This window comes from Triticum aestivum, chromosome 4A (genome assembly GCF_018294505.1).
Source record: "Triticum aestivum cultivar Chinese Spring chromosome 4A, IWGSC CS RefSeq v2.1, whole genome shotgun sequence".
NCBI lineage: Eukaryota > Viridiplantae > Streptophyta > Magnoliopsida > Poales > Poaceae > Triticum > Triticum aestivum.
The window spans coordinates 7,312,681-7,384,769 of record NC_057803.1 but is presented as its reverse complement, the minus strand read 5'-3'; the positions used below and the strand labels follow the sequence as shown (position 1 = coordinate 7,384,769).

The 72,089-nt window shown below is 44.7% G+C and overlaps 3 protein-coding genes across 7 annotated transcripts; 2 read left to right on the top strand and 1 right to left on the bottom strand.

Annotated features, from left to right (window-relative positions):
• The first annotated feature begins 15,259 nt into the window (after positions 1-15,259).
• On the top strand, positions 15,260-19,603 carry LOC123084741 (protein FAR-RED IMPAIRED RESPONSE 1). Of its 5 annotated transcripts, none has more exons than XR_006439391.1 (4): positions 15,260-15,518; positions 15,720-17,927; positions 19,133-19,208; positions 19,307-19,603. XR_006439391.1 is itself a non-coding variant. In XM_044506236.1 (2 exons), the coding sequence occupies exon 2, from the start codon at positions 15,727-15,729 to the stop codon at positions 17,752-17,754; it is 2,028 nt and encodes a 675-aa protein (XP_044362171.1). In that variant the 5' UTR covers positions 15,260-15,518; positions 15,720-15,726; the 3' UTR covers positions 17,755-18,886. The 5 variants fall into 5 exon arrangements, 1 of the variants encoding a protein (XP_044362171.1); XR_006439392.1 differs by having other exon boundaries at positions 19,297-19,603; XR_006439389.1 differs by having other exon boundaries at positions 15,720-17,972.
• Positions 19,604-22,326: 2,723 nt separating this feature from the next.
• Positions 22,327-23,235, top strand: LOC123084743 (ubiquitin-fold modifier-conjugating enzyme 1). The gene is made up of 2 exons (XM_044506238.1): positions 22,327-22,771; positions 22,868-23,235. The coding sequence occupies exons 1-2, from the start codon at positions 22,439-22,441 to the stop codon at positions 23,087-23,089; spliced, it is 555 nt and encodes a 184-aa protein (XP_044362173.1). The 5' UTR covers positions 22,327-22,438; the 3' UTR covers positions 23,090-23,235.
• A 2,336-nt stretch (positions 23,236-25,571) lies between these two features.
• Positions 25,572-29,967, bottom strand: LOC123084742 (protein GAMETE CELL DEFECTIVE 1, mitochondrial). The gene is made up of 3 exons (XM_044506237.1): positions 29,348-29,967; positions 26,784-26,973; positions 25,572-26,710 (listed from the first exon to the last, which is right to left on the bottom strand). Exons 1-3 carry the CDS (start codon positions 29,884-29,886, stop codon positions 26,477-26,479), a joined length of 963 nt encoding a protein of 320 aa, XP_044362172.1. The 5' UTR covers positions 29,887-29,967; the 3' UTR covers positions 25,572-26,476.
• Between the last annotated feature and the right edge of the window lie 42,122 nt (positions 29,968-72,089).

The window sequence follows — 72,089 nt, the reverse complement described above, 5'->3', positions numbered from 1 at the left end:
TTTGGAACGAACTAAGTCAGGCAAGCTTTTATCTTCCAACTCTCCAAGTTGTTGTCTAGCTTAACCAACTAGCTCAGGGATATCTAACACCGATTCTTGGAGAGAAGGTGGTTCACAAGAAACCAACTTGATCACGAGCTCAACATAACAGTCAAGGGACAACCTGGTAATACTTCCGAGAAGATATTCGGAAAATCACGAACCACCGGTATGTTACTAAGCTCGAGAACAATCTCGCTTTTGAGGGCAAGACGATATGATCAAATAAGTGAGGACTTGACAAGATCCTAACTCATCAATCGAAGGGTGCACTGAAATAAGGACTAGGTAGCACGATCAGTCTTAGAAGGATGATTCAAAAACCAACACGCTAAGAATGAAATTATTATCCTTTAACTACCAAGCAACGAGGTTGCTAGGAGTATTGATTTCACACATCACAATTCATTTGTCGGTATTCCGGTTGCATCAACACGAGGACCGAGGAATGACTAATGATGGTGAGAAGTATCACTACCAAGAGTTCATAGGATGGTGTGCAATTCCTATAACAATCCCGATATAAAAGATGGTAATACTCCAAGGTAGAACAGAGCAAAAGCAAGATTAGCAATTTGATCTGCGGAGTACACTTCTTTGACCCAATCCTGGATATGGAAGAGGTACTGGAGTTTGTTTCTCCTAGTCATTCCGCGATAGAATGGCTTGACGGACCACAAGAGTAATAGGCATCGATAAACGAATGCATGCATACTCTTGACTATCAATTGATAGACGAAGGTCAGTAGACAACTAAAGAGGGACAACTCAAAGGAACATATAACTTTCTGAGTTGTGGATGCATAGATTAGTATGTCGAACCAGGTTCAACATAATTCTTCCGGATAACCCATGCAGAAAGGTTGAGCTGGCAGAGTCACAATATAGCATGGAGAACTCATCGAGAGCACTCTTGTTGTCATCTTTTGGTTCAGAAGAACTCCTACCAAGAATGGTTCATGGTAATTGGAAGAAGGATGTACCACGAACCTCGAGGACTATCGCAAAGGTTACTAATAACCTAAAGGAACTAGCAAACACTATCAACATGAAGTAAGTAGAGTGAATCTCGGGTTCAAGAACCCATGAATAGAATACCTACTCCTAAGTAGCACCACGAGATGCTTTCGAGAATGATGGCCAGAATCTTCACACTGGGAACACAAAACGTTGCTAGATTACTAGGTGACTCCCTAAAACACCTAGGGTCATAATAATTATTCCAACATATATGTCGAGGCAATAAAGTACCTCAACTCACTAATTTGTGTGATTAACCTGGCCCAAAGGAATATAAAAACCAGAGGGAAAGGACTTGCAAGTGCATCAGATTGTTTAGAAACCTGGGATGACTCGGACAGCATAACGGCTGTAAATGCTCAAAAAGATTTGAGACAATTACAAAAATGGTGGCATAACCACTCAGAAGCATAATATCAAGGTTTCGAGATCAATAATTAACATACAGAGGTACAAACTGAACTGAGGCTTAATTCCAACAATTCTATAAGTCTACGGATTAGTAACACGTGATCCTGATAGAAAGAAGAGATAGCCTAGTTCTTAATCCCCGTAGGAAAGATAAGATGACTCAGATCAGAAGGGCATGAGGTAAAGGAGTAAAAAGAGCCTTACGTTCCATCCCACAATCAATTCCCTTATATAACTAAAGAATTCCTAGACTCAACTTCGACCAGTTTGGCTTGGTAATCCTACAGGCAGTCAAGCTCTGATACCAAAGCTGTCAGGACCCCGACTCAATGCCACATCGATCTAGCATGTAACACCTCATATCACTTTGCGGCCTCACGCACGGTATTCCCATGGGTGTCGCCTTACCTTTGCCCAGGACCATTTGCGCCTTTTGGCACACGTATATGATAGTGTCGCTAGCATCCGTATGATAAGGAGCCCGGGCTGACATGGCTAGTCGTAAACCCAAAGTGGCACAAACTTACAGGGACAGGCATCCATGACCCAGCATCGAACGTGTCGGTCATCAGCGAGTGAATCCAGGCTGTAGCACTGGGCTAGCAGGACTCCGGTGAACCGGGCTGTAGCGGGCTAACAGGACTCCGGTATTCATCGCGTGACATTTCCCCGAAGGGACAGACACAGGAACGAAGAAGGACACATGCCGGCCAGCCTAAGTGTTCCGGAGCAGTAGCAAGCTACCATGGCTCGGTGGAAACACTAGGAGACATTTCCCGGTAAGAGAGGCTACTAAGGATAAACAACTAGATAGTCAGATCCCACACATACCAAGCATTTCAATCATACACACAATATGCTCGATATGTGCAAATACAACAAGGCATCACAACATGACTCTACGACACAAGTAAGTATTCATTAGGCTCCGAGGAGCGGAATATTACAAACAGGGGTCTCATGACCCAACATTCAGAGCATACAAATCAAAGCACATGCGGAAGCTTAACATGTCTGAGTACAGACAACTATAAATGAAAAAGGCTGAAAAGCCTGACTATCTACCAGATCCTGCCGAGGGCACAAGATCGTAGCTGAGGTAACAAGCTAAACGTCGAAGTCCACGTGGAACTACTAGTGAGACTGAAGTCTCTCTGCAAAAACATAAATTAAGCAACGTGAGTACAAATGTACCCAGCAAGACTTACATCAGAACTAACTACATATGCATCATTATCAACAAAGGGGATGGTGGGGTTTAACTGCAGCAAGCCAGCTTTGACTCGGTGGCTATCCTGAACTACGACTGCAAGTAACTCTTTTGGGGTGGCGCACACGAGTCCACATATTCACCATATCAATACACCACTATGGATCCGCTCTCGTCTCCCTACGAGAACGCCATCCATAGCACTCACGCTTATCTTGCGTATTTTAGAGTATCCACTTTCACTTGTCTATGAACTGATATAAGCAACCCAGAAGTCCTTTTCCGCGGACACGGCTATTCGAGTAGATGATGTTAACCCTGCAGGGGTGTACTTCTTCACACACGCTCTCACCACTTACCGCCGTTTACACGACATGTACTCAGCAACCTTCAAGCGGAAGCCCAACGTGGGTGTCGGCCACGGCCTGCCTAAACACTCAAGTCTCTAGTCCAGGTTTATCGCCTATTCGGGTTCCATCCATGAGGAGATCCGGCCGGAGTTTCGCTCACAGCCCCAAACGATGTGAACAGGGTTCCCGAGACACCAAACGGGCGCCCGGTACACCGTGCCATGTGCCTACCGCATCACAGCCCACCCCTCCGGTCAGCGCTGCCCACGGCCTCCAGCATACTACAAACACCAGAAACTACTTGCAACTCCTGGACAGAGGACAAGGGTGATCAAGAAGCCGAGAGGGTCCATTGGTTTCGGGCCCAATGCGTGGTAGTAGCTGAATCATGGATCACAAACACAGAACTCGGTTCCTGAGGACGGCTGCAATGAGACAACCCATCATGTACTCCTACATGGCCTCTCACCGCTACCTTTACCAAATCGTATTCGCACACTTAGCTCACACACAGTAGGACATGTTCACACACCTCTGATTCATCCCCGATGAATCAGACCTGACTCAACTCTAAGCAGTAGCAGGCATGACAAACAAGCATGAATGAGTAGGCACAACAGGGCTCAAACAACTCCTACTCATGCTAGTGGGTTTCATCTATTTACTGTGGCAATGACAGGTCATGCAAAGGATAAAAGGGTTCAGCTACCGCAGCAAGCAACAAATATGTCGTTGTTGTCCTAATGCAGTAAAAGATAGCAGGAGCGAGAGAGTGGGATTTTATCGGAATGAACAAGGGGGTTTGCTTGCCTGGCACTTCTGAAGACAACATTGAGTCTTCATCAGTGTCAACGATCACATCATCGGTATCACGTCTATCGAGAGGGGACAAATACCGGCAACACAGAAGGGAACACAATCAATGCAATACACAATATGATGCATGATCATGACATGGCAAAATGAATGTGTTTTGGGCTAATGCATCTAGCAACAAGTTAAATGGGGTTGGTTTGAATACAAGATTCAAATTCAAACTCCATATGTGATTATTTAAATGCCATTCACTTCATTTGTCCTAAACAGTAGTGATAAGTTGTTCTAACATGCATGGAAATGGTACAGATGGATAGATTAGATTTTTCTGATCATTTTTCATATATAACTTATTTCATTTGGAGTTACAAATTAATTTATATGATTTTTAGAAGTTTAGGATATTTTCTGGATTTTCTGAATTATTTTAAATCCAGAAAGAAATAATTGCGTCAGCCTGATGCCAGCATGATGTCAGCGAGTCAACGGCCAGGTCCAGGTCAAACCTGACGTGCGGGGTCCACACGTCAGTGACACAGGAACTAATCCCGGTCAAACCCAGCGCTGACTGGGGTTTGACCAGGGGTGGGGCCCACTGTCAGTGGCTGTAGGTTGTTTAACTAGCTGGGTTAGCTCGTAATGACGGAGCCACGTCAGCTCCCGCCGGAGTTTCGCCGGCGACGACCTAAACTGCGGCGGAGACGCACCGGGGTGGCTCGGGTTTCGTCTATACTGCACCGTTCAGTGCGCCCTTTGGCCCTACGGAGAGCTGGCGCGATGGCGCGTCGGATGGTCGTGGTCTCCGGGCCTGGGGTGGCCGGAGTCGATGGCGGCGAGCTCGGTTGCGGCCGCCGGAGCTCGGGTGAGACACGGGCGACCACTAGGGGGCACGAGAGGGCGAGCTGCGGCATGCAACGGGCTCGTGGAGACGTTCTGAGCACGATGGTGTACTCGGGTGGGAGCTCCAGTGGCTGCAGTGACGGCGGCGACGAGGTCAGCGGCGGCCGAAGTTCGGCCGCGACGGAGCTATGGCCTAGAGCTCGCAAACGCGAGGGGAAAGAGAGGGGTTCTGCACGGAGGCTCACAGCAAGGTCGATGAGCAGCTCGGTGGTCTCGGGGAGGCGTCGGAGGCGGCGAATCGACAAGCGGAATCCGGCGGCCGTGCGTGAAGAAGACGGCTCGATGACGGCGATGCAGGGCGTCCGAGGTCGCTTGACTCGGCGGAGAGGATGAGGGCGAGGTAGCCGAGCTACTGGGCACACCGAGGGGTCGAGGGGGAGGCTCTGGGTGCGGCAACGGCGAGCGGCGGCGATGAGCTCTGCTCAGGCTGCGCGAGAGAGAGAGCAGAGGAGGGGGAAGGGGTCGAGAGAGAGCAGAGAGCGAGGGGAGAGACAGAGGGGGCTTCGGGCGTATCCAGACGCGTCGGGGCGCCTCGGTGGCAAGCAGGAGGTGGCCAGGGCGGCGTCGGCGCTCGCCACCGAGCTGCTTCGGTGCGAGGGGAGGAAGACGACACGAAAAGGGTGGGCTGGGCCGCGCTGGGCCGGTCCTGTTGGGCTACCAGGTGGGCTTCACAGGTAAGATTCTCTCTCTCTTGTTTTATATTTCTGTTCTGTTTTTCTTTTATTAATATCTTTTGCCATTGTTTTGAATTTAAACAAATTCAAACAATGCCAAAAACTCCTCTGAATCTTTTTATTTTGCTAGATGGACTTTTCCAAAAGCTCACAAAATATTTCAGGGGTATTTGAAATTATATTCTAATTATATGAATATAATTCAAATTCAAATAGCTAATGATTTAAATTCAAAGTCCCAAAAATAAATCCTTAAAAATGTTCAATATTTTGGTTGGGACCAGAACCCTTGCCAAAAATTATCAAACATTTAAGAAGAGCATTTTGGAACAATGAATGAGATTTTAGGGTTTTTGCCCTTCTTTTATTTAGGGTTTTGAGGCTTCCAAATTTCCCCAGTTCAAGTTCAAAAATTTAAACATGATGCAAACACTAGGCAGCACCAGAAGCTAGGGATGTGACACCTCTCCCTCTCCAACACATCCTCCTCCTCCATAGAGCTTGGCGAAGTCCTGCCGGAGTACTGCAGCTCCATCAACACCACGCCGTCGTGCTGCTGGTGGAGCCATCTTCCTCAACCTCTTCTCCCTCTTGCTGGATCAAGAAGGAGGAGACGTTACGTTGACCGTACGTGTGTTGAACGCGGAGGTGCCGTCCGTTCGGTGCTAGGATCTCCGGTGATTTGGATCACGTCGAGTACGCCTTCCTCATCCCCGTTCTTTGAACTCTTCCGCGTGTGATCTACAAAGGTATGTAGATGCAATCCGATCACTCGTTGCTAGATGAACTCCTAGATGGATCTTGGTGAAACCGTAGGAAAATTTTTGTTTTCTGCAACGTTCCCCATCAGTGGCATCATGAGCTAGGTTTATGCGTAGTTCTTTTTGCACGAGTAGAACACAATTTGTTGTGGGCGTAGATGTTGTCAACTTTCTTGCCGCTACTAGTCTTATCTTGCTTCAACGGTATTGTGGGATGAAGCGGCCCGGACCAACCTTACACGTACGCTTACGTGAGACCGGTTCCACCGACTAACATGCACAAGTTGCATAAAGGTGGCTGGCGGGTGTCTGTCTTTCCCACTTTAGTTGGAGCGGATTCGATGAAAAGGGTCCTTATGAAGGGTAAATAGAAGTTGACAAATCACGTTGTGGCTTTCACGTAGGTAAGAAAACGTTCTTGCTAGAACCCTATTTCAGCCACGTAAAACTTGCAACAACAATTAGAGGACGTCTAACTTGTTTTTGCAGCAAGTGCTTTGTGATATGATATGGCCAAAGTTGTGATGAATGATGAATGATATATATGTGATGTATGAGATGCTCATGCCATTGTAATAGGAATCACGACTTGCATGTCGATGAGTATGACAACCGGCAGGAGCCATAGGAGTTGTCTTTATTTTTTGTATGACCTGCGTGTCATTGAGAAATGCCATGTAAATTACTTTACTTTATTGCTAAACGCGTTAGCCGTAGTAGTAGAAGTAATAGTTGGCGAGCAACTTCATGGAGACACGATGATGGAGATCATGATGATGGAGATCATGGTGTCATGCCGGTGACAAGATGATCATGGAGCCCCGAGATGGAGATCAAAGGAGCTATGTGATATTGGCCATATCATGTCACTATTATTATTTGATTGCATGTGATGTTTATCATGTTTTTGCATCTTGTTTGCTTAGAACGACGGTAGTAAATAAGATGATCCCTCATAATAATTTCAAGAAAGTGTTCCCCCTAACTGTGCACCGTTGCGACAGTTCGTTGTTTCGAAGCACCACGTGATGATCGGGTGTGATAGATTCCAATGTTCACATACAACGGGTGTAAGACAGATTTACACGTGCAAACACTTAGGTTGACTTGACGAGCCTAGCATGTACAGACATGGCCTCGGAACACAGAAGACCGAAAGGTCGAGCATGAGTCGTATAGAAGATACGATCAACATGAAGATGTTCACCGATGTTGACTAGTCCGTCTCACGTGATGATCGGACACGGCCTAGTTAACTCGGATCATGTTATACTTAGATTACAGGAGGGATGTCTATCTAAGTGGGAGTTCATTAAATAATTTGATTAGATGAACTTAATTATCATGAACTTAGTCTAAAATATTTACAATATGTCTTGTAGATCAAATGGCCAACGTAGTCCTCAACTTCAACGCGTTCCTAGAGAAAACCAAGCTGAAAGACGATGGAAGCAACTACACGGACTGGGTCCGGAACCTGAGGATCATCCTCATAGCTGCCAAGAAAGATTATGTCCTACAGGCACCGCTAGGTGACGCACCCGTCCCACAGAACCAAGACGTTATGAATGCTTGGCAGACACGTGTTGATGATTACTCCCTCGTTCGGTGCGGCATGCTTTACAGCTTAGAACCGGGGCTCCAAAAATGTTTTGAGAGACATGGAGCATATGAGATGTTCGAAGAGCTGAAAATGGTTTTCCAAGCTCATGCCCGGGTCGAGAGATATGAAGTCTCCGACAAGTTCTTCAGCTGTAAGATGGAGGAAAATAATTCTGTTAGTGAGCACATACTCACAATGTCTGGGTTACATAACCGATTAACTCAGCTGGGAGTTAATCTCCCGGATGACGCGGTTATTGACAGAATCCTCCAGTCGCTTCCACCAACCTACAAGAGCTTTTGTGATGAACTTCAATATGCAGGGGATGGAAAATACCATTCCTGAGGTATTTGCAATGCTGAAATCAGCAGAGGTAGAAGTCAAAAAGGAACATCAAGTGTTGATGGTGAATAAACCCACTAAGTTCAAGAAAGGAAAGGGTAAGAAGAACTTCAAGAAGGACGGCAAGGGAGTTGCCGCGCCCGGTAAGCAGGCTGTCGGGAAGAAGCCAAAGAATGGACCCAAGCCCGAGACTGAGTGCTTTTATTGCAAGGGAAGTGGTCACTGGAAGCGGAACTGCCCCAAATACTTAGCGGACAAGAAGGCCGACAAAACGAAAGGTATATGTGATATACATGTAACTGATGTGTACCTTACCAGTACTCGTAGTAGCTCCTGGGTATTTGATACCGGTTCAGTTGCTCACATTTGTAACTCAAAGCAGGAGCTGCGGAATAAGCGGAGACTGGCAAAGGACGAGGTGACGATGCGCGTCGGGAATGGTTCCAAGGTCGATGTAATCGCCGTCGGCACGCTACCTCTACATTTACCTACGGATTAGTTTTGAACCTCAATAATTGTTATTTAGTGCCAAGTTTGAGCATGAACATTGTATCAGGATCTCGTTTAATTCGAGATGGCTACTCATTTAAATCCGAGAATAATGTTGTTCTATTTATATGAGAGATATGTTTTATGGTCATGCTCCGATGGTGAATGGTTTATTCTTAATGAATCTCGAGCGTAATGCTACACATGTTCATAGTGTGAGTACCAAAAGATGTAAGATTGATAATGATAGTCCCACATACTTGTGGCACTGCCACCTTGGTCACATAGGTGTCAAACGCATGAAGAATCTCCATGCTGATGGACTTTTACAGTCTCTTGATTACGAATCATTTGACACGTGCGAACCATGCCTCATGGGTAAAATGACCAAGACTCCGTTCTCAGGAACAATGGAGCGAGCAACCAACTTATTGGAAATCATACATACTAATGTGTGCGGTCCAATGAGTGTTGAGGCTCGCGGTGGCTATCGTTATGTTCTCACCCTCACTGATGACTTGAGTAGATATGGGTATGTCTACTTAATGAAACACAAGTCTGAGACCTTTGAAAAGTTCAAGGAATTTCAGAGTGAAGTTGAGAATCAACGTGACAGGAAAATCAAGTTCCTGCGATCAGATCGTGGAGGAGAATACTTGAGTCATGAGTTTGGCACACACTTAAGAAAATGTGGAATAGTTTCACAGCTCACGCCGCCTGGAACACCTCAGTGTAATGGTGTGTCCGAACGTCGCAATCGCACTCTATTAGATATGGTGCGATCTATGATGTCTCTTGCCGATTTACTGCTATCTTTTTGGGGGTATGCTTTAGAGACTGCCGCATTCACTTTAAATAGGGCTCCGTTGAAATCCGTTGAGACAACACCGTATGAATTATGGTTTGGGAAGAAACCTAAGCTATCGTTTCTGAAAGTTTGGGGATGCGATGCTTATGTCAAGAAACTTCAACCTGAAAAGCTCGAACTCAAGTCGGAAAAATGCGTCTTCATAGGATACCCTAAAGAAACTATTGGGTATACCTTCTATCTCAGATCCGAAGGCAAGATCTTTGTTGCCAAGAATGGATCCTTTCTAGAGAAGGAGTTTCTCTCGAAAGAAGTAAGTGGGAGGAAAGTAGAACTTGATGAAGTATTACCTCTTGAACCGGAAAATGGCGCAACTCAAGAAAATGTTCCTGAGGTGCCTGCACCGACTAGAGAGGAAGTTAATGATGATGATCATGAAACTTCAGATCAAGTTGCTACTGAACTTCATAGGTCCACAAGGACACGTTCCGCACCAGAGTGGTACGGCAACCCTGTCTTGGAAATCATGTTATTAGACAACGGTGAACCTTCGAACTATGAAGAAGCGATGGCGGGCCCGGATTCCGACAAATGGCTAGAAGCCATGAAATCCGAGATAGGGTCCATGTATGAAAACAAAGTATGGACTTTGACTGACTTGCCTGTTGAGCGGCGAGCCATAGAAAATAAATGGATCTTTAAGAAGAAGACAGACGCGAATGGTAATGTGACCATCTATAAAGCTCGGCTTATCGCTAAGGGTTATCGACAAGTTCAAGGGGTGGACTACGATGAGACTTTCTCACCGGTAGCGAAGCTAAAGTCCGTCCGAATCATGTTAGCAATTGCCGCATTCTATGATTATGAGATATGGCAAATGGACGTCAAAACGGCATTCCTTAATGGTTTCCTTAAGGAAGAATTGTATATGATGCAGCCGGAAGGTTTTGTCGATCCTAAGAATGCTAACAAGGTGTGCAAGCTCCAACGCTCGATTTATGGGCTAGTGCAAGCATCTCGGAGTTGGAACATTCGCTTTGATGAGATGATCAAAGCGTTTGGGTTTACGCGGACTTATGGAGAAGTCTGCGTTTACAAGAAAGTGAGTGGGAGCTCTGTAGCATTTCTCATATTATATGTAGATGACATACTTTTGATGGGAAATGATATAGAGCTTTTGGACAACATTAAGGCCTACTTGAATAAGAGTTTTTCAATGAAGGACCTTGGAGAAGCTGCTTATATATTAGGCATCAAGATCTATAGAGACAGATCAAGACGCCTCATAGGTCTTTCACAAAGCACATATCTTGATAGGATATTGAAGAAGTTCAATATGGATCAGTCTAAGAAGGGGTTCTTGCCTGTGTTGCAAGGTGTGAAATTGAGCTCAGCTCAATGTCCGACCACGGCAGAAGATATAGAAGAGATGAGTGTCATCCCCTATGCTTCAGCCATAGGTTCTATTATGTATGCCATGCTGTGTACCAGACCTGATGTAAACCTTGCCGTAAGTTTGGTAGGTAGGTACCAAAGTAATCCCGGCAAGGAACACTGGACAGCGGTCAAGAATATCCTGAAGTACCTGAAAAGGACTAAGGAAATGTTTCTCGTCTATGGAGGTGACGAAGAGCTCGTTCGTCAAGGGTTACGTCGACGCTAGCTTCGACACAGATCTGGATGACTCAAAGTCACAAACCGGATACGGGTATATTTTGAATGGTGGGGCAGTAAGCTGGTGCAGTTGCAAGCAGAGCATCGTGGCGGGATCTACATGTGAAGCGGAGTACATGGCAGCCTCGGAGGCAGCACATGAAGCAATTTGGGTGAAGGAGTTCATCACCGACCTAGGAGTCATACCCAATGCGTCGGGGCCAATCAAACTCTTCTGTGACAACACTGGAGCTATTGCACTTGCCAAGGAGCCCAGGTTTCACAAGAAGACCAGGCACATCAAGCGTCGCTTCAACTCCATTCGTGAAAATGTTCAAGATGGAGACATAGATATTTGTAAAGTACATACGGACCTGAATGTAGCAGATCCATTGACTAAACCTCTCCCTAGAGCAAAACATGATCAACACCAGAATTCCATGGGTGTTCGATTCATCACAATGTAACTAGATTATTGACTCTAGTGCAAGTGGGAGACTGTTGGAAATATGCCCTAGAGGCAATAATAAAAGCATTGTTATTATATTTCCTTGTTCATGATAATTGTCTTTATTCATGCTATAATTGTGTTATCCGGAAATCGTAATACATGTGTGAATAATAGACACCAACATGTCCCTAGTAAGCCTCTAGTTGACTAGCTCGTTGATCAACAGATAGTCATGGTTTCCTGACTATGGACATTGGATGTCATTGATAACGAGATCACATCATTAGGAGAATGATGTGATGGACAAGACCCAATCCTAAACATAGCATAAGATCGTATAGTTCGTTTGCTAGAGTTTTTCCAATGTCAAGTATCCTTTCCTTAGACCATGAGATCGTGTAACTCCCGGATACCGTAGGAGTGCTTTGGGTGTACCAAACGTCACAACGTAATTGGGTGACTATAAAGGTATACTACGGGTATCTCCGAAAGTGTCTGTTGGGTTGACACGGATCGAGACTGGGATTTGTCACTCCGCATGACGGAGAGGTATCACTGGGCCCACTCGGTAATGCATCATCAATATGAGCTCAAAGTGACCAAGTGTCTGGTCACGGGATCATGCATTATGGTACGAGTAAAGTGACTTGCCGGTAACGAGATTGAACGAGGTATTGGGATACCGACGATCGAATCTCGGGCAAGTAACATACCGATTGACAAAGGGAATTGTATACGGGGTTGCTTGAATCCTCGACATCGTGGTTCATCCGATGAGATCATCGAGGAGCATGTGGGAGCCAACATGGGTATCCAGATCCCGTTGTTGGTTATTGACCAGAGAGCGATCTCGGTCATGTCTACATGTCTCCCGAACCCGTAGGGTCTACACACTTAAGGTTCGGTGACGCTAGGGTTGTAGGGATATGTATATGCAGTAACCCGAATGTTGTTCGGAGTCCCGAATGAGATCCCGGACGTCACGAGGAGTTTCGGAATGGTCCGGAGGTAAAGAATTATATATAGGAAGTGTTGTTTCGGCCGTCGGGACAAGTTGGGTCACCGGTATTGTACCGGGACCATCGGAAGGGTCCCGGGGGTCCACCGGGTGGGGCCACCTGCCCCGGGGGGCCACATGGGCTGTAGGGGTGTGCGCCTTGGCCTATATGGGCCAAGGGCACCAGCCCCAAGAGGCCCATGCGCCAGGAGATCAAGAAAGGAAGAGTCCTAAAGGGGGAAGGCACCTCCTAGGTGCCTTGGGGAGGAGGGATTCCTCCCTTGGCCGCCGCCCCCCTAGGAGATTGCATCTCCTAGGGCCGGCGCCCCCCTAGGCTCCCTATATATAGTGGGGGAAGGAGGGCCTCTCACACCACGCCTTTGGTGTCTCCCTCTCCCTCTCCAACACATCCTCCTCCTCCATAGAGCTTGGCGAAGCCCTGCCGGAGTACTGCAGCTCCATCACCACCACGCCGTCGTGCTGCTGCTGGAGCCATCTTCCTCAACCTCTTCTCCCCCTTGCTGGATCAAGAAGGAGGAGACGTTACGCTGACCGTACGTGTGTTGAACGCGGAGGTGCCGTCCGTTCGGCGCTAGGATCTCCGGTGATTTGGATCACGTCGAGTACGCCTTCCTCATTCCCGTTCTTTGAATGCTTCCGCGCGTGATCTACAAAGGTATGTAGATGCAATCCGATCACTCGTTGCTAGATGAACTCCTAGATGGATCTTGGTGAAACCGTAGGAAATTTTTTGTTTTCTGCAACGTTCCCCATCAAAGCCGGCTCCAGTAGAGGACCGGCGATAGCGGCGCGTCGACAGCTCGTTCTGGCGGCAATATTGGTGGTTCAGTGGTCTTGAAATGCCAATGTAATGTTTATTATGTTTGAGATGATTTATATTTCGGGTGAACTTTAACAATAGAGCCAATCTTTCGAAAAAAAGAACATCTGGTCATAGATGCACCCACTTACATCCCTACGAATTAATATGAGACTAGTGAGTTGCACGTGCTTTGCACGTGAGTTGTGAGATATCGTTGCAACTGACACTTGCATATTACATCATTGAAAAGAAAAACCTTAGCTGCATTGTGTTCCAATACACTAATATAACACATTATATGTATGGACCTTAAGGTTAAAGATAGTGTTATGACATTTGGCTGAAATTCTCTGAAAAGATATATGGAATGTAAGAAATGGTTAATCAGGAGTCTTTCACCATGAGTAAAATTCACAAATAATCTCATAAATGTATACACTTTATTCAAGCGAAAACTCTAACGAAACAAGAGCATACATAAAAGATTCTAGACTAAATCATAAATGGATACACTTTTATTCAAGCGAGAACTCTAATGGAGCAAGGGCATACATGAAAGATTCTAGACTAAATCATAAATGGATACACTTCTATTCAGGCGAGAAACTCTAACGGAGCAAGATCATGCATGGAAGGTTCTAGAATAAATGAGAAGTGTGTAAAGATAGTATATGTGAAAAATACAAGGGTGTACTAAGTTTTTAACTATTGGAAATTTCTACATAGTACACATGGCAGAATCTGATGTAATTGATAGGAAATCGAATGGCCCAGCAATGCTTGGACTTGCCACCTCTTGATTATCATATTAAGTTCATCCAATGATCCATATTTAAACTTATTCACACACTATATAGTGATATAGATATAGATATAGATACAACAGACGTGACCCTCGCCCAACTCAACTCCAGTGGTAACGGGGAAATAGAGGAGAGGGGCCGCGGCGAGGAAACTTGGAGGGGTTCTAGAATAATCTGTCTCACGAGAGAAGGAGAAACTTTCAGACTATCTTGTTTTGGTGGTTGGCTCCGTCCAACGTGTCTCATCTCAATCTTAACCTTAGATTCAAGATCGAATGGTACATATGGCCCGAAGACAGGCATATCATCATCACCAACTCGCTTTTTTAAGGAGTATAGATAATACGCTCCCGTATAAACGTGTATTCATAAACAATCCAATAAAAAAATTCTTCCCCCCCTCGAGACGTGCTGGGATACCTCCCCCGGTACGTTTGCGATGGACTGAGATCCAATGCCTTTATCAAGTGAAGTCACGCTGCAACTTTACCCTTCTAATCTCCATCCAATCCACATCCTACTGTCCAGATCACACAAGGGGAAAGGCTCTCAACACTTAGCAGTTTTCAGCATAGCAGCAAACATCAATACAAACTAGGTGCAAACAACGATGCAGTGACACTTGAACTCAGTTTTATTTGAACAGATTGAAACCCAAAAAATAAAGAACTGTAAATACTCATGAGCAAACTATAAAACAAAATTTGGTCTGATGTTGAAACCCAAAAAATAAAGAACTGCAGATACTCATGAGCAGACTATAAAACAAAATTTGGTCTGGTGTTGAAACCCAAAAAATAAAGAACTGCGGATACACACTGTCACAATACCATATTTTGTTTTATAGTCTGCTCATGAGTATCTGCAGTTCTTTAATTTTTGGGTTTCAATCTGTTCAAATAAAACTGAGTTCAAGTGCCACTGCATCGTTGTTTGCAGCTAGTCTGTATTGATGTTTGCTGCTATGCTGAAAACTGCTAAGTGTTGAAAGCCTTTCCCCTTTTGTGATCTGGACCGTAGGATGTGAATTGGATGGAGATTAGAAGGGTAAAGTTGCAGCGTGACTTCACTTGATAAAGGCACTGGATCTCAGTCCGTTTGCGATACGGTCCAGCCCAGCTAATGACCTAACCCTAGCCCGGCCCCGATGATCCCCTGAATCGATCCTTCCTCTCGATCCCGACCTGGTTCACACCGGCGGCGGCGGCAGGCCGGCACCGAATTCCAGCAGTTCCTCACAGACTGCCCGGCTCCCCCTCAGCCCCTCTCACACAGGCACGCAACAGCCAGTAGCAGCCCGTTCCCCGGCGGCAGCTCGCCGGCTGAGCTCGTCACTTCGCAGGCGGTAGCGGCAGCAGCAGCACCAAGGTATGCGCTCGGCCTCTAACTCCTCAACTCCAGTGCCTAGTACCGAACCGTAGCTCACAGCTCAGTTTCCTTTTCTCATCTCCTCTGATCCTCTCCTCTAGATGGCTCCTGCTCAACCTAGGGCGCCTTTATGTTTGTGCAGCCATGTTACAATTTAGAGAAAAATGTATCCCCTACTGATCTTTTTGTTGGCAAATTTAGGTACTTGATGGAGCCTGATCTAACTTTGGATGAAGTAGCAGAACAGAACAGATCAGCACCTGACGAAGAGGATGAAGATGCTTTCGTCGTCGAGGAGATTGGGGATTCTTCAGATGACCGACAGGCAGAGCCGACCGTGGCGTTGGAACCCAAGAAGGGGATGATGTTCAGCAGCGAGGATGATGCTGTCAGGTTCTACAAAGCTTATGCCAGAAAAAAGGGCTTTGGTGTCATAAGAAGGACGACCAGACACGGAGAAGACAAAATGCTTACTTATTTCACGCTTGCTTGTAACAGACAAGGGAAGGCTCAGTACTCAGCAAAGAACTCATTCAAGCCTAATCCGTCGACAAGGATGCAATGCCCAGCTAAAAGTAATTTCTCTCGTCGTGGGGAAAACTTTTGTATCACGACTGTTACGCTTGACCACAATCATCCTATAAGTCCAAGCAAAGCCAGATTTCTGAGATGTCATAAGAAAGTGGACTTGCATTCCAAGAGAAGGCTAGAATTGAATGATCAAGCAGGAGCACGTATGAACAAGAATTTTGGTTCTCCTGTTATGGAAGCTGGCTGGTATGGAAATCTTGAGTTTGGTGAAAAGGAATGCACTAACTATTTGCAAGAGAAAAGAAGCCTGAAACTTGGTGCTGGAGATGCACATGCCCTTTATCAGTATTTTCTCCATATGCAGTCAAAAGATCCAGCTTTTTTCCATGTTATGGATGTGGCCGAGGATGGACGACTGAGAAATGTCTTTTGGGCAGATGCAAGAAGTAGGGCTGCATACGAGTCTTATTGGGATGTCATCACATTTGATACTACATACCTAACAAACAAGTATACAATACCGCTCGCTACTTTTGTTGGCATAAATCATCATGGAGAATCTGTTCTATTAGGTTGTGGTCTTCTGTCCAATGAAGACACCGAGACTTTTGTTTGGCTGTTTAAATCTTGGCTATGCTGTATGTCATGCAAACCACCAAATGCTATAATCACCGACCAATGCAAACCAATGCAGAATGCTATTGAAGAAGTTTTCCCTCAAGCTCGTCATAGATGGTGTGCATGTCATATCATGAAGAAGATTCCTGAAAACCTTAATGGGTATGAAAACATTAAATCTACATTGTCAAATGTGGTGTATGATTCCTTGACCAAACATGGTTTTGACAAAGCTTGGGTGGAGATGATCAATAAATATGATCTTCAGGAGAATGAATGGCTTGCTGGATTATATGATAATAAAAATCGATGGGTACCAGCATATGTAAAAGATACTTTCTGGGCAGGAATGTCTTCAACAAAAAGGAGTGAGAGTGTAAATGCTTTCTTTGATGGCTATGTCAATGCTAGAACAACTCTGAAGCAATTTGTGGAGCAGTATGAAAATTTACTAAGAGACAAGGTAGAGAAAGAAAACAAGGCTGATTCTAAGTCATTCCAACAGCAAATTCCATGCATTACTCACTATGACTTTGAGAGACAATTTCAAGCAGCATATACTACTGCAAAGTTTAAAGAGTTTCAAGATCAATTAAGAGGTAAAATCTATTGCTATCCAACTCAGCTGAACAAAGAAGGATCAATTTTTACATTTGGAGTCAGAGAGGACAGCAAGATTTTTTGTGAAGGGGAGGATGGCAAAGGAAAAGAGAAAAGGGTTATTTTAGAGTTCATTGTCTTGTTCAACCAAGGGGAATGTGATGTGCAGTGTATGTGTAGGCTCTTTGAATTTCGAGGCATCTTGTGTAGCCACATCATTTCCGTGCTTGCTCTCATGGAGATCACAGATGTACCTTCTAGGTATATATTGCAGCGATGGAGAAAGGATATTAAGCGCAAACACACATTTATTAGATGCTCCTATGATGATATGATTGATACACAAGTTGTGCAGCGTTATGATAATTTGTGCAAGCGTTCCCACGAACTGGCAGAGAATGGTGCAGAGTCTGATGCATTGCATGACTTGGTGATGGATGGCCTTAATGAATTACAAAGTAAGATTGACGCGTACTGTGCTAGGTAGGAAGTTTAAGAGAAGGATCCAACTTCAAAGCATGAAGATACAATGAAAAAGAAAAAAAGGAAAAAATTGTACTCAGTCCAATCCCTATTCGCAGTGTAGGTTGTCCTCCTTCAAAGAGAAAGGAATCGAAAGTGGATCAAGTGGTCAAAAAATTGAGAGCAAAGAAGCAGCAGGTACCAACAAATACAAATGAAATGCCAAGTCAATAGAGGAGAAAGGTATCTAAATTTTAGTTATCCAAAAAGATCTTCCTGTTGTAACTTACTAAAGTGTAAGAACCATCTCTTGGCAGAAACAGAACAGCAAATCAAAAAATGGGCAAGACGCCAATCTAGAGAGTTCACAACAAATGGATGTAATATTTCATTCAGATACTCTATGAGAAACACCAATCAGTACCGCCAAAATTCTGCATGCAAAGGCCAGGCTAGCATACCACACGGTTAATGGTTACTTAACTCCTGAAACAAAACAAAATAAAATAAAACCTTGACCTTATAGTGCTAGTCTGAGTTGAATATCAACCTTCTAAATCCCTGAAATAGGGACCCTTGCTTACCCTGATCAATCCTGACTTGTACCTCTTCAGCACAGCCCCTATTGTTGTGAATTACACTGCCCCCTCCTCTCCCTCCCCCAGCAGTCCTCCGTTGACCTGCAAGGGAGGGTCTCCCACTATTCCACTGGTTTTGAATTTTAGCTCTGCTCCTTGATTCATCCCCTCCCCCCGGGTAGGGTCTGTCCTCCTTTTGTTGTGATTCGATTTAGCTTTTTTTTTTCTGTCTCCCACATATGATTTCGTTTCGATTTGTCATGGAATTAATGAGCTATAGTTCAATGATTTTTTCAGATCAAGGGTTTGTGTCAACATTTGTGTTGTTTGGGGGTTGGAAGTGATGGCGCTTTTTTTTTTGCTCATTTCTTTGGGTTTCAGTATCCAGTGCAAACTGGGAGCAAACTGCAAGTTATCAGCTTCGTCCAGAGTAAATGAAAAAACAAACTAGCTAGCTATCTGCATTCATATAAAAAAACTGTCTGCATTCAAATGCCAAGAGCCATTAGCAGCAGCAGCCAACCCAACCAATCCCAATCAGATCACACTAAAAAATCGGAGTGCAAGCAAGCCCTAAAACAGTCAAGAAGTTTTTGCTTAGCCTTTTGATTCAGTTTGGGTTGGTACCCTTCCTCCACCAGGTAGCGTCTGTTGTAGTCCAATTTCTGTACCACAAGCACATAGCTCTTGTCTATCTTGAGCTGATCATTGGGATGATTTGGTTGTTACTGCTGATGGAATCATTATCATTAAATAATTCTGATTGAAGTAAAGTGCTCATACCTTTCTAAATATAACATCTGCTAATGTGGTTGTTGTGAGCAGGACAAGGCTGGGATGTACAGGGTGGTTTCTATGTCAGTCCTGATGCAAAGCTGCTATTTGTGGTCCCGATCCGTGGGTAAGGCACCACCTTAACAATATATCATTCTATCTTCATTGATTTTTTTTCTATTAATGTCTTTTCTATGTCCATTTTTGACACATAGACATCTGCAGGAACAGTCCAGCCACGTTGGTGATGAGTGGAGATCACTGCATCAGCATGAAGTACTCCACTGCGAAGCATGGCCAAATGTACTTCCAAGTCTGGATGGTTGAAATTCATGATGTAGACTAATCTGGAGATAGGGTTGCTCATGCTCATCTGATTTTCATGATGATGAAACTCTTGGCATCGATTTCGATGCCCTGTAGATAGTCAGCACTAGTTGCCCAAGGCTTCAGACACGATGTTTTGCCATGTTTCAGTCTAGGTATCATATATGACCAGACACAAGCCTTAGTCTTTCTTCATTTATGTGTTTGTCAGTTAAATCATTTAGTCTTCTTCAGTTTCTTTTCAAGTTATCAGTTGATCAGTTTCATATTCTTCTCAGTTTCTTCATTTTTCTCAGTTTTAGCTTTCTTCTTCAATTTTATCAGTTTCTTAGCTCCTCGTCATTTCAATTGTTTAGTTTATCAATCTCTGTAGTTTCTTCATCAGTTTATCAGATTAGTATTTTCTTATTCATTTCTTTATTCTTCTCTAGTCCTCTTCTTTCTTTTACTCTGTTGTGTATCAGTATTAAGTTTTCATTGAAATTCATTATTCTGTTCCTCTGTTTTGAGATTGCACATCCCTTTGCTCAGCTAGATTAGTGTTAATCATCATGCCATTGCTTATATTTCATTCAGTCAGTCATGTTACTTCTAGTCAGTCAGTTTCAGTTATGTTACATCTAGTCGATCAGTTTCATTCATGTTACACTTAGAGCTCTCTAATAAGACTTAAATGCATTTGTTTCTAGACGATCAATTTCAGCCATGATTCATCTAGTCGATCAGCTTTAGTCATGTTACAGCTAAAGCTCGCTGTAAAGCAAAGCTTCTTCAAGTTCAGTTCATTGTTTATGTTCCTCCCTCCGATCCAAAATAAGTGTCACAGTTTTGAACTAAGATTAGTTCAACCTTAGTTCAAAACCGCAGTTTTATAGACCTCCATTGTTGTGGTGTCTTTGGTTCGTGTATGTTCCACTTAGTTTTTCTTTCCTCTCTCTTTCCTTAGTTGCGATTGTTCAGTCATGTTCCCTCTCAGTAACTAGTTAAGAATTTGATATGTTTCTTCTCATCAAGAAGCGAAGTGTAATTTTGAAGGATGCATATTACACTGGGCTCTTGGAGCTATCATCAGTGATTACACAGGTAGAAATCAGTTGAATTCTGGCAAGATTGAAAGACAAAGCTAGGTGCACACTTTTCACGTTCTAACTGGGCAAAAATTTGACTTACACTAAACGAAAATCAGTCAACTGATCGATAGGCATTCCCCAGATGTTTCTCCCAGCAAGAGTTATAATTCAGCCCTTAAAAAAAAGAGTTATAATTCAGGTGCCGACAAAAAGTGCCCTTTGATGTCGAATATGAATTGGTTTAGACAAAATGTAAAAAACTATTTGTGATTCACACATGTCAGTGTAAAATAAAAAAATGGAACCAAAGGGAATTCTAGCTTCTAGATGAAAACACAGTTGATTAATTGTATGCCTCAAGCCTAATTCTCTTGCGACCTGCGGCACTTAGGGCCAATGTGAACCCCAATCAACAAGTGCCACAAGACCGATATTGAACCCAAAAAAAGTAAATATTATCTTTCCTCTGTCTCTCTCTCTCTCCTATATATACTTTTTCTAAACTATAACTTCAAGTTAGCTGCGCGCTCGTCCCCGGTCAACTTTATGTATGCCCCTCATCCTTTTCTTCATTTTGATTTTTTCTTCCATCTCCATTCTTTCTCATTGTTTTTTCATTAAAACTGCATTAACTATCAAATCTCTTGTTGGCTTGCCAAGACCTTGATAACGATTTGATCAAATTTTTAAGCATGACAAAATGATTTTTTTACGACAAGTTATGTTGTCGCGAGGATGACAATTTCCTTTAGCAAGCAATGACAAATCCGTCATGTTTAGTTTTTTTATCAAGATTTGTTGTACTCCCTAAAGGAAATTGCCATCCCCGTGACAACATAAATTGCCATAAAAAATGTTCATTTTGTGACCCTTAAAAAATCTTATGTCGTTTTTTTATTTTTTTTGTTTTCTCTGGTAAGGCAATAAATTGCCAATTGCACATTTCCAAACCCGAAATAGCTTCTTAAATCATTTGGAAATAATTAAGTGCAACTCAATGCTTGGACCCAAATTGCCGATTGCACAATTCTAAATCTTTTTTTTGGGAGGGGGTAATCTTTTTTTTGGGTGGGGGTGGGGGGTGGGGGGTCATTGATCAATAATATACTTGTTACAATATGGTGGAACTATGCGTGCAATCTTCTCAGTGGAGTGCCTCATCCATCGCTTAACGCGTGGCTAGCGCCATTTACCTCTAGGTCGATTTTAACTAACTCTATATCCTTTTCACCATACATTAGTCGTTTGATCTCATTTACCAAGTGGGTGTATTATCTGACAAATAAAGTTATTTACCCATCAAGAAAAAAATTGATGTATCACAAGGGGTCCGACCATTTCGCCATCACTAATTGAACCGCTTGAGCGCAGTCCATTTCCACGGTTAGCTTCACCCCCTTCTAGTATAACCCGAGAATCGCATCGGGGTAGACAGATCCATAGAAAGAAGGGGCGGAGGCGGACCAGAGGAAATCAAGAAGAAGTCGAGGAAGATCGTCGGAGCGGCCCACCACTTTTCTGATAGTTTTTTGAAAAATTAAAAAAAAAAGGTAGTTTCTTGCAATGATAAACCGTAATGTGGTAGTTTTTTGCTATTCACTCCGTTGAACTATGTTGCGCGGATTGTAATCTTGATGTTTACTCGCAAAAAAAAGTAATCTTGATGTTCGAGTTATACAAATTTCTCATCGCAGGGAAAATAAAGTGAACAACATTCTGAACAGTGCCCGAGGCCTCCTTGGATCCTTGATCCGACGGCTGTCCGTCGCTAAGTCGCCCCTGACTTGGCCACCGCAAGTCAGAGAACCCGTGCCTTCCTTCCCCACGGCCACGAGCAGCCGTCGGCGTGAAATCCAAGCAGTCCCGAGAATCGCATCGGGGGATAGACAGATCCACAGAAGAAGAAGGGGGCAGGGGCAGGGGCGGAGCAGAGGAAATCAAGAAGATCGTCGGAGCGGCGATGGAGGGGTGGGACAAGGGCACGAAGAGCGTGGTGGGCGAGATCCCGCTGCTGTCGACGCGGGCGGGGCCCCGGGACGGCGACGCGTGGCGGCAGCGGCTCAAGGAGGAGTACCGCGCCCTCATCGCCTACACCTCCGTCAACAAGGCCAAGGACAACGACTGGTTCCGCATCTCCGCCGCCAACCCGGAGGGCACCCGCTGGGAGGGCACCTGCTGGTACGTCCACAACCTCCGCCGCTACGAGTTCCCCCTCCAGTTCGACATCCCCGTCGCCTACCCCCAGGTCGCCCCCGAGATCGAGCTCCCCACCCTCGACGGCAAGACCCACAAGGTCCGCGATCACGCTTCCTCTTTCCCGTGCCGTCTACGTCGCCGTGTGTTGTGTGGGTTCTTGGTTGTGGATTGTGATTGTTGGACATGGATGCAGATGTACCGCGGGGGGAAGATCTGCCTCACCGTGCACTTCAAGCCGCTCTGGGCCAAGAACTGCCCGCGGTTCGGGCTGGCGCACGCGCTGTGCCTCGGGCTCGCGCCGTGGCTCGCCGCGGAGGTGCCCATCCTGGTCGATTCGGGCATGGTGAAGCACAAGGACGATGAGGCCGCTCCTGCAGATGCCGCTGCTGCGTCTGGCTCTGCCGCTGCCTCTTAGCTGCAAGACAGTTACAGTGTGTCTTTTTTGTTGTTGCTGACAGTGACAGTTACAGTATGATGGTTGTTATCAAGGGGATTGGAGGATTGAAAATCCACTCGGCTGTGGACTAATAAGAGCCAGCAATACATATACTCTAGTTGTCATGTGGTGCTTTGCTGTTCCATATTTTGCTGATGAACTGGTTGCTGATTAGAACTGTAGTTAGTTTGTCTGGCTGATTTGGTGTGCATCGAAGTAGTAGATTTGCATTCAACATTGATTTTCATAACCAATTTTTTAACAAAGCAATTGCCTCCGCCCTGCTGGATTTCTTAGGTGGATGCTGTTAATTTAGGATGGAACCTGAAAGTTGTGTTTGGTGAACAGAACTGTGTTTTCTGTCTCGAAAAAGACAATAGAGCGTAAGCAAGATCAGGTGCACAATTGTCTTTTGAATGTTTTTGCCTTGCCTATATCATCCTAGGAATATTAAACGACTTGAAATAAAAATAGGACCAATTGTTCAATTGCTTGTTTATCTCCTCTGAGTTGTCAAGCTTCCGTGTCTATTTTGTTTTGCCAAGTCTCGATGTAGCACGACTACAGGCCTACCATTGTGTTTTTAACACACGGTATATTGAATATGTTTGCTAGAAACCTAAAACTGGTTAAACTGTTGCCTTTTATATTGGCTTGATCTTTTCATGATTGGAACGGTAGAATTGACTTACGGGTTGTTGTGTTAACTTCATCATTTGTTGGTGCTATACTTTATTTTGAGGGAAGAGAGGTTTTCATTGATTCATAAAAGGAGAGTTTACAGAGTCATCATCTACAAAATGACCAATCTCTGTCTGGACATGCCCCAACCTGAAATTGTTAACAGTGCTCACTCTAGCTAACTTAAACTCTAGTGCTCACTCTAGCTAACTTATCCTTGCTTACATTCAACAAAAGGATCAGCAGCCAGTCAGGACCAGTGTATTTAAAACAAGCTTCATCAGGAATGCTCCAGGTTTTCCCCATCTCCATTCTCAAGGTGGCATGAAAACTAGTTTCAGCTTCACAGCAACACACACTGCATATGTTGTCAATCTCCAACTTCCTTTTGAATTTATTGTTGTTTGTAGTAAGGTTATCACAAGGTACTATCCAACTGAATATGTTTACCTTATTTGGCACTGGGGCATTCCAAATAAGCTTCTCTTTGAGTAGCTCCAGACTATTCAATACCACACCAAATGGGAGAAGCTTGCGCTCTGAACATTGTATCAATGAGATTGCTCCTAAGGCAAAGCTAGCTAGAATTACAGGACAAGAAACGTTGTAGGTCCCTTATTAGAAGGTTGAGTTCTTTATTAACTGAACCTAATTTCTCTTTGCTCCAGCTTGGAGCACTGACATAGTTAAAAGCAAGTTTTCACCAACTCCTCCCAGGCACTTGACACAGCTACGCAACCTGAATTTCCTCTGAGGAGGACTCTTACCTCTCCAACGTGATTTTTGTTCTTGAAACTCTCCCATGTGATTTCATACCTTGTAAGTAAGTTTTAATACTGGGGTTCTTTTCCTATACTCTGTTTTGGCCAAATTCACCAGGATGGTGCTATGCTGCTATGAAGAGTAGCCGGGTTTGTAGAGGTTGCCAATAAGGTGATGTCAAATAAACTTGGAGTTCATCTATCATTACTTGTGAGATGTACCGTATAATTATCTCCTGGCATCTTACTATCAGACTCTGAAGCAGATGTACGCCTTGCCGCTCCATCCTCTCCTCTTTAGGGTTTTGTAGATTGTTTTGCACTTAGTTCTCTGTTTTTGGGCTGTTCTTGTTGTTTGTTTCGCACTTGGTTCTCTGTTTTTGGCTGTACTTCTTTAGTGCTTCATTGGCTTTTGTTTCCATGCTTGTGTGGTTTCGGGTATGCGTGTGAGTGTGTGTGGTGCTGGTGTACCGTGTAGCACGGTGGTTGGGTTCGCTGCTGTGTGTTACCAGAGTATAAGTCATGAGGGACTAGTAACCTTTGCACGCGCAAAAATGTGCATCCTGACTGATGTAAATTCTATAGATGTATATCACAGACCTAATCAAATCTTTGATAGTCTTTTGCTCTTGAATGGTGATCCAGCATATCATCCTGAAGAACAGTTCAAATCATATTACATAAAAATATGCTAATAAAACTTGGTACAAAACCATTAAGACAGCCATCTTCAAAGTACTGGGTAAAAGTATGAATGCACGGAACCGACGTAACCATCTTCAAAGTTGCATGTAGAATACTCTGAATCTTCAAAACTGCATCCAGTAGTCTTGATGTAACATTGCTGGCTGCTCATAAAAAGCAGGCATGGAGGGAGTATAAGAATTGCACTGTATAATAGCAAGAAGACCCGTTTTACATTTTACTCGCAGTTGTTTCAAAATGAAGAATAACATAACCTTTTACAACCAGGACATAGAAAGAAAACAAATACGAGCTTCACTTCATCCATCTCATGCATTAGCCCGTCTCCAATGCAGAACACCAAAATGCTTGTAAAGATTGGACAGGATGGTCCGGACACTTTTAGACCTAACGCAAGTCATCAAATCTCCGTGAAATGGTTCGGGCGTCCAAAATCACACAAATCATCCTCTAACTGGGGAGCTTTGGGGTAGTCCGGAAATTTGCATGGCTCACTCTCAGTTGGACCACGTAACTCCACACCTAACATCTTCTACTTTTCAATGGAAATTTGATGATGTCTATTTGGTGATCCGCGTTGAAGATGTGCTACCACCTCTAGTCATTGCTGCGTGCATACATCAACATCACTTCAAGGAAAATACTTCACAAACTCACTTTTCTTTTCTATGTTTCAAATCCATCTCCTCACAAACATCACAATTCACAACAGTTGTTCAAGGAGTGGTGTAAGATTGGTGTAACTCATTGACCTAATTCAGTACTCCCTCCGTTCTAAATTACTCGTCGCAGAAATGGATGTATCTAGAACTAAAATACATCTAGATACATCCATACCCGCAACAAGTAATTCGGAGCGAAGGGAGTAGTCCACTATGCATGGTTGAACCTGGATTTGCCCTCGAAATTTTACTCACTCTAGATATTCTTCTTGTGTGCATCAAAATGCATGTGGTCTGGATATGCCTTTCCATCATTTCCTCCACAATTACATCTCTGCTGAAAATATCATCTTAACCCTAGCATGTAGCAAAAGATTGGCCTCGGAGTGGCAGAGCGATGGCGTTGCTGAGTTTTTTTTTAGCACAAGGAAGCATATATGACCCAGAAAATACACAAAGTTTCTCCACAAGGAATCTAGCCACCAGTGCACTTCTGGAGCCACAAAGCCTGGATGTGTGCAATGAAAATCGGTAGGGGATTGCATGCATACTGAACATCAGTAATGTCGGTTTCCTCTGAAGGGGGGAGGACCAGAGGAGGAACCACCAGCAGACGCAATTACAGGCGATTCCTCCCTGAACGGCTGCGTGGCCGGATCAGTCACACTTGGTAGCCTTTGTACGCTCCCCTTCCCTTTCCTCGCGTTGGGGCCGATTTCTTCAATCATGTACTTCCATCCGTCGATAGGCCGTCTTCGACTAAATATGTGAGTTTTGATGAAGCTAGCAATCTGCAACCACAGTTTCAGTGTCATTTTGGAATTTGGAGATTTTTAACAAAGAAATTATTGTGTCAACTATGACCTGCTGTTTGCTGAAAGCAATGCGCCTCTCAAATTCTTGGAGAAGAATGTCCTCCTCGCGCTGTGAGATCTCCCATATGTTACCGTCCTGACCCCTCGAGGTAGTCTCCCAACCATCCGGCTTGGTTTTGATCTCACCGGTGCTTGGAATCTTTGAATCGCCAAAATCAGCGTTGCCGGAATCAAAGATCCTGCATTTCATTTCACGAGCAGAGTACTGTAAGGAAACCATGTCTTCTGGAGCACCAAGTATATTAACAAAACCTAGACGTATGAGTGAAGGAAAACAATATGTCTGCCAATCACGGTATTCCTGTCGTAGGGAAATAACTTCTTTTTTTCATTTCAATTACGAAACGCTTCTGCAAGCACTTGGATTGCAGCCTACAGGTTACTATAGGCCATAAAAGCCTAATGGCCACGGTGGTCCGGTTATGAGGCAATACAACCAAAGCACAAAAGGCATTGGATAAATAAGATGTCAAGCGTGCATTTACTCAACTGTCATTTTAGTCTTAGATGGTGCCTACTTCTGTCAACTAAGTGATGAGCAGGAAAGGACAGAACAAAGATAACACACATCCATTATTCAGCAAGAGATAACAGTATTCAACTACAAGACTTGCTATTACTCAAACAAAAACTGTACAGTATTCAAGTATAATGAAGCAAAATAAATTTAATATTTACTAGATTCAGAATAAACCACCAGTGTAAATAATTTGTGAGATCGTACTGCTGGATTGGAAGCTTCAGCATAATGGCAGACTCCATTTTGCACCCCTCAACTATATCCCGAGTTCATATTTGATATTTCACCATCAACTCCAAAATTGTTCAGTTTAACACCCCCCCACCCCCCACCCACCCTGGTTCCTTTAAAAACCGTCCACTGTTCACTCATCGTGTCTTTTGCCTGACGTGGCACCCTCATATGTCACAGTTTCGCTTACATGAGATCCAGACAAGCCAAAATCGCTTAGTCATAAAAAAACATGTTGGCAAGAAAACATAAATAAGCAGCATGCCACAAGGACTGAGCGCCCATGGGTATTCATCCTCATGTTCTCCATGATGTTGGCTGGCAACAAAACACCGACTGTGACACTTGGGCAGGGTCGGTGCTACGTGGCAGCCCCACTGCCGTGCCAGCCAAACATCATTGTTGTTTTTATTTCACTATTGCTAACTAGGATGCCACGTCAAGTGGCATGCCAGGAAACCCAAAAAAATTGCCTACATGAATGCCACGACATCCAAAGTCATATTGAACCAGTTTTAAGCAGTGGCGGAGCTTCATGGGGGCCAACAGGGGCCATGGCCCCCCCAACTCACAAGAAACCATGCATATATTTCTTTGTATTAGGCCTATTTTCCACCAAAAATAAGCTGAAAATAGTTATGTTTGCCCCCCCTTCAGCCCATGCCCCCCCATGATCTTGGCTCAAGCTCCGCCACTGGTTTTAAGAGTTTGCGGAGTAAAGTGGGTGGTTTTGGAGTTCATGGTGATATTTGGACTCAAGACATAGTTGAGGGGTGTACTACGCACCTGTCAATTTTCATAGTAAAACATGCTAGTTTCTGTTCTTTGCAGAGAAGAAAAGAATGAATGCCTAGGATAGCAACTTTTATGGACTGAATTCATTCTTTTTCCACAGGGCACAACTGTTGTGCCTAGAATAGCAACCTTTTATGCACTGAACCCATCCCTTTTCCACAGGGCACAAGAATGCAAGTTTTTGCACTAACTTTGCAAGAGACTATGTGTGCTCTTTTTCAAGAATTTTGAAGGTGTAGAATGCTATATTTTTAAGACAGGAGCACATGCTCCCAAGCTCAACTTGGAGTTACCAGTGTAAAATGGTTATAATCCGTTCCAAATGCATTGCATCGTATCAGAATGCATAATCACACATCAGGCAGTGAACGAGCTCACAGCAAATTTCGTGTGAGCATCTCAAGTAGACACTTCATCCAAACTTAATTTGAGTGTTGGCCATTGAACAGTCATCACATGCATATTATACATAATTCAGCCTGATTTTTCAAAAAGTACAGGTTTCACCGGATAATCCACCAGCAATCAAGAAAGCGCAGTACAAATGGACCTTACTGGTTACACTTAGCTGTAGTCCTCACATTTCTCATCACACTAGTTAAGGCATTTTACATGATGCAATTGAAATTTGGCGCACTTTCATACCCTGTCTCAACCGTTTCCACAAACGGAAAAGAAAAAAAAAGACTATCTCAATGATCCATCTTCCTTGCAAAACGAAGGAGAAACAATGCAGTTTCAAAAAAAAATTGTCATAAACCCTCTGAAGAAGATTCACACCGCAACAATTCTACCACTTGCATTTGTAATTAAAAAGTCATGTGATACTAGGCGCCTATATTATGTCGCATGTAAATGGGGTTTTAGTGGGAAACTAGTTCAACAAGTGCGGTGTATCACAAGCAATCGAATATAACCAAGCAATTTGATGACACTAAGCAACCACAGCTACAAATCGCAGCTTTGTTGGAGAACAAAAAATGAAGGATAGAAGAGCAGCAACGCACTCTGAGCACGAGTCAAGAAGCCGGTCGATGTCGTCGGCCGCCCCGCGGCCACCGCCGCCGCCGCCGAGGCGCGCCTCCTCCATCTTGTCGATCTCCTTCACCCAAAGCGCAGCGTGCACGCGCTGCTTCCTCGTCCTGTACTCGTCCGCCCCTGCCTTCTTCGCCCCGGCGCCGCCCGCTCCCTCGGCGGCCGTGGGGCGAGAAGGAGCGCGCAGCCGCCTCGTCGCGGCGCGGCGCTCAGCCCAGCGCTCGTCCATGTCGGCGACGAAGGCCTTCGTGTCAGGGTCCACCTCGGCGGATACGGCCGGGACGGTGGCCGCGGCGGCTTCCGAGGTGGGGGACTCCCACGGCGCGGCGGGTGCCGGGGAGGAGGCGGGGGAGTCGCCCGGGAGCCATGCGGTCTCCCACGCGTCGTTCCACTCGTCGTCCCCGGTGGCCGCGGCCGGGTGCGCTGGAGCGCGGCGGTGGGATGAGAGGAGGCGGCGGGGGCCGCGGGAGGAGGACACGGGGAGGCGGAGGATGCGCCGGAGCGACAGCATGCCGTGTGCTCGGCGAAATGCCGACGAGAGGGTTCGATCTGCTTCCCTTTTCTTTTCCTTTTTGCGGGGGAGAGGTTATTTTTTTTTAGGGGTTACGAGGGAGAGGGTTATAGCTGGCCAAACGGCCCGTACTTCGCCGGCCGGCCCAGAACAACGCGTGCTCGGTCCGGCACGCGGCTAAACAGGCCATGCCAAGGCCTGCGGCATGCATGGGCTGCGAGGCAAGGCCCGCGTGCCGGCACGGCACGGCCCATTGTTTTCTTCTTCTGATTTTTCACGTTGAAGCAAGTTTTTCACCGAAAATACTCATGTGATCCAGAGCTCGAGTGATCTCGAATGAACAGCAAAATCCGAAAAAAATAGTAAACAGTTTAAAAAATCTGATTTTTTTTGGCAAGAAACATTGATGTTTTATCTACATGCATGCAAATCTTCATGATGAAATTACATTTGTAGAGGTGTGAAAAAAAATTGATGATCCAAAGTGCTTCCAAAAACACTTTTTGGAACATCATTTTTTCCCACACCTCCACACATGTAATTTCATCACGAAATTTTGCATGCATGTAGACAAAAACATCAATTTTTCTTGACTTTTTGGATTTTATTGTTCATTCGAGATCATCGAAGCTCGGGATCACATACTCCACGTCCACTTTTAACTAACTCCTCCCAAATTCTGACTAGAAGCATGTTTAGACTACAAAACACGAAGACTCCTCTCTCCAGCATGATTTTATACCTTTTATCTTTAATACTGATTTTGTTTGTACTCTTTTTTGGCCAATTCACATGGATGATGTTATATTGTTGTGAAGAGTAACCGGGTTTGTAGAGGTTCCTGACAAGGTCATGTTAAGTCAATATGGAGATCATCTGTGATAATTGTGAGATGTATAATTTTCTTCGGATATTTTACTATCAGACCAGAAGCAGATGCGCGCCTTGCCGCACCAATCTATCATCTTTAACGTTTCGTTGTGTTTGTCTGTTTTGGGGTTGTACTTTTGTAGTACTTCTTGGGCTTTTGTTTCTCTGCTTTAAGTGGTTTGGATGTAGTGTGAGGTTTATGTCGAGTATCGATGAGTGTGTCTCTGTGTGTGCGTGTTGGGGGGGGGGGTCGGTGTCAAAACCGACGGATCTCGGGTAGGGGGTCCCGAGCTGTGGATCTAGGATCAATGGGGAACAGGGACGATGAACTCGGTGTTTACGCATGTTCGAGCCCTCTCGAAGAGGTAAAACCCTACGTCCTGCTTAATTGTATTTAATGTGTATGATATGGTTACAGAGTTGATCTACCTTGAGATCGGGCGAGCTAAACCCTAGGTTGATGGAGTAATGGATGTTGCTCTAGCCCTAAAGACTAAAACCACATGGGTTATATAGACACTAATAGGGTTACGGTTACAGGCGATCAGTTACAGGGAAGGAAAAATCCTGCCTAAACTTAGCTTGGAGGGCACTCCATGACTCCGAAGATTTCCTATCCGGCCACGAATCCGCACTCTAGCTCGGCTCCATAGTGGCCCATCAGTCTAGCCCATATACAGTAGGTCGACAATCCGACGACCCCTTAATTCAGGACTCCCTCACTAGCCCCAGAACTAGCCTCCAACGTCAGGGCTTATGTTTGGCCTCCGCACAACTCATGGTCTTTGGCTTGCGAGGCGAGTTCTTCGTCTTGTCTTGTGCTGTTGGGTAACGTAGTAATTTCAAAAAATTCCTACGCACACGCAAGATCATGGTGATGCATAGCAACGAGAGGGGAGAGTGTTGTCCACGTACCCTCATAGACCGAAAGCGGAAGCGTTAGCACAACGCGGTTGATGTAGTCGTACGCCTTCACGATCCGACCGATCAAGTACCGAACGCATGGCACCTCCGTGTTCTGCACACGTTCAACTCGATGACGTCCCTCGAACTCCAATCCATCCGAGTGTTGAGGAAGAGTTTCATCAGCACGACGGCGTGGTGATGATGATGATGTTCTACCGATGCAGGGCTTCGCCTAAGCACCGCTACGATATGACCAAGGTGGATTATGGTGGAGAGGGGCACCGCACACGGCTAAGAGATCAAGAGATCAATTGTTGTGTCTATGGGGTGCCCCTGACCACGTATATAAAGGAGTGGAGGAGGGGGGAGAGGGCCGGCCCCTATGGCACACCCTGGAGGAGTCCTACTCCCACCGGGAGTAGGATTCCCCCTCTTCCAAGTAGTTGGAGTAGGAGTCAAGGCAAGGGAAGAGAGAAGAGAAGGAAGGAGGGGATGCAGCCCCTCCCCCTAGTCCAATTCGGACTAGGCCTTGGGGGGCGCCCAACCTCTCCTCTCTCTTTCTCCTAAAGCCCAATAAGGCCCATATACTCCCCGACGAATTCCCGTAACTCTCCGGTACTCCAAAAAATACCCGAATCACTCGGAACCTTTTCGATGTCCGAATATAGTCGTCCAATATAACGATCTTTACGTCTCGACCATTTCAAGACTCCTCGTCAAGTCCCCGATCTCATCTGGGACTCGGAATTACCTTCGGTACATCAATACACATAAACTCATAATATAACCGTCATCGAACTTTAAGCGTACGGACCCTACGGGTTCGAGAACTATGTAGACATGACCGAGACACGTCTCCGGTCAATAACCAATAGCGGAACCTGGATGCTCATATTGGCTCCCACATATTCTATGAAGATCTTTATCGATCAGACCGCATAACAACATACATTGTTCCCTTTGTCATCGGTATGTTACTTGCCCGAGATTCGATCGTCGGTATCTCAATACCTAGTTCAATCTCATTACCGGCAAGTCTCTTTACTCGTTTCGTAATACATCATCTCGCAACTAACTCATTAGTTGTAATGCTTGCAAGGCTTATGTGATGTGCATTACCAAGAGGACCCAGAGATACCTCTCCGACATTCGGAGTGACAAATCCTAATCTCGAAATACGCCAACCCAACATGTACCTTTGGAGACACCTGTAGAGCACCTTTATAATCACCCATTTACATTGTGACGTTTCGTAGCACACAAAGTGTTCCTCCGGCAAACGGGAGTTGCATAATCTCATAGTCATAGGAACATGTATAAGTCATGAAGAAAGCAATAGCAACATACTAAACGATCGGGTGCTAAGCTAATGGAATGGGTCATGTCAATCAGATCAATCACCTAATGATGTGATCCCGTTAATCAAATAACAACTCTTTGTCCATGGTTAGGAAACATAACCATCTTTGATTAACGAGCTAGTCAAGTAGAGGCATACTAGTGACACTTTGTTTGTCTATGTATTCACACATGTATTATGTTTCCGGTTAATACAATTCTAGCATGAATAATAAACATTTATCCTGATATAAGGAAATAAATAATAACTTTATTATTGCCTCTAGGGCATATTTCCTTCAGTCTCCCACTTGCACTAGAGTCAATAATCTAGATTACACAGTAATGATTCTAACACCCATGGAGCCTTGGTGCTGATCATGTTTTGCTCGTGGAAGAGGCTTAGTCAATGGGTCTGCAACATTCAGATCTGTATGTATCTTGCAAATCTCTATGTCTCCCACCTGGACTAGATCCCCAATGGAATTGAAGCGTCTCTTGATGTGCTTGGTTCTCTTGTGAAATCTGGATTCCTTTGCCAAGGCAATTGCACCAGTATTGTCACAAAAGATTTTCATTGGACCCGGTGCACTAGGTATGACACCTAGATCGGATATGAACTCCTTCATCCAGACTCCTTCATTTGCTGCTTCCGAAGCAGCTATGTACTCCGCTTCACATGTAGATCCCGCCACAACGCTTTGTTTAGAACTGCACCAACTGATAGCTCCACCATTTAATGTAAACACGTATCCGGTTTGCGATTTAGAATCGTCCGGATCAGTGTCAAAGCTTGCATCAACGTAACCTTTTACGATGAGCTCTTTGTCACCTCCATATATGAGAAACATATCCTTAGTCCTTTTCAGGTATTTCAGGATGTTCTTGACCGTTGTCTAGTGATCCACTCCTGGATCACTTTGGTACCTCCCTGCTAGACTTATAGCAAGGCACACATCAGGTCTGGTACACAGCATTGCATACATGATAGAGCCTATGGCTGAAGCATAGGGAACATCTTTCATTTTCTCTCTATCTTCTGCAGTGGTCGGGCATTGAGTCTTACTCAACTTCACACCTTGTAATACAGGCAAGAACCCTTTCTTTGCTTGATCCAACTTGAACTTCTTCAAAACTTTGTCAAGGTATGTGCTTTGTGAAAGTCCAATCAAGCGTCTTGATCTATCTCTATAGATCTTAATGCCTAATATATAAGCAGCTCCACCGGGGTCTTTCATTGAAAAACTCTTATTCAAGTATCCCTTTATGCTATCCAGAAATTCTATATCATTTCCAATTAGTAATATGTCATCCACATATAATATCAGAAATGCTACAGAGCTCCCACTCACTTTCTTGTAAATACAGGCTTCTCCAAAAGTCTGTATAAAACCAAATGCTTTGATCATACTATCAAAGCGTTTATTCCAACTCCGAGAGGCTTGCACCAGTCCATATATGGATCGCTGGAGCTTGCACACTTTGTTAGCTCCCTTCGGATCGACAAAACCTTCTGGTTGCATCATATACAACTCTTCTTCCAGAAATCCATTCAGGAATGCAGTTTTGACATCCATCTACCAAATTTCATAATCATAAAATGCGGCAATTGCTAACATGATTCGGACAGACTTAAGCATCGCTACGGGTGAGAAGGTCTCATCGTAGTCAACCCCTTGAACTTGCCGAAAACCTTTTGCGACAAGTCGAGCTTTGTAGATAGTAATATTACCGTCAGCGTCAGTCTTCTTCTTGAAGATCCATTTATTCTCAATAGCTTGCCGATCATTGGGCAAGTCAACCAAAGTCCATACTTTGTTCTCATACATGGATCCCATCTCAGATTTCATGGCTTCAAGCCATTTTGCGGAATCTGGGCTCACCATCGCTTCTTCATAGTTCGTAGGTTCATCATGATCTAGTAGCATGACTTCCAGAACAGGATTACCGTACCACTCTGGCGCGGATCTCACTCTGGTTGATCTACGAGGTTCAGTAGTATCTTGTTCTGAAGTTTCAAGATCATCATCATTGGCTTCCTCACTAACTGGTGTAGGTGTCACAGAAACAGGTTTCTGTGATGTACTACTTTCTAATAAGGGAGTAGGTACAGTTACCTCGTCAAGTTCTACTTTCCTCCCACTCACTTCTTTCGAGAGAAACTCCTTCTCCAGAAAGTTTCCGAATTTAGCAACAAAAGTCTTGCCTTCGGATCTGTGATAGAAGGTGTATCCAATAGTTTCCTTTGGATATCCTATGAAGACACATTTCTCCGATTTGGGTTCGAGCTTATCAGGTTGAAGGTTTTTCACATAAGCATCGCAGCCCCAAACTTTCAGAAACGACAACTTTGGTTTCTTGCCAAACCACAGTTCATAAGGTGTTGTCTCAATGGATTTTGATGGTGCCCTATTTAACGTGAATGTGGCCGTCTCTAGAGCATATCCCCAAAATGATAGCGGTAAATCAGTAAGAGACATCATAGATCGCACCATATCTAGTAAAGTACGATTATGACGTTCGGACACACCATTACGCTGTGGTGTTCCGGGTGGCGTGAGTTGCGAAACTATTCCACATTATTTCAAATGTACACCAAACTCGTAACTCAAATATTCTCCTCCACGATCAGATCGTAGGAATTTTATTTTCTTGTTATGATGATTTTCAACTTCACTCTGAAATTCTTTGAACTTTTCAAACGTTTCAGACTTATGTTTCATTAAGTAGATATACCCATATCTGCTTAAGTCATCTATGAAGGTGAGAAAATAATGACATTCGCCACGAGCCTCAATATTCATCGAACCACATACATCTGTATGTATGATTTCCAATAAATCTGTTGCTCTCTCCATAGTACCGGAGAACGGTGTTTTTGTCATCTTACCCATAAGGCACGGTTCGCAAGTACCAAGTGATTCATAATCAAGTGGTTCCAAAAGCCCATCAGTATGGAGTTTCTTCATGCGCTTTATACCGATATGACCTAAACGGCAGTGCCACAAATAAGTTGCACTATCATTATCAACTCTGCATCTTTTGGCTTCAACACTATGAATATGTGTGTCACTACTATTGAGATTCAATAAGAATAGACCACTCTTTAAGGGTGCATGACCATAAAAGATATTACTCATATAAATAGAACAACCATTATTCTCAGATTTAAATGAATAACTGTCTCGCATCAAACAAGATCCAGATATAATGTTCATGCTTAACGCTGGCACCAAATAACAATTATTTAGGTCTAATATTAATCCCGAAGGTAGATGTAGAGGTAGCGTGCCGACTGCGATCACATCGGCTTTGGAACCGTTTCCCACGCGCATCGTCACCTCGTCCTTAGCCAATCTTCGCTTAATCCGTAGTCCCTGTTTCGAGTTGCAAATATTAGCAACAGAACCAGTATCAAATACCCAGGTGCTACTGCGAGCATTAGTAAGGTACACATCAATAACATGTATATCACATATACCTTTGTTCACCTTGCCATCCTTCTTATCCGCCAAATACTTGGGGCAGTTCCGCTTCCAGTGACCAGTCTGCTTGCAGTAGAAGCACTAAGTTTCAGGCTTAGGTCCAGGTTTGGGTTTCTTCTCTTGAGTAGCAACTTGCTTGCTGTTCTTTTTGAAGTTCCCCTTCTTCTTCCCTTTGCCCTTTTCTTGAAACTAATGGTCTTGTTGACCATCAACACTTGATGCTCCTTCTTGATTTCTACTTCCGCAGCTTTCAGCATTGCGAAGAGCTCGGGAATAGTCTTATTCATCCCTTGCATATTATAGTTCATCGCGAAGCTCTTGTAGCTTGGTGGCAGTGATTGGAGAATTCTGTCAATGACGCAATCATCTGGAAGATTAACTCCCAATTGAATCAAGTGATTATTATACCCAGACATTTTGAGTATATGCTCACTGACAGAATTGTTCTCCTCCATCTTGCAGCTATAGAACTTATTGGAGACTTCATATCTCTCAATCCGGGCATTTGCTTGAAATATTAACTTTAACTCCTGGAACATCTCATATGCTCCATGACGTTCAAAACGCCATTGAAGTTCCGATTCTAAGCCGTAAAGCATGGCACACTGAACTATCGAGTAGTCATCAGCTTTGCTCTGCCAGACGTTCATAACATCTGGTGTTGCTCTAGCAGTAGGCCTGGCACCCAGCGGTGCTTCCAGGACGTAATTCTTCTGTGCAGCAATGAGGATAATCCTCAAGTTACGGACCCAGTCCGTGTAATTGCTACCATCATCTTTCAACTTTGCTTTCTCAAGGAACGCATTAAAATTCAACGGAACAACAGCACGAGCCATCTATCTACAATTAAGCATAAACAAGCAAGATACTATCAGGTACTAAGTTTCATGATAAATTAAAGTTCAATTAATTTACTTAAAGAACTCCCACTTAGATAGACATCCCTCTAATCCTCTAAGTGATTCCGTGATCCAAATCAACTAAACCATGTCCGATCATCACGTGAGATGGAGTAGTTTCATTGGTGAACATCACTATGTTGATCATATCTACTATATGATTCACGCTCGACCTTTCGGTCTCCGTGTTCCGGGGCCATATTTGTATATGCTTGGCTCGTCAAGTATAACCTGAGTATTCCGTGTGTGCAACTGTTTTGCACCCGTTGTATTTGAACGTAGAGCCTATCACACCCGATCATCACGTGGTGTCTCAGCACGAAGAACTTTCGCAATGGTGCATACTCAGGGAGAACACTTCTTGATAATTAGTGAGAGATCATCTTATAATGCTACCGTCAATCAAAGCAAGATAAGATGCATAAAAGATAAACATCACATGCAATCAATATAAGTGATATGATATGGCCATCATCATCTTGTGCTTGTGATCTCCATCTTCGAAGCACCGTCGTGATCACCATCGTCACCGGCGCGACACCTTGATCTCCATCGTAGCATCATTGTCGTCTCGCCAATCTTATGCTTCCACGACCATCGCTACCGCTTAGTGATAAAGTAAAGCATTACAGCGCGATTGCATTGCATACAATAAAGCGACAACCATATGGCTCCTGCCAGTTGCCGATAACTCGGTTACAAAACATGATCATCTCATACAATAAAATTTAGCATCATGTCTTGACCATATCACATCACAACATGCCCTGCAAAAACAAGTTAGACGTCCTCTACTTTGTTGTTGCAAGTTTTACGTGGCTGCTACAGGCTTAAGCAAGAACCAATCTTACCTACGCATCAAAACCACAACGATAGTTTGTCAAGTTGGTGCTGTTTTAACCTTCGCAAGGACCGGGCGTAGCCACACTCGGTTCAACTAAAGTTGGAGAAACTGTCACCCGCAAGCCACCTCTGTGCAAAGCACGTCGGGAGAACCGGTCTCGCGTAAGCGTACGCGTAATGTTGGTCTGGGCCGCTTCGTCCAACAATACCGCCGAACCAAAGTATGACATGCTGGTAAGCAGTATGACTTATATCGCCCACAACTCATTTGTGTTCTACTCGTGCATATAACATCAACATATAAAACCTGGCCCTGATACCACTGTTGGGGAACGTAGTAATTTCAAAAAAAATCCTACGCACACGCAAGATCATGCTGATGCATAGGAATGAGAGGGGAGAGTATGATCTATGTACCCTTGTAGACCGACAGCGGAAGCGTTAGCACAACGCGGTTGATGTACTCATACGTCTTCACGGCCCGACCGATCTGTTGGGGAACGCAGTAATTTCAAAAAATTTCCTACGCACACGTAAGATCATGGTGATGCATAGCAATGAGAGGGGAGAGTATGATCTACGTACCCTTGTAGATCGCAACGGAAGCGTTGACACAACGTAGAGGAAGTAGTCGTACATCTTCTTCCCGACCCGACCGATCCAAGCACCGTTACTCCGGCACCTCCGAGTTCTTAGCACATGTACAGCTCGATGACACTCCCCGGGCTCCGATCCAGCAAAGCTTCGGGGATGAGTTCCGTCAGCACAACGGCGTGGTGACGATGATGACGTTCTACCGACGCAGGGCTTCGCCTAAGCACTACAACGATATGACCGAGGTGGAATATGGTGGCAGGGGGCACCGCACACGGCTAAGGAACGATCACGAGGATCAACTTGTGTGTCCTAGGGTGCCCCCTTGCCTCCGTATATAAAGGAGCCAAGGGGGAGGGGGCGGCCGGCCAAGGAGGGCGCGCCAAAGGAGTCCTACTCCCTCTGGGAGTAGGATCCCCCCCCCCCAATCCTAGTTGGAATAGGATTCCTCGACGGGGGAAAGAGAGAGAGAGGGGGCCGGCCACCTCTCCTTGTCCTAATAGGATTAGGGGAGGGGGGAGGCGCGCGACCCACCTTGGGCTGCCCCTTTCTCCTTTCCACTAAAGCCCACTAAGGCCCATATAGCTCCCGGGGGGTTCCGGTAACCTCCCGGTACTCCGGTAAAATCCCGATTTCACCCGGAACACTTCTGATATCCAAACATAGGCTTCCAATATATCAATCTTTATGTCTCGACCATTTCGAGACTCCTCGTCATGTCCATGATCACATCCGGGACTCCGAACAATCTTCGGTACATCAAAATGCATAAACTCATAATAACTGTCATCGTAACGTTAAGCGTGCGGACCCTACGGTTCGAGAACAATGTAGACATGACTGAGACACGTCTCCGGTCAATAACCAATAGCGGGACCTGGATGCCCATATTGGCCCCTACATATTCTACGAAGATCTTTATTGGTCAGACCGCATAACAACATACGTTGTTCCCTTTGTCATCGGTATGTTACTTGCCCGAGATTCGATCGTCGGTATCCAATACCTAGTTCAATCTCGTTACCGGCAAGTCTCTTTACTCGTTCCGTAATACATCATCTCGCAACTAACTCATTGGTTGCAATGCTTGCAAGGCTTATGTGATGTGCATTACCGAGAGGGCCCAGAGATACCTCTCCGACAATCGGAGTGACAAATCCTAATCTCGAAATACGCCAACCCAACATGTACCTTTGGAGACACCTGTAATGCTCCTTTATAATCACCTAGTTACGTTGTGACGTTTGGTAGCACCCAAAGTGTTCCTCCGGCAAACGGGAGTTGCGTAATCTCATAGTCATAGGAATATGTATAAGTCATGAAGAAAGCAATAGCAACATACTAAACGATCGGGTGCTAAGCTAACGGAATGGGTCATGTCAATCAGACCATTCAACTAATGATGTGATCTCATTAATCAAATAACAACTCTTTTGTTCATGGTTAGGAAACATAACCATCTTTGATTAACGAGCTAGTCTAGTAGAGGCATACTAGTGACACTCTGTTTGTCTATGTATTCACACATGTATTATGTTTCCGGTTAATACAATTCTAGCATGAATAATAAACATTTATCATGATATATAAGGAAATAAATAATAACTTTATTATTGCCTCTAGGGCATATTTCCTTCAGTCTCCCACTTGCACTAGAGTCAATAATCTAGATTACACAGTAATGATTCTAACACCCATGGAGTCTTGGTGCTGATCATGTTTTGCTCGTGGAAGAGGCTTAGTCAATGGGTCTGCAACATTCAGATCCGTATGTATCTTACAAATCTCTATGTCTCCCACCTGGACTAGATCCCGGATGGAATTGAAGCGTCTCTTGATGTGTTTGGTTCTCTTGTGAAATTTGGATTCCCTTGCCAAGGCAATTGCACCAGTATTGTCACAAAAGATTTTCGTTGGACCCGATGCACTAGGTATGACACCTAGATCGGATATGAACTCCTTCATCCAGACTCCTTCGTTTGCTGCTTCTGAAGCAGCTATGTACTCCGCTTCACATGTAGATCCCGCTACGACGCTTTGTTTAGAACTGCACCAACTGACAGCTCCACCGTTTAATGTAAACACGTATCCGGTTTGCGATTTAGAATCGTCCGGATCAGTGTCAAAGCTTGCATCAACGTAACCGTTTACGACGAGCTCTTTGTCACCTCCATATACGAGAAATATATCCTTAGTCCTTTTCAGGTATTTTAGGATGTTCTTGACCGCCGTCCAGTGATCCACTCCTGGATTACTTTGGTACCTCCCTGCTAAACTTATAGCAAGGCACACATCAGGTCTGGTACACAGCATTGCATACATGATAGAGCCTATGGCTGAAGCATACGGAACATCTTTCATATTCTCTCTATCTTCTGCAGTGGTCGGGCATTGAGTCTTACTCAACTTCACACCTTGTAACACAGGCAAGAACCCTTTCTTTGCTTGATTCATTTTGAATTTCTTCAAAACTTTGTCAAGGTATGTGCTTTGTGAAAGTCCAATTAAGCGTCTTGATCTATCTCTATAGATCTTAATGCCTAATATGTAAGCAGCTTCACCGAGGTCTTTCATTGAAAAACTCTTATTCAAGTATCCCTTTATGCTATCGAGAAATTCAAGTATCACTTTCTTGTGGCACTGCCGCTTAGGTCATATTGGCGTAAGATGCATGAAGAAACTCCATATCGATGGATGTTTGGAGTCACTTGATTTTGAATCGCTTGACACATGCGAGCCATGCCTCATGGGCAGGATGACTAAGACCCCGTTTTCAGGTACAATGAAACGGGCAAGTGACTTGTTGGAAATCATACATACTGATGCGTGTGATCCAATGAGAATTGAAGCGTGCGGTGGATATCGCTATTTTCTCATCTTCACTGACGATTTGAGTAGATATAGGTATATTTACTTAATGAAGCACAAGTCTGAAACGTTTGAAAAGTTCAAGCGATTTCAGAGTGAAGTTAAGAATCATCATAACACGAAGATCAAATTCCTACGATCTGATCAATGAGAATTTCTGAGTTATGAGTTTGGTAAACACTTAAGACATTATGGAATTGTTTCACAGTTGAAGCCACCTGGAACACCACAGGGTAATGGTGTGTCCGGACGTCGTAATCGAACCTTATGAGATATGGTGCGATCTATGATGTCTCTTACCGATCTACCGCTATTATTTTGAGGTTATGCATTAGAGACAGCTGCATTAACTTTAGATAGGACACCATATAAGTCCGTTGAGACGATGCCGTATGAACATTGGTTTGGCAAGAAACCAAAGTTGTTGTTTCTTAATGTTTGGGGCTGCGATGCTTAAGGCTTCAGCCGGAGAAGCTCAAACCCAAAGCGGACAAACACATCTTCATAGGATACCCAAAGGTGACAGTTGGGTATACCTTCTATCTCAAATCCGAGGGCAAATTGTTTTTCACTAAGAACGGGTCCTTTCTCGAGAAGGAGTTTCTCTCGAAAGAATTGAGTGGGAGGAAGATAGAACTTGATGAGGTTGTCGAACCTTTATTTCAACGAGAAAGTGATGCAACACAAAAAGATGTTTTCTGTGGCGCCTATGTCTGTTGAATAGGAAGTTAATGATAGTGATCATGAAGCTTCGGATCAAGTTGCTATCGTACCTCGTAGGTCGACAAGGATATGTACTACTCCTGAGTGGTACGGTAATCCTGTCTCAGATATCATGTTGTTGGACAACAATGAACCTACGAGCTATGGAGAAGCGATGGTGGGCCCGTATTCCGACAAATGGTTAGAAGCCATGAAATCCGAGATAGGATCCATGTATCAGAACAGAGTATGGACTTTGGTGGACTTGCCCGATGATCAACGAGCCATTGAGATAAATGGATCTTTAAGAAGAAGACGGACGTGGGCGGTAATGTTTCCGTCTATGAAGCTCGACTTGCGGGAAAGAGTCTTTTCACAAGTTCAAGGAGTTGACTACGATGAGAATTTCTCACTCGTAGCGATGCTTAAGTCCATCGGAATCATGTTAGCATTAGCTGTATTTTTCGATTATGAAATCTGACAGATGGATGTCAAAACAAGTTTTCTTACCAGTTTTCGTAAGAAAAAGTTGTATGTGATAAGGTTTTGTCGATCCTAAGGATGCTAAAAGGTATGCTGGCTCCAGCGATCCTTCTATGGACTAGAGCAAGCATCTCGGAGTCAGAATATATGCTTTGATGGAGTGATCAAAGCTTTTAGGTTTATACAATGTTTGCTAGAAACTTGTATTTACAAGAAAGTGAGTGGGAGCACTACAACATTTCTGATAAGTATATGTGGATGACATATTGTTGATTCGAAATGATGTAGATTTTCTGGAAAGAATAAATGGTTGTTTGAAGAGTGATTTTCAAAGGAAGACCTGGATAAGGCTGCTTACATATTGGGCATCAAGATCTATAGAAATAGATCAAGACGCCTGATGATACTTTCAAAGAACGCACACCTTGACATGTTTTTGAAGGAGTTCAAAATAGATCAGTCAAAGAAGGGGTTCTTACCTGAGTTGTAAGGTGTGAAGTTGAGTAATACTCAAAGCTTGACCACGGCAGAAGAAAGAGGAAGGACGAAGGTCGTCCCCTATGCTCTTGTCATAGGCTCTATACGGTATGCCATGCTGAGTACCGCACCTGATGTGTGCCTTGCCACATGTCTGGCAAGAGGGTACAAAGGTGATCGAGGACTGGATCACCAGATAGCGGTCAAAATTGTCCTTAGAGGAATAAGGAAATGTTTCTCGGTTATGGAGGTGATAAAGCATTCGACGTAAAGAGTTACGTTGATGCAAGATTAACACCTATCCGGATAGCTCTGAGTAGAGATACCGGATACGTATAATGGAGCAACAATTTGGAATAGCTCCAAGTGGAACGTGGTAGCAACATCTATGATATGACATAAAGTTTTGTGAAATACATAGGGATCTGAATATGGCAAGACCCGCTGACTACAACCTCTCTCACAAGCATAACATGATCAAACCCAGAACTCATTGAGTGTTAATCACATAGTGATGTGAACTAGATTATTGAGTCTAGTAAACTCTTTGGATGTTGGTCACATGGCGATGTGACCTGTGAGTGTTAATCACATGGCGATGTGAACTAGATTATTGACTCTAGTGCAAGTGGGAGACTGTTGGAAATATGCCCTAGAGGAAATAATAAATTAGTTATTATTATTATATTTCATTGTTCATGATCATCGTTTATTATCCATGCTAGAATTGTATTGATAGGAAACTCAGATACATGTGTGGATACATAGACAACACCATGTCCCTAGTAAGCCTCTAGTTGACTAGCTCGTTGATCAATAGATGGTTACAGTTTCCTGACCATGGACATTGGATGTCGTTGATAACGGGATCACATCATTAGGAGAATGATGTGATGGACAAGACCCAATCCTAAGCCTAGCACAAGATCGTGTAGTTCGTATGCTAAAGCTTTTCTAATGTCAAGTATCATTTCCTTTGACCATGAGATTGTGCAACTCCCGGATACCGTAGGAGTGCTTTGGGTATACCAAACGTCACAACATAACTGGGTGGCTATAAAGGTGCACTATGGGTATCTCCGAAAGTGTCTGTTGGGTTGGCACGAATCGAGACTGGGATTTGTCACTCCGTGTAAACGGAGAGGTATATCTGGGCCCACTCGGTAGGACATCATCATAATGTGCACAATGTGACCAAGGAGTTGATCACAGGATGATGTGTTACGGAACGAGTAAAGAGACTTCCGGTAACGAGATTGAACAAGGTATGGGGATACCGATGATCGAATCTCGGGCAAGTATCGTACCGCTAGACAAAGGGAATTGTATGCGGGATTGATTGAATCCTTGGCATCGTGGTTCATCCGATGAGATCATCGTGGAGCATGTGGGAACCAACATGGGTATCCAGATCCCGTTGTTGGTTATTGACCGGAGAGTTGTCTCGGCCTTGTCTGCATGACTCCCGAACCCGTAGGGTCTACACACTTAAGGTTTGATGACGCTAGGGTTATAGGGAAAGTATGTATGCGGTTACCGAATGTTGTTCGGAGTCCCGGATGAGATCCCGGATGTCACGAGGAGTTCCAGAATGGTCCGGAGGTAAAGATTTATATATAGGAAGTATGGTTTTGGCCACCGGAAGTGTTCCGGGCATCACCGGTAGTGTACCGGGACCACCGGATGGTCCCGGGGGTCCACCAGGAGGGGCCACCAGCCCCGGAGGCCTACATGGGCCAATAGTGGGAAGGGACCAGCCCCTAGGTGGCCTAGGGCGCCTCCCACCAAGGCCCAAGGTGTTGGGGAACGTAGTAATTTCAAAAAAATTCCTACGCACACACAAGATCATGGTGATGCATAGCAACGAGAGGGGAGAGTGTGATCTATGTACCCTTGTAGACCGACAGCGGAAGCGTTAGCACAACGCGGTTGATGTAGTCGTACGTCTTCACGGCCCGACCGATCAAGCACCGAAACTACGGCACCTCCGAGTTTTAGCACACGTTCAGCTCGATGACGACCCCCGGACTCCGATCCAGCAAAGTGTCGGGGAAGAGTTCCGTCAGCATGACGGTGTGGTGACGATCTTGATGTTCTACCGTCGCAGGGCTTCGCCTAAGCACCGCTACAATATTATCGAGGATTATGGTGGAAGGGGGCACCGCACACGGTAAGAGTAAGATCACGTGGATCAACTTGTGTCTATGGGGTGCCTCTTGCCTCCGTATATAAAGGATCCAAGGGGGGGTGCGGCCGGCCCTAGTAGGAGGCGCGCAGGAGGAGTCCTACTCCTACCGGGAGTAGGACTCCCCTCCCTTTCCTTGTCCAAGTAGGAGAGGGGGAAGGAAGGGAGAGAGGAGAGGGGGGTGCCGCCCCTCCCTCCTTGTCCAATTCGGACTAGGGGGAGAGGGGGCGCGCGGCCTGCCCTGGCAGCCCCTCCTCTTCTCCACTTTAGGCCCATGAGGCCCATTAACCCCCCGGGGGGTTCCAGTAACCCCCCGGTGCTCCGGTTTTATCCGAAACTTCCCTGGAACACTTCCGGTGTCCGAATATAGCCGTCCAATATATCAATCTTTATGTCCCGACCATTTCGACACTCCTCGTTATGTTCGTGATCATATCCGGGACTCTGAACTAACTTCGGTACATCAAAACTCATAAACTCATAATATAACTGTCATCGAAACCTTAAGCGTGCGGACCCTACGGGTTCGAGAACAATGTAGACATGACCGAGACACGTCTCCTGTCAATAACCAATAGCGGAACCTGGATGCTCATATTGGCTCCCACATATTCTACGAAGATATTTATCGATCAGACCGCATAACAACATACGTTGTTCCCTTTGTCATCGGTATGTTACTTGCCCGAGATTCGATCGTCGGTATCTCAATACCTAGTTCAATCTCGTTACCGGCAAGTCTCTTTACTCGTTTTGTAATACATCATCCCGCAACTAACTCATTAGTTGCAATGCTTGCAAGGCTTTAAGTGATGTGCATTACCGAGAGGGCCCAGAGATACCTCTCTGACAATCGGAGTGACAAATCCTAATCTCGAAATACGCCAACCCAACAAGTACCTTCGGAGACACCTGTAGAGCACCTTTATAATCACCCAGTTACGTTGTGACGTTTGGTAGCACACAAAGTGTTCCTCCGGTAAACGGGAGTTGCATAATCTCATAGTCATAGGAACATGTATAAGTCATGAAGAAAGCAATAACAACTAACTAAACGATCAAGTGCTATGCTAACGGAATGGGTCAAGTCAATCACATAATTCTCTACTGATGTGACCCCGTTAATCAAATGACAACTCATGTCTATGGCTAGGAAACTTAACCATCTTTGATTCAACAAGCTAGTCAAGTAGAGGCATACTAGTGACACTCTGTTTGTCTATGTATTCACACATGTATTATGTTTCCGGTTAATACAATTCTAGCATGAATAATAAACATTTATCATGAAATAAGGAAATAAATAATAACTTTATTATTGCCTCTAGGGCATATTTCCTTCAGTCTCCCACTTGCACTAGAGTCAATAATCTAGTTCACATCGCCATGTGATTTAACATCAATAGTTCACATCACCATGTGATTAACACCCATAGTTCACATCGTCATGTGACCAACACCCAAAGGGTTTACTAGAGTCAAGAATATAATTCACATCGCTATGTGATTTACACCCAAGGAGTACTAAGGTGTGATCATGTTTTGCTTGTGAGAGAAGTTTAGTCAACGGGTCTGCCACATTCAGATCCGTACGTATTTTGCAAATTTCTATGTCAACAATGCTCTGCACGGAGCTACTCTAGATAATTGCTCCCACATTCAATATGTATCCAGATTGAGACTCAGAGTTATCTGGATCAGTGTCAAAACTTGCATCGAGGTAACCCTTTACGACGAACCTTTTGTCACCTGCATAATCGAGAAACATATCCTTATTCCACTAGGGATAATTTCGACCAATGTCCAGTGATCTACTCCTAGATCACTATTGTACTCCCTTGCCAAACTCAGGGCAGGGTATACAATAGGTCTGGTACACAACATGGCATACTTTATAGAACCTATGGCTGAGGCATAGGGAATGACTTTCATTCTCTCTCTATCTTCTGCCGCGGTCGGGTTTTGAGACTTACTCAACTTCTCACCTTGTAACACAGGCAAGAACTCCTTTTTGACTGTTCCATTTTGAACTACTTCAAAATCTTGTCAAGGTATGTACTCATTGAAAAACTTATCAAGCGTCTTGATCTATCTCTATAGATCTTGATGCTCAATATGTAAGCAGCTTCACCGAGGTCTTTCTTTGAAAAACTCCTTTCAAACATTCCTTTATGCTTTGCAGAATAAATCTACATTATCTCCGATCAACAATATGTCATACACATATACTTATCAGAAATGCGGTAGTGCTCCCACTCACTTTCTTGTAAATACAGGCTTCACCGCAAGTCTGTATAAAACTATATGCTTTGATCAACTTATCAAAGCGTATATTCCAACTCCAAGATGCTTGCACCAGTCCATAGATGGATCGCTGGAGCTTGCATATTTTGTTAGTACCTTTAGGATTGACAAAACCTTCTGGTTGCATCATATACAACTCTTCTTTAATAAGTCCATTAAGGAATGCAGTTTTGTTTATCCATTTGTCATATTTCATAAAATGCGGCAATTGCTAACATGATTCGGACAGACTTAAGCATAGATACGAGTGAGAAACTCTCATCATAGTCAACACCTTGAACTTGTCGAAAACCTTTTTGCGACAATTCTAGCTTTGTAGATAGTAACACTACTATCAGCGTCCGTCTTCCTCTTGAAAATCCATTTAATCTCAATGGCTCGCCGATCAATGGGCAAGTCAATCAAAGTCCATACTTTGTTCTCATACATGGATCTCATCTCAGATTTCATGGCCTCAAGCCATTTCGCGGAATCTGGGCTCATCATCGCTTCCTCATAGTTCGTAGGCTCGTCATGGTCAAGTAACATGACCTCCAGAACAGGATTACTGTACCACTCTGGTGCGGATCTCACTCTGGTTTACCTACGAGGTTCGGTAGTAACTTGATCTGAAGTTACATGATCATCATCATTAGCTTCCTCACTAATTGGTGTAGTAGTCACAGGAACAGATTTCTGTGATGAACTACTTTCCAATAAGGGAGCAGGTACAGTTACCTCATCAAGTTCTACTTTCCTCCCACTCACTTCTTTCGAGAGAAACTCCTTCCCTAGAAAGGATCCATTCTCAGCAACGAATATCTTGCCTTCGGATCTGTAATAGAAGGTGTACCCAACATTTTCTTTTGGGTATCCTATGAAGACGCACTTCTCCGATTTGGGTTTGAGCTTATCAGGTTGAAACTTTTCACATAAGCATTGCAACCTCAAACTTTAAGAAACGACAGCTTAGGTTTCTTGCCAAACCATAGTTCATACGGTGTCGTCTCAACGGATTTAGATGGTGCCCTATTTAACGTGAATGTAGCTATCTCTAATGCATAACCCCAAAACGATAGCGGTAAATCAGTAAGAGACATCATAGATTGCACTATATCCAATAATAGTACGGTTATGACGTACTGACACACCATTATGCTGTGGTGTTCCAGGTGGCACGATTTTATGAAACTATTCCACATTGTTTTAATTGAAGACCAAACTCGTAACTCAAATATTTGTCTCTGCGATCAGATCGTAGAAACTTTATTTTCTTGTCACAATGATTTTCCACTTCACTCTGAAGTTTTTTGAACTTTTCAAATGTTTCAGACTTATGTTTCATCAAGTAGATATACCCATATCTGCTCAAATCATCTGCGAAGGTCAGAAAATAACGATACCCGCCGCGAGCCTCAACATTCATCGGACTGCATGCATCAATATGTATTATTTCCAATAAGTCAGTTGCTCGCTCCATTGTTCCGGATAACGGAGTCTTAGTCATCTTGCCCATGAGGCACGGTTCGCAAGCATCAACTGATTCATAATCAAGTGATTCCAAAAGCCCATCAGCATGGATTTTCTTCATGCGCTTTACACCAATATGACCTAAACGGCAGTGCCACAAATAAGTTGCACTATCATTATTAACTTTGCATCTTTTGGCTTCAATATTATGAGAATGTGTATCACCACGATCGAGATCCAACAAACCATTTTCATTGGGTGTATGACCATAGAAGGTTTTATTCATGTAAACAGAACAACAATTTATTCTCTTACTTAAATGAATAACTGTATTGCAATAAACATGATCAAATCATATTCATGCTCAACGCAAGCACCAAATAACACTTATTTAGGTTCAACATTAATCCCGAAAGTATAGGGAGTGTGGGATGATGATCATATCAATCTTGGAACCACTTCCAACACACATCGTCACTTCACCCTTAACTACTCTCTGTTCATTCTGCAACTCCCATTTCGAGTTACTACTCTTAGCAATTGAACCAGTATCAAATACCGAGGGGTTGCTACGAACACTAGTAAAATACACATCAATAATCTGTATATAAAATATAGCTTTGTTCACTTTGCCATCCTTCTTATCCACCAAATACTTGGGGTAGTTCCGCTTCTAGTGACCAGTCCCTTTGCAGTAGAAGCACTTAGTCTCAGGCTTAGGTCCAGACTTGGGTTTCTTCACTTGAGCAGCAACTTGTTTGCCGTTCTTCTTGAAGTTCCCCTTCTTCCCTTTGCCCTTTCTCTTGAAACTAGTGGTCTTGTCAACCATCAACACTTGATGTTTTTCTTGATTTCTACCTTCGCCGATTTTTGCATCGCGAAGAGCTTGGGAATTGTTTTCATCATCCCTTGCATACTATAGTTCATCACAAAGTTCTACTAACTTGGTGATGATGACTAGAGAATTCTGTCAATCACTATTTTATCTGGAAGATTAACTCCCACTTGATTCAAGTGAATGTAGTACCCAGACAATCTGAACACATGCACACTGCTTGAGCTATTCTCCTCCATCTTTTCGCTATATAACTTGTTGGAGACTTCATATCTCTCAACTCGGGCATTTGCTTCAAATATTAACTTCAACTCCTAGAACATCCATATGATCCATGACGTTCAAAACGTCTTTGAAGTCCCGATTCTAAGTTGTTAAGCATGATGCACTAAACTATCAAGTAGTCATCATATTGAGCTAGCCAAACGTTCATGACGTCTGCATCTGCTCCTGCAATAGGTCTGTCACCTAGCGGTGCATTAAGGACATAATTCTTCTGTGCAGCAATGAGGATAAACCTCAGATCACGGATCCAATCCGCATCATTGCTACTAACATCTTTCAACTTAGTTTTCTCTAGGAACATATCAAAAATAAAGCAGGGGAGCTAAACGCGAGCTATTGATCTACAACATAGATATGCTAATACTACCAGGACTAAGTTCATGATAAATTTAAGTTCAATTAATCATATTACTTAAGAACTCCCACTTAGAAAGACATCCCTCTAATCTTCTAAGTGATCACATGATCCAAATCAACTAAAACATAACCGATCATCACGTGAAATGGAGTAGTTTTCAATGGTGAACATCACTATGTTGATCATATCTACTGTATGATTCACGCTCGACCTTTCGGTCTCAGTGTTCCGAGGCCATATCTGCATATGCTAGGCTCGTCAAGTTTAACCTGAGTATTCTGCGTGTGCAAAACTGGCTTGCACCCGTTGTAGATGGACGTAGAGCTTATCACTCACGATCATCACGTGGTGTCTAGGCACGACGAACTTTGGCAACGGTGCATACTCAGGGAGAACACTTTTTATCTTGAAATGTAGTGAGAGATCATCTTATAAAGCTATCATTGAACTAAGCAAAATAAGATGCATAAAAGATAAACATCACATGCAATCAAAATATGTGACATGATATGGCCATCATCATCTTGTGCCTTTGATCTCCATCTCCAAAGCATCGTCATGATTTCCATCGTCACCGGCATGACACCATGATCTCCATCATCTTGATCTATATCAATGTGTCATCACATGGTCGTCTCGCCAACTATTGCTCTTGCAACTATTGCTATCGCATAGCGATAAAGTAAAGCAATTATTTGGCGCTTGCATCTTATGCAATAGAGAGATAACCATAAGGCTTTTGCCAGTTGCCGATAACTTCAAACAAAACATGATCATCTCATACAACAACTTATATCTCATCACGTCTTGACCATATCACATCACAACATGCCCTGCAAAACAAGTTACACGTCCTCTACTTTGTTGTCGCAAGTTTTACGTGGCTGCTACGGGCTGAGCAAGAACCGTTCTTACCTACGCATCAAAACCACAATGATAGTTTTTCAAGTTAGTGTTGTTTTAACCTTCTCAAGGACCGGGCGTAGCCACACTCGGTTCAACTAAAGTTGGAGAAACTGACACCCGCTAGTCACCTGTGTGCATAGCACGGCGGTAAAACCAGTCTCGCGTAAGCGTACGCGTAATGTCGGTCCGGGCCGCTTCATCCAACAATACCGCCGAACCAAAGTGTGACATGCTGGTAAGCAATATGACTTATATCGCCCACAACTCACTTGTATTCTACTCGTGCATATTACATCAACGCATAAAACCTGGCTCGGATGCCACTATTGGGTAACGTAGTAATTGTTGGAAATATGCCCTAGAGGCAATAATAAATTAGTTATTATTATTATATTTTATTGTTCATGATAATAGTTTATTATCCATGCTATAATTGTATTAATAGGAAACTCAGATACATGTGTGGATACATAGACAACACCATGTCCCTAGTAAGCCTCTAGTTGACTAGCTCGTTGATCAATAGATGGTTACAGTTTCCTAACCATGGACATTGGATGTCGTTGATAACGGGATCACATCATTAGGAGAATGATGTGATGGACAAGACCCAACCCTAAGCCTAGCACAAGATCATGTAGTTCGTATGCTAAAGCTTTTCTAATGTCAAGTATCATTTCCTTAGACCATGAGATTGTGCAACTCCCGAATACCGTAGGAGTGCTTTGGGTGTACCAAACGTCACAACGTAACTGGGTGGCTATAAAGGTGCACTACGGGTATCTCCGAAAGAACACTCCTCCCCTCCCTCGCGCTGCCCTCCCCAGGGCGGCTCGAGGGCGCCTAGGGTTTCCCGGCTCCGCCCCTCTCCATCCTCCCTCCCTCCCTTGCTGTCACCCGAGGCGGGCACCGGGCAGCGCCTGTGCGGCGGCCGATGAAGGTGGCGGCGAGGTCTCCATCGCTTCTCTCTCGAGAAGGACTCCGGATCCAGGGCGGCGGCCTTGGCGGTGAGGCGGCGCCGTCTCCGGCTGGCGGCGTGCGCGGGTGGTGCGGGCCGGCTTCCTCGGCTGCTTGGGCGGCGAGGAGCCGGCGGATTGCGACCGTGGGGCGGCGAGGTCATCCTCCCTCCGCTCCAGATCTGAAGGTCCGGCTCTCCTCTCCCCTCTCTGCTCTCTGCCTCCGCTGGCTTGGTCGATTTGGGGCCTCTGGCCGCTGGATCCGGTGCCGGCGGGGTGCACCCCAAACTGGTGGTGTGGGTCGAGCCCGGGGGAAACCCCTGTTTGGTCTTCTCCAGCACGGCGGCGGCGGCGCCTTTTGGCGTCGTTCTACTCCCTGGAGTCGCCGTTGTGGGCTCCTCTCCACACCCCGGCCAAGGCTCCCGGGCGAAAGCTCGAATCCCTGTTGGATGGGCGGCAGCGGCGCCAGGTGCGTCGTGCCCTTCTTGGAGGCGCCGCCTAGGGTAGATTGGCGCTTTGGGGTTGCGTGCAGCAGCTGGTAGGTGGGCGGCTGGTGTCCATCGAGTCCCTGTGGCTCGGTAGCTCCTTCACTCCGGCAACTCTTCCGGCGGCTTGCCCTCTACGATTGGCCGCCTTCGGTGTCTGCGGTGTTGCTGTTGTGTGTGCTCCGACCTGTGGTCGTGCTCCGTGGCGGGCCCAGTCTCGAGACCAACCTTTGCTCAAGCTCTCGGGTGAGCGTCTCTTCATTCGACGGTGCGGCGCCTTCGAGCCTAGGCGAGGGGAAGGGATCCCTTTCGATGTTAGAGAGGGCAAGTGTTTGGATCATCTCATCTGCTGGTTTCCTCCCTGTGTTCGATTCCTTGCCGGTGCTCCTCGAGGCTGCACTTGTAGCCATATTGGTGCCTTGTCGTAGTGGGGCTTATCCTCAACTAGCAGTTCTTCATAGTTCATCTTCTGTTTGCTGGGTGTTGGAGTAGCGTTGTAAGCTGTTCTTGCAGCCCCCTTGTATCGTTTGGCCGATGTGGTGTGGTGTTCTTGTTTCTTGTATTCCTGGCCGGTTGATGGCTTTGTTAATTCAAAGTCGGGCTCTTCTTGAGCCTTCGTTCTAAAAAAAAGTGTCTGTTGGGTTGGCACGAATCGAGACTGGGATTTGTCACTCCGTGTAAACAGAGAGGTATCTCTGGGCCCACTCGGTAGGACATCATCATAATGTGCACAATGTGACCAAGGAGTTGATCACGGGATGATGTGTTACGGAACGAGTAAAGAGACTTGCCGGTAACGAGATTGAACAAGGTATGGGGATACCGACGATCGAATCTCGGGCAAGTATCGTACCGCTAGACAAAGGGAATTGTATACGGGATTGATTGAATCCTTGGCATCGTGGTTCATCCGATGAGATCATCGTGAAGCATGTGGGAACCAAGATGGGTATCCAGATCCCGCTGTTGGTTATTGACCGGAGAGTTGTCTCGGCCATGTCTACATGACTCCCGAACCCGTAGGGTCTACACACTTAAGGTTCGATGACGCTAGGGTTATAGGGAAAGTATGTACGCGGTTACCGAATGTTGTTTGGAGTCCTGGATGAGATCCCGGACGTCACGAGGAGTTCCGGAATGGTTCGGAGGTAAAGATTTATATATAGGAAGTACGGTTTTGGCCACCGGAAGTGTTTCGGGCATCACCGGTAGTGTACCGGGACCACCGGAGGGTCCCGGGGGTCCACCGGGAGGGGCCACCAGCCCCGGAGGCCTACATGGGCCAATAGTGGGAAGGGACCAGCCCCTAGGTGGGCTGGGGCACCTCCCACCAAAGCCCATGGCCTCCAAGAGGGGAAGAGGGCAAACCCTAGGGCAGATGGGCCCTAAGGCCCACCCCAGGTCCGCTTCCCCCTCTCCCCCTTGTGGCCGCCACCCTAGATGGGATCTAGGGCTGCCGCACACCTTGGGGTGGGAACCCTAGGTGGGGGCGCAGCCCTCCCTCTCCCCCTATATATAGTGGAGGCAAAGGGGCAGCCCAACACACGATTCGATCTCCCTGTTGGCGCAGCCCTACCCCTCTCCCTCCTCGTCTCTTGTAGTGCTTGGCGAAGCCCTGCTGGAGTCCCGCACTCCTCCACCACCACTATCGGGGATATACCCCGCGGCGTAAACCGGCCGAAAGTTAACCCGGCCAGGACTTGGCGGTTTATCTGAAGACCCCGATGACACTTGGCGAGTTACTGGCGACCCGCCCTGACCTGGCGGTTTACAAGCAACCCACCTGGTCATTATGACTCACTGGTGATCCGGCCAGTGGGACAGACGGATGGCAAGGCCCAAGGCCCAGAAGGCCGGTTCACGTTTAACAGTGGGCCGGTTTAAGAGGAAAGGCATGAGGAACGTTTATCTTACAAGGAGTTAAGACCTGGACTTGTATCCGGTTTGTATTAGAGATAGACTAGTCCTAATCCTAATAGGACTCCACATGTAAACCGCCCCTTCAACATATATAAGGAGGGGCAGGGCTCCCCAAAAGAGGGAGGATTGACAAGTTCCACAAGTTGGACAAGTTAGGTTTAGACAATAGCTCTCGAGATAGAGCACTCTGGTAACCGTGATCATCATCATCAATATCAATGAAGCAGGATGTAGGCTTTTACCTCCACCGTGAGGGGCCGAACCTGGGTAAAACATCGCGTCTCTCGTCCCGTTCAACCCCTCTCAAGCTACCACATAGATGCGTTGGCCCCGCGACTAAGTCCTGACACTAAGGACATCTGCCGTGACAAATCCACGACAGTTAGCGCCCACCGTGGGGCTAGCGCACGGTGGTGTTGAGTTCTTGGAGGGATCTCTCCCAAGGATCGAGAAGTTCGTGATACACCGGAAAAAGAAGAGAACTCGCGGAAGGATCTGCGGGCTCGACGAACAGTCGTATTGGCATGTACAGAATTGAGATCAAAAGTTAGGGTTGCGGGTTGTACCGTCGCCGTTTATTTGAAAAGTCGCCGAGACTGATCAGGCGCATCAACGTCCAATCGGTTCAAGTACTGGTTCAGATTTATTTTTTCGGCGGTTCAAGTTGTTTTCACCAAAATCAAGCATGACCCGGAGGAATCAATGCTGCCTGCCACGGCTTCGCCTCGTTTTCCCCCTGTTGCAGCTCCGCCTCTTCCACCGCCTTCCTTCTGCCTCCGCTGCTGCTGTCGGTCCGTCACCTGCGGGTCAATTGATCTTACTTTCCTAAATCAGTGACGTGATGCATAGGTTGAACAGAATATGAGTTGGACTTGGTCTGTACGTATGCCAGCAAATCCTCGTACTCCGGGTCGACGTCAAATCCATCAGAAAGGTGTCTCCTTGGAGTAGTACGGATTATCGTATAAAGTAAATCATGGCCTCGCCGTTGTATGGAGCCACCGTCCGGGCTATGTTGTGGTCCCGTGCCGAACTGTCTTCACCGGCTACCATGTTAATCTGCTTCTGCCGCTGTTTTTTCAGAAACAAAGTTCAAGTTGTTACTCCACAAAATTGAAGAGATGGACACGTACAGAGCATATGCATAGGAAGGAATATAACATCATTAGCAAGGTAAAGAAAAGATCCATTGGGTCGGATAAGATTGATGGGAATATGCATGCAAGAGCAACCTTGCCCCCGCCTCTGCTATAGCGCTATTCAAGAGCTATCACGGCGTTGTTTTAAGTTGCCGGCTTCACACTGCTCGAGCTGCTATTTCTGACCCATCGCCGTAGTATGCGAGCCGCCTTTCCTGAGCCGTCTCGCTGCTGGAGAGCCACCCCGCGCTATCTACCATGCCGCCGCCACCTCACGTGGACCTCGTGTTGAGCCGCCTCTGCTGCTTCGGGTTGATTGAGCCGCCGCCGCGGGTCTCTGCAAAATTATCTACGGATGCCATGTACTGATCGTCCATCATCCAGACGAATCAGGTGAAATCCATCCGATCAATTTTTATGATATTTTTTTCATTCTTTCAAGAACAATTACTGTCTTTTGTGATCTTTGTGCAGGAAAATTACTCATTATAAGAGTGGCTACCGTGCCACAGATACGGAGAGCACATTGCTGGCGTCTGTCTACACCGACGATCGATCACGCCGGGTTACAATGCCCGCGGCCAACTCTCCGTTCCCGCCGGTTTACAAATGCCCGCGGCCAACTCTCCATCCGCGCCGGTTTACAATGCCCGTGGCCGGTTCATGCGTCCGCACCGGTTTAGAACACCAGTGCCGACTCTCCTCGTCCGCACCGGCTTACAACGCCGCGGCCGACTCATCTGTCTGTGTCGCCTGTGATGTTGCGGTCATCTTTGTCGTTCGCCCCCGCGGCCTGGTCTACATCAACATACCGGGCCGCACCTGTCTGCATGAGCTGTTTATTGGATATGAGTAAGTCACAGTTTGGGTAGCCTGGTTTTCTTTCAAATTGGAGACAAATTATCATCAACCGCCGTTTGCACTGGATGGTTCAATGGGCAGGCACACAAGTCGCCGCCACTACAGTTTTGATTAACTTCAAATCGCCAGTTGGAAGGAACAATTAGCCGAATTGCTGACACGGTCATATGGGATCATTCACAACCCGCCGCAGTCACCTCAACCTTCTACGGATTCACATCGTGCTATCAACGCCAATGATATACAAGTTATGCCGGTTTATATCACGGTCAAATATGGAGAGCCTCAAGCCAACTCCTCGAGTCACCTTTGAGACTCGGGGGCTACGATGACATGACTCAGCGAATCTTGCCAGTTTCAGCAAATTTAAGAACCCCACGACGATGGAGGGAAGGATAACCCGGTCCCGGAGGCTACTGTTATACTGATGAAAGTTTAAAGGCCGTCAGAAATGACTCCAGTTTACAATCCGGTTCAAGGGAAATATGTCTCCCACAAAGCTTTGAAGCTCTCAATATCCGGTTCAAGATCCCGGTTCAAGAAGAATTTATCTCTTGCAAAAAGTTAAAAATTACCGAAGAGGACCTGCTGCCACAATGCGTGGTTCGAACATGGGTATCCCGCCTTACTGGCCTGACATATTATTGATCACATGGGGGCTTCTGCTTCATAAAGCGGGGTCTCTGTTCTTTTACATCATGTGTGGTTACACGGAGTTGTTCTAAAGCGGCCTCCGGTTTACCCCTTGAGTTAGCTTTTTAAAAGCATCATATTATATCACTTGGGGGTTTGGTCGTGTCCGAACCAATACAATACCTCTTGATAGGCGAGAGCCACCAGATCACTTGGGGACTTGGTCACGTCTGAACCAGTCATGCCTCTAGATCGGCCTAAGGCCACAGAATCACTTGGGGGCTTGGTCGAACCCGAACCGTTGTCATGCGACTTGATCGGCATAAATGCCACGGTTTCATTTGGGGACCTGGCTGACTAGAACCATAGTTACACCTATCAGGAGCTTGGTCGTGTTCGGCCATGGTAACGCCATCTGATCAGCTTAAATAAACCTTTTTTTGCAAACAGTTTTGTCATTGCTTTTGCTTCACACTTTTCTTTGAAAGATATTTCTTTCTTTTTATTGCGTTTTTTAAGCCGACAAAGTTTTCAACCAACGCTATTTGCCCGGTTTGATCCTTGTTGTTAACATCCTCTTATGGAGTAACACGGTGTTTATCACAACCCGACACGGTTTTATCATAAACCGGCTCAATATGGAAGGAGTTATCAGTACTCAAGATTTGGGTTATCACCCTTACTACAAAAAGTTGGTAAAACCAACGATGTGATTCAATGTCACAGGTATGATATATTTCATATTTGATTATTCTAAATGCAGCCTTGGTTATAAACCCGGGGTATATGTTGGGCATTATGACCCGTCCGGCGGCAAACCGCCAGGACACTTTAAACTTGTTGTATGCAGAAACAAGTTGAATAAAGCATGATCACCGGTGTTTATTAAACTGGTAGTATGATCCGGTGTTTATTAAACCGGCCTGGCTTTGGACAATAAGTTGCCAGTATATATTTGGATTGCGCTATTGGAATCATGCGCTTATAAATCATTGGGTTATATTATTCAAATAGCCAAACTTGGCTGGATTTTCATTATGATATTGAATGAATAAGGTTTTCATACCGGATTATATTATCTTGAATAGCCAACATGGCTGGATTTTTTTTGGTTATTAATAACCGGTATTATTGAGTTTTCAAAGTCGCTTTAGCGTAATGGTTATTATTTTATCAAAGGATATGATTTATTCTACAATGGAAGGAATAGTCCCGAGTCGCTGCAGGCTTACAACCCGTCACTTGGGGGCTACCTTATTCAAATCGAGATTACATGCAAGTCTATGTCGCTGCAAGCATGCATCATGACACTTGGGGGCTAATGCCAAGTCATTTTTAGTCTTACTGAAGACCCGACTCATCATATTATAATGAGCCGGCCCTTGGGGGCTACCAATTGCTCCTGTCAACAATTCAAGGTACACAAGTTTTCGTCCATAATATTGAAGGATTCATTGCTTAGTTGGTAAAGCACAAAACTCTTAACCTTGTGGACATGGGTTCAAGCCCTACGATGGAAGCTACATTATAAGATGTTATTTTCATTGAAGTATATATCAAGTCCCGATTCAGTATTATCTTACTAAGCCGGCCCTTGGGGGCTACACTTCACTGCTCAAGTCTACATGATTATATTTATAAAGTCCCTGCTAATTATTGCATAATGACCCGACACTTGGGGGCTACACTGATTGAAGTTTTTATAAGCAATTACAAGTCCCAGGTTGCTGCAAGCATGACAACCCGACACTTGGGGGCTACATATATGGAATATTCAGTTTATATGATTGAGATGAACAAACCGGATTTCTTCAAGGTTGAAACACTTATTGGAGCAAGTCTTAAGTTATCACTATGTTCTCCTCTTAAGACTTGGGGGCTACAGGTATTATGCATATAAAGGAGGAACATCTTTATTTTATCAGTTTTGAGAAAATCAGGAAGATCAATTACATGACCCGGTGTTGACAACAATTATGACCTGGTGCCATCAATATTTATAAACCGGCCATTTTGGTAATATTAAACCGGCAAGTTTTACATCTTCAAACCGGTTGAATGTCAGATAAGTATTTTCGGACCCATATTTCTTAAACCGGCACTTTGGGAGCTGAGTCAAAGGAGTTATTCTTCACAATATTTCTCGGTGACAAACCAATGTCGGCAAATTGATTATGAAGCTGGTCTGTTAACCCGGATTTCTCAGAAGGAGGAAATAACAAGGACTTAAGGATGATCAGGTACCGGTTTATAAAAATTCTTAACCCGGAGCATAACCTGTCAAATTTGTTCTTGTGTTTATTTTGCAGCATAAGTTTACCATGAATAAATCCAAGCTAAACCTGGGGGCTAATGTCGGGGATATACCCCGCGGCGTAAACCGCCCAGAAGTTAACCCGGCCAGGACTTGGCGGTTTATCTGAAGACCCCGATGACACTTGGCGAGTTACTAGCGACCCGCCCTGACCTGGAGGTTTACAAGCAACCCACCTGGTCATTATGACTCACTGGTGATCCAGCGAGCGGTACAGACGGATGACAAGGCCCAAGGCCTAGAAGATCGGGTCACGTTTAACGGTGGGCCGGTTTAAGAGGAAAGGCATGAGGAACATTTATCTTACAAGGAGTTAAGACCTGGACTTGTATCCGGTTTGTATTAGAGATAGACTAGTCCTAATCCTAATAGGACTCCACATGTAAACCGCCCCTTCAACATATATAAGGAGGGGCAGGGCTCCCCAAAAGAGGGAGGATTGACAAGTTCCACAAGTTGGACAAGTTAGGTTTAGACAATAGCTCTCAAGATAGAGCACTCTGGTAACCGTGATCATCATCAATATCAATGAAGCAGGATGTAGGCTTTTACCTCCACCGTGAGGGGCCGAACCTGGGTAAAACATCGCGTCTCTCGTCCCGTTCAACCCCTCTCAAGCTACCACATAGATGCGTTGGCCCCGCGACTAAGTCCTGACACTAAGGACATCTGCCGTGAAAAATCCACGACAACCACCACGCCGTCGTGCTGCTGCTGGACGGAGTCTTCCCCAACCTCTCCTTCTCCCCTTGCTGGATCAAGGCGTAGGAGACGTCACCGGGCTGCACGTGTGTTGAACGCGGAGGCGACGTTGTTCGGCGCTTAGATTGGAATCAACCACGATCTGAATCACTGCGAGTACGACTCCTTCATCCGCGTTCTTGCAACACTTCCGCCTAGCGATCTACAAGGGTATGTAGATGCACTCCCCTTCCCCTCGTTGCTAGATTACTCCATAGATTGATCTTGGTGATGCGTAGAAAATTTTAAATTTCTGCTACGATCCCCAACAGTGGCATCATGAGCTAGGTCTATGCGTAGTTTCTATGCACGAGTAGAATACAAGTTGTTGTGGGCGTCAATTTTGTCAATTTACTTGCCGTTACTAGTCTTATCTTGATTCGGCGGCATCGTGGGATGAAGCAGCCCGGACCGACCTTACACGTACGCTTACGTGAGACTGGTTCCACCAACTGACATGCACTAGTTGCATAAGGTGGCTAGCGGGTGTCTGTCTCTCCCACTTTAGTCGGACCGGATTCGATGAAAAGGGTCCTTATGAAGGGTAAATAGAAATTGGCATATCACGTTGTGGTTTTGGCGTAGGTAAGAAACGTTCTTGCTAGAAACCTATAGCAGCCACGTAAAAACTTGCAACAACAATTAGAGGACGTCTAACTTGTTTTTGCAGCATGTGTCGTGTGATGTGATATGGCCAAAAGGATGTGATGAATGATATATGTAATGTATGAGATTGATCATGTTCTTGTAATAGGAATCACGACTTGCATGTCGATGAGTATGACAACTGGCAAGAGCCATAGGAGTTGTCTTAATTTATTTATGACCTGCATGTCAACATAAACGTCATGTAATTACTTTACTTTATTGCTAAAGCGTTAGCCATAGTAGTAGAAGTATTAGATGACGAGACAACTTCAAGAAGACACGATGATGGAGATCATGGTGTCATGCCGGTGACAACGATGATCATGGAGCCCCAAAGATGGAGATCATAAGGAGCAAAATGATATTGGCCATATCATGTCACTATTTGATTGCATGTGATGTTTATCATGTTTTACATCTTATTTGCTTAGAATGATGGTAGCTTAAATAAGATGATCCCTCACTAAATTTCAAGAAAAGTGTTCCCCCTACCTGTGCACCGTTGCGAAGGTTCGTTGTTTCGAAGCACCACGTGATGATCGGGTGTGATAGATTCTAACGTTCGAATACAACGGGTGTTGACGAGCCTAGCATGTACAGACATGGCCTCGGGACACATGCGAAACACTTAGGTTGACTTGATGAGCCTAGCATGTACAGACATGGCCTCAGAACACGGAAGACTGAAAGGTCGAACATGAGTCGTATAGAAGATACGATCAACATGAGATGTTCACCGTTGATGACTAGTCTGTCTCACGTGATGATCGGACACGGCCTAGTCGATTCGGATCACGTTTCACTTAGATGACTAGAGGGATGTCTATCTGAGTGGGAGTTCATTAAATAATTTGATTAGATGAACTCAATTATCATGAACATAGTCTAAATTGTCTTTACAAATATGTTGTAGATAAATAGCTCACGTTGTAGCTCCCTGTTTCAATATGTTCCTAGAGAAAGATTAAGTTGAAAGATATTGTAAGCAATGATCCGAACTAGGTCCATAGTCCGAGGAGTGTCCTCACTGCTACACAGAAGGCTTACGTCTTTGATGCACCGCTCGATGTGCAAACCCCTACAATGTCGTCTGTGGATGTTGTGAACACCTGACAGACACATCCTGATGACTACTTGATAGTTTAGTGCACCATACTTTACGACTTAGAATCGGGATTCCAATGACGTTTTGAACGCCATAGAACATATGAGATGTTCCAAGAGCTGAAATTGGGATTTCAGGCTCATGCCCGTGTTGAGAGGTGTGAGACCTCTGACAAGTTCTTTTGCCAACAAGATGGAGGAGAATAGCTCAGCTAGTGAGCATGTGCTCAGAATGTCTGGGTGCTACAATCACTTAAATCAAGTGGGAGTTAAACTTCCAGATAAGATAGTGATTGATAGAGTTCTCTAGCCACTATCACTAAGCTACTAGATCTTTGTGATGAACTATGACATGCAAGGGATGGAGTTGATCCCGGAGCTGTTCGCGGTGCTTAAGACCGCAAAAGGTAGAAATCAAGAAGGAGCATCAAGTGTTGATGGTTTAACAAGACCACTGGTTTCAAGAAGGGCAAGGGCTAGAAGGGAAACTTCATGGATGGCAAACCAGTTGCCGCTCCAGTGAAGGAACCCAAGGTTGAACCTAAACCCGAGACTAAGTGCTTCTATTGTAAAGGGAACGGTCACTGGTAGCGGAATTACCCCAAATGCATGGTAGATAAGAAGGCTGGCAACTTCAACAAAGTATATACGTGTTATTAATGTGTACCTCACTAGTACTCCTGGTAGCACCTGGGTATTGGATATCGATTCAGTTGCTATTATTGGTGACTTGAAGCAAAAGCTACGGACTAAACGGAGACTGGCTAAGGGCGAGGTGACTATGTGTGTTGGAAGTGTTTCCAAAGTTGATGAGATCACCATCGCATGCTCCATCTACCTTCGGGATTAGTATTGAACCTAGATAAATGTTATCAGGTGTCTACGTTGAATATGATTAGATCATGTTCATTGCAATACAGTTATTCATTTAAGTTAGAGAATAATGGTTATTCTGTTTACATGAATAATACCTTTCATGGTCATGCACCCTATGTGAATGGTTCATGGAATCTCGGTCATGGTAATACACATGTTCACGCCAAAAGATGTAGAGTTAATAATGATAGTACCACTTTCTTGTGGCACTGCCGCTTAGGTCATATTGGCGTAAGATGCATGAAGAAACTCCATATCGATGGATGTTTGGAGTCACTTGATTTTGAATCGCTTGACACATGCGAGCCATGCCTCATGGGCAGGATGACTAAGACCCCGTTTTCAGGTACAATGAAACGGGCAAGTGACTTGTTGGAAATCATACATACTGATGCGTGTGATCCAATGAGAATTGAAGCGTGCGGTGGATATCGCTATTTTCTCATCTTCACTGACGATTTGAGTAGATTTAGGTATATTTACTTAATGAAGCACACGTCTGAAACGTTTGAAAAGTTCAAGCGATTTCAGAGTGAAGTTAAGAATCATCATAACACGAAGATCAAATTCCTACGATCTGATCAATGAGAATTTCTGAGTTATGAGTTTGGTAAACACTTAAGACATGATGGAATTGTTTCACAGTTGAAGCCACCTGGAACACCACAGGGTAATGGTGTGTCCGGACGTCGTAATCGAACCTTATGAGATATGGTGCGATCTATGATGTCTCTTACCGATCTACCGCTATTATTTTGAGGTTATGCATTAGAGACAGCTGCATTCACTTTAGATAGGACACCATATAAGTCCGTTGAGACGACGCCGTATGAACATTGGTTTGGCAAGAAACCAAAGTTGTTGTTTCTTAATGTTTGGGGCTGCGATGCTTAAGGCTTCAGCCGGAGAAGCTCAAACCCAAAGCAGACAAACACATCTTCATAGGATACCCAAAGGTGACAGTTGGGTATACCTTCTATCTCAGATCCGAGGGCAAATTGTTTGTCACTAAGAATGGGTCCTTTCTCGAGAAGGATTTCTCTCGAAAGAATTGAGTGGGAGGAAGATAGAACTTGATGAGGTTGTCAAACCTTTATTTCAACGAGAAAGTGATGCAACACAAAAAGATGTTTTCTGTGGCGCCTATGTCTGTTGAATAGGAAGTTAATGATAGTGATCATGAAGCTTCGGATCAAGTTGCTATCGAACCTCGTAGGTCGACAAGGATATGTACTACTCCTGAGTGGTACGGTAATCCTGTCTCAGATATCATGTTGTTGGACAACAATGAACCTACGAGCTATGGAGAAGCGATGGTGGGCCCGTATTCTGACAAATGGTTAGAAGCCATGAAATCCGAGATAGGATCCATGTATCAGAACAGAGTATGGACTTTGGTGGACTTGCCCGATGATCAACGAGCCATTGAGATAAATGGATCTTTAAGAAGAAGACGGACGTGGGCGGTAATGTTTCCGTCTATGAAGCTCGACTTGCGGGAAAGAGTCTTTTCACAAGTTCAAGGAGTTGACTACGATGAGAATTTCTCACCCGTAGCGATGCTTAAGTCCATCGGAATCATGTTAGCATTAGCTGTATTTTTCGATTATGAAATCTGACAGATGGATGTCAAAACAAGTTTTCTTACCAGTTTTCGTAAGAAAAAGTTGTATGTGATATAATAAAAGGTTTTGTCGATCCTAAGGATGCTAAAAGATATGCTGGCTCCAGCGATCCTTCTATGGACTAGAGCAAGCATCTCGGAGTCAGAATATATGCTTTGATGGAGTGATCAAAGCTTTTAGGTTTATACAATGTTTGCTAGAAACTTGTATTTACAAGAAAGTGAGTGGGAGCACTACAACATTTCTGATAAGTATATGTGGATGACATATTGTTGATTCGAAATGATGTAGATTTTCTGGAAAGAATAAACGGTTGTTTGAAGAGTGATTTTCAAAGGAAGACCTGGATAAGGCTGCTTACATATTGGGCATCAAGATCTATAGAAATAGATCAAGACGCCTGATGATACTTTCAAAGAACGCACACCTTGACATGTTTTTGAAGGAGTTCAAAATAGATCAGTCAAAGAAGGGGTTCTTACCTGAGTTGTAAGGTGTGAAGTTGAGTAATACTCAAAGCTTGACCACGGCAGAAGAAAGAGGAAGGACGAAGGTCGTCCCCTATGCTCTTGTCATAGGCTCTATACGGTATGCCATGCTGAGTACCGCACCTGATGTGTGCCTTGCCACATGTCTGGCAAGAGGGTACAAAGGTGATCGAGGACTGGATCACCAGATAGCGGTCAAAATTGTCCTTAGAGGAATAAGGAAATGTTTCTCGGTTATGGAGGTGATAAAGCGTTCGACGTAAAGAGTTACGTTGATGCAAGATTAACACCTATCCGGATAGCTCTGAGTAGAGATACCGGATACGTATAATGGAGCAACAATTTGGAATAGCTCCAAGTGGAACGTGGTAGCAACATCTACGATATGACATAAAGTTTTGTGAAATACATAGGGATCTGAATATGGCAAGACCCGTTGACTACAACCTCTCTCACAAGCATAACGTGATCAAACCCAGAACTCATTGAGTGTTAATCACATAGTGATGTGAACTAGATTATTGAGTCTAGTAAACTCTTTGGATGTTGGTCACATGGCGATGTGACCTGTGAGTGTTAATCACATGGCGATGTGAACTAGATTATTGACTCTAGTGCAAGTGGGAGACTGTTGGAAATATGCCCTAGAGGCAATAATAAATTAGTTGTTATTATTATATTTCATTGTTCATGATAATCGTTTATTATCCATGCTAGAATTGTATTGATAGGAAACTCAGATACATGTGTGGATACATAGACAACACCATGTCCCTAGTAAGCCTCTAGTTGACTAGCTCGTTGATCAATAGATGGTTACAGTTTCCTGACCATGGACATTGGATGTCGTTGATAACGGGATCACATCATTAGGAGAATGATGTGATGGACAAGACCCAATCCTAAGCCTAGCACAAGATCGTGTAGTTCGTATGCTAAAGCTTTTCTAATGTCAAGTATCATTTCCTTTGACCATGAGATTGTGCAACTCCCGGATACCGTAGGAGTGCTTTGGGTGTACCAAACGTCACAACGTAACTGGGTGGCTATAAAGGTGCACTATGGGTATCTCCGAAAGTGTCTGTTGGGTTGGCACGAATCGAGACTGGGATTTGTCACTCCGTGTAAACGGAGAGGTATATCTGGGCCCACTCGGTAGGACATCATCATAATGTGCACAATGTGACCAAGGAGTTGATCACAGGATGATGTGTTACGGAACGAGTAAAGAGACTTGCCGGTAACGAGATTGAACAAGGTATGGGGATACCGATGATCGAATCTCGGGGAAGTATCGTACCGGTAGACAAAGCGAATTGTATGCGGGATTGATTGAATCCTTGGCATCGTGGTTCATCCGATGAGATCATCGTGGAGCATGTGGGAACCAACATGGGTATCCAGATCCCGTTGTTGGTTATTGACCGGAGAGTTGTCTCGGCCTTGTCTGCATGACTCCCGAACCCGTAGGGTCTACACACTTAAGGTTTGATGACGCTAGGGTTATAGGGAAAGTATGTATGCGGTTACCGAATGTTGTTCGGAGTCCTGTATGAGATCCCGGATGTCACGAGGAGTTCCGGAATGGTCCGGAGGTAAAGATTTATATATAGGAAGTATGGTTTTGGCCACCGGAAGTGTTCCGGGCATCACCGGTAGTGTACCGGGACCACCGGACGGTCCCGGGGGTCCACCGGGAGGGGCCACCAGCCCCGGAGGCCTACATGGGCCAATAGTGGGAACGGACCAGCCCCTAGGTGGCCTGGGGCGCCTCCCACCAAGGCCCAAGGTGTTGGGGAACGTAGTAATTTCAAAAAAATTCCTACGCACACGCAAGATCATGGTGATGCATAGCAACGAGAGGGGGGAGTGTGATCTATGTACCCTTGTAGACCAACAGCGGAAGCGTTAGCACAACGCGGTTGATGTAGTCGTACGTCTTCACGGCCCGACCGATCAAGCACCGAAACTACGGCACCTCCGAGTTTCAGCACACGTTCAGCTCGATGACGATCCCCGGACTCCGATCCAGCAAAGTGTCGGGGAAGAGTTCCGTCAGCACGACGGTGTGGTGACGATCTTGATGTTCTACCATCGCAGGGCTTCGCCTAAGCACCGCTACAATATTATCGAGGATTATGGTGGAAGGGGGCACCGCACACGGCTAAGAGAAAGATCACGTGGATCAACTTGTGTCTATGGGGTGCCTCTTGCCTCCGTATATAAAGGATCCAAGGGGGGTGCGGCCGGCCCTAGTAGGAGGCGCGCAGGAGGAGTCCTACTCCTACCGGGAGTAGGACTCCCCTCCCTTTCCTTGTCCAAGTAGGAGAGGGGGAAGGAAGGGAGAGAGGAGAGGGGGGCGCCGCCCCTCCCTCCTTGTCCAATTCGGAGTAGGGGGAGAGGGGGCGTGCGGCCTGCCCTGGCAGCCCCTCCTCTTCTCCACTTTAGGCCCATGAGGCCCATTAACCCCCTGGGGGGTTCCAGTAACCCCCCGGTGCTCCGGTTTTATCCGAAACTTCCTCGGAACACTTCCGGTGTCCGAATATAGCCATCCAATATATCAATCTTTATGTCTCGACCATTTCGACACTCCTCGTTATGTTCGTGATCATATCCGGGACTCCGAACTAACTTTGGTACATCAAAACTCATAAACTCATAATATAACTGTCATCGAAACCTTAAGCGTGCGGACCCTACGGGTTCGAGAACAATGTAGACATGACCGAGACACGTCTCCTGTCAATAACCAATAGCGGAACCTGGATGCTCATATTGGCTCCCACATATTCTACGAAGATCTTTATCGATCAGACCGCATAAGAACATACATTGTTCCCTTTGTCATCGGTATGTTACTTGCCCGAGATTCGATCGTCGGTATCTCAATACCTAGTTCAATCTCATTACCGGCATGTCTCTTTACTCGTTTCGTAATACATCATCTCGCAACTAACTCATTAGTTGTAATGCTTGCAAGGCTTATGTGATGTGCATTACCAAGAGGACCCAGAGATACCTCTTCGACATTCGGAGTGACAAATCCTAATCTCGAAATACGCCAACCCAACATGTACCTTTGGAGACACATGTAGAGCACCTTTATAATCACCCATTTACGTTGTGACGTTTGGTAGCACACAAAGTGTTCCTCCGGCAAACGGGAGTTGCATAATCTCATAGTCAATGGAACATGTATAAGTCATGAAGAAAGCAATAGCAACATACTAAACGATCGGGTGCTAAGCTAATGGAATGGGTCGTGTCAATCAGATCATTCACCTAATGATGTGATCCCGTTAATCAAATAACAACTCTTTGTCCATGGTTAGGAAACATAACCATCTTTGATTAACGAGCTACTCAAGTAGAGGCATACTAGTGACACTTTGTTTGTCTATGTATTCGCACATGTATTATGTTTCCGGTTAATACAATTCTAGCATGAATAATAAACATTTATCCTGATATAAGGAAAGAAATAATAACTTTATTATTGCCTCTAGGGCATATTTCCTTCAGTCTCCCACTTGCACTAGAGTCAATAATCTAGATTACACAGTAATGATTCTAACACCCATGGAGCCTTGGTGCTGATCATGTTTTGCTCGTGGAAGAGGCTTAGTCAATGGGTCTGCAACATTCAGATCCGTATGTATCTCGCAAATCTCTATGTCTCCCACCTGGACTAGATCCCCAATGGAATTGAAGCGTCTCTTGATGTGCTTGGTTCTCTTGTGAAATCTGGATTCCTTTGCCAAGGCAATTGCACCAGTATTGTCACAAAAGATTTTCATTGGACCCGATGCACTAGGTATGACACCTAGATCGGATATGAACTCCTTCATCCAGACTCCTTCATTTGCTGCTTCGGAAGCAGCTATGTACTCCGCTTCACATGTAGATCCCGCCACAACGCTTTGTTTAGAACTGCACCAACTGATAGCTCCACCGTTTAATGTAAACACGTATCCGGTTTGCGATTTAGAATCGTCCGGATCAGTGTCAAAGCTTGCATCAACGTAACCTTTTACGATGAGCTCTTTGTCACCTCCATATATGAGAAACATATCCTTAGTCCTTTTCAGGTATTTCAGGATGTTCTTGACCGTTGTCCAGTGATCCACTCCTGGATCACTTTGGTACCTCCCTGCTAGACTTATAGCAAGGCACACATCAGGTCTGGTACACAGCATTGCATACATGATAGAGCCTATGGCTGAAGCATAGGGAACATCTTTCATTTTCTCTCTATCTTCTGCAGTGGTCGGGCATTGAGTCTTACTCAACTTCACACCTTGTAATACAGGCAAGAACCCTTTCTTTGCTTGATCCAACTTGAACTTCTTCAAAACTTTGTCAAGGTATGTGCTTTGTGAAAGTCCAATCAAGCGTCTTGATCTATCTCTATAGATCTTAATGCCTAATATATAAGCAGCTCCACCGAGGTCTTCCATTGAAAAACTCTTATTCAAGTATCCCTTTATGCTATCCAGAAATTCTATATCATTTCCAATTAGTAATATGTCATCCACATATAATATCAGAAATGCTACAGAGCTCCCACTCACTTTCTTGTAAATACAGGCTTCTCCAAAAGTCTGTATAAAACCAAATGCTTTGATCATACTATCAAAGCGTTTATTCCAACTCCGAGAGGCTTGCACCAGTCCATATATGGATCGCTGGAGCTTGCACACTTTGTTAGCTCCCTTCGGATCGACAAAACCTTCTGGTTGCATCATATACAACTCTTCTTCCAGAAATCCATTCAGGAATGCAGTTTTGACATCCATCTACCAAATTTCATAATCATAAAATGCGGCAATTGCTAACATGATTCGGACAGACTTAAGAATCGCTACGGGTGAGAAGGTCTCATCGTAGTCAACCCCTTGAACTTGCCGAAAACCTTTTGCGACAAGTCGAGCTTTGTAGACAGTAATATTACCGTCAGCGTCAGTCTTCTTCTTGAAGATCCATTTATTCTCAATAGCTTGCCGATCATTGGGCAAGTCAACCAAAGTCCATACTTTGTTCTCATACATGGATCCCATCTCAGATTTCATGGCTTCAAGCCATTTTGCGGAATCTGGGCTCACCATCGCTTCTTCATAGTTCGTAGGTTCATCATGATCTAGTAGCATGACTTCCAGAACAGGATTACCATACCAATCTGGCGCGGATCTCACTCTGGTTGATCTACGAGGTTCAGTAGTATCTTGTTCTGAAGTTTCAAGATCATCATCATTAGCTTCCTCACTAACTGGTGTAGGTGTCACAGAAACAGGTTTCTATGATGTACTACTTTCCAATAAGGGAGTAGGTACAGTTACCTCGTCAAGTTCTACTTTCCTCCCACTCACTTCTTTCGAGAGAAACTCCTTCTCCAGAAAGTTTCCGAATTTAGCAACAAAAGTCTTGCCTTCGGATCTGTGATAGAAGGTGTATCCAATAGTTTCCTTTGGATATCCTATGAAGACACATTTCTCCGATTTGGGTTCGAGCTTATCAGGTTGAAGGTTTTTCACATAAGCATCGCAGTCCCAAACTTTCAGAAATGACAACTTTGGTTTCTTGCCAAACCACAGTTCATAAGGCGTCGTCTCAATGGATTTTGATGGTGCCCTATTTAACGTGAATGCGGCCGTCTCTAGAGCATATCCCCAAAATGATAGTGGTAAATCAGTAAGAGACATCATAGATCGCACCATATCTCGTAAAGTACGATTATGACGTTCGGACACACCATTACGCTGTGGTGTTCCGGGTGGCGTGAGTTGTGAAACTATTCCACATTATTTCAAATGTACACCAAACTCGTAACTCAAATATTCTCCTCCACGATCAGATCGTAGGAATTTTATTTTCTTGTTATGATGATTTTCAACTTCACTCTGAAATTCTTTGAACTTTTCAAACGTTTCAGACTTATGTTTCATTAAGTAGATATACCCATATCTGCTTAAGTCATCTATGAAGGTGAGAAAATAATGATATCCGCCACGAGCCTCAATATTCATCGAACCACATACATCTGTATGTATGATTTCCAATAAATCTGTTGCTCTCTCCATAGTACCGGAGAACGGTGTTTTTGTCATCTTACCCATAAGGCACGGTTCGCAAGTACCAAGTGATTCATAATCAAGTGGTTCCAAAAGCCCATCAGTATGGAGTTTCTTCATGCGCTTTATACCGATATGACCTAAACGGCAGTGCCACAAATAAGTTGCACTATCATTATCAACTCTGCATCTTTTGGCTTCAACACTATGAATATGTGTGTCACTACTATTGAGATTCAATAAGAATAGACCACTCTTTAAGGGTGCATGACCATAAAAGATATTACTCATATAAATAGAACAACCATTATTCTCAGATTTAAATGAATAATTGTCTCGCATCAAACAAGATCCAGATATAATGTTCATGCTTAACGCTGGCACCAAATAACAATTATTTAGGTCTAATATTAATCCCGAAGGTAGATGTAGAGGTAGCGTGCCGACTGCGATCACATCGGCTTTGGAACCGTTTCCCACGCGCATCGTCACCTCGTCCTTAGCCAATCTTCGCTTAATCCGTAGTCCCTGTTTCGAGTTGCAAATATTAGCAACAGA

Bases quoted from the DNA above. Each gene is read 5' to 3' on its own strand.
- LOC123084741 (XM_044506236.1), top strand. From the start codon at position 15,727: ATGGAGCCTGATCTAACTTTGGATGAAGTAGCAGAACAGAACAGATCA.
- LOC123084743 (XM_044506238.1), top strand. From the start codon at position 22,439: ATGGAGGGGTGGGACAAGGGCACGAAGAGCGTGGTGGGCGAGATCCCG. The intron at 22,772-22,867 runs GTCCGCGATCAC...ACATGGATGCAG, and splicing joins TCGACGGCAAGACCCACAAG to ATGTACCGCGGGGGGAAGAT.
- LOC123084742 (XM_044506237.1), bottom strand. From the start codon at position 29,886: ATGCTGTCGCTCCGGCGCATCCTCCGCCTCCCCGTGTCCTCCTCCCGC. The intron at 26,974-29,347 runs GTGCGTTGCTGC...AATGAAATGCAG, and splicing joins CTTCTTGACTCGTGCTCAGA to GATCTTTGATTCCGGCAACG. The intron at 26,711-26,783 runs GTCATAGTTGAC...CTGTGGTTGCAG, and splicing joins TTGCTTTCAGCAAACAGCAG to ATTGCTAGCTTCATCAAAAC.